This window comes from Ictidomys tridecemlineatus, chromosome 7 (assembly GCF_052094955.1).
Source record: "Ictidomys tridecemlineatus isolate mIctTri1 chromosome 7, mIctTri1.hap1, whole genome shotgun sequence".
In the NCBI taxonomy this organism is placed as follows: domain Eukaryota; kingdom Metazoa; phylum Chordata; class Mammalia; order Rodentia; family Sciuridae; genus Ictidomys; species Ictidomys tridecemlineatus.
In genome coordinates this window covers 92738152-92810240 of record NC_135483.1, presented here as the reverse complement: position 1 = coordinate 92810240, position 72089 = coordinate 92738152, and the positions used below count along the sequence as shown (strand labels likewise).

Below are 72089 nucleotides of genomic sequence, written 5' to 3'. Positions count from 1 at the left end.
TAAAAGACTGTAGAAGGACAAGAAAGAAGTGACAGCCAAAATTCTGGAAAGTTGAGAATATTAGCACCAACATATTAATTGTAGGCTAGCTTTGTGGAGCAGGGGTCTTCTTAAGAAATATTGTCAGATAGCACGTGTCACACATTTGATTTGTCTTTAAATGTGATTCAGGTTCCACAAACACACAACACACAACAAATGTGTGTGATGGGAAGGTAACAGCAATGATTTTAGATTGAGTAGCTTGGGGAAAACCTCTCTTAGGAAATAATGTTGACATGCATCAGAAATAGTGTAGGGAAAAGAATGGCAAATGCAAAGGACCTATGACAGGAAAGGCTAGAATGATGGAGCAAGAGCAAGAAGGTATGTGGCTGAAATGAAAAGTCAGTAGTGTGATGCCTCCAGCTTTGTTGGTTTCACTCAAGTTTGCTTTGGCTACCTGGGGTCTTCTGTAGTTTCATACAAATTTTAAAATTGTTTTTTAAATTTCTGTGAAAAATGACCTTGGCATTTTGACAGGTATTTTTTTGAATCTGTATATTGTTTTAGTTATTGTGAATGTTTTAACAATATTCATTCTTCCATTCCATGAACATGGGATGTCTTTCCATTTATTTGTATTTTTCTCATTTTTTTTTTCATAGATGTTTCATTGTTTTCAGTGTACAGGTCTTTAGCCTCCTCAGCTAAATTCATTTCTAATTTTTTTTTGGTAGCTATTTTAAGTAGAGTTTTTTCTTGACATCTTTTTTTGGTGTTTGCTGCTTTTGATACTTATGTCTTAGTGTATGCCAACTCTACCAGATTTTTATACATTGATTTTGTACCTTGCAAATTTACTGAATTTGTTTAGTAATTATTTTTCAGTGTCTATAGTATTTTTTTTGTTTGTTTTGGTTTTGGTACCAGGAATTGAACCTAGGGGCTCTTTACCACTGAGTCATATCCCTAGCATTTTTTAATATTTTATTTTGAGACAGGGTCTTGCTAAGTTGCTGAGGCTGGCTTTGAACTTGCGGTCCTCTTGCCTCAGCCTCCTGAGCCACTGGAATTATAGGCATGCACCACCATGCCCAGCTATAGTATTCTTTATAGCATTTTTCTTCAGACCTATTGCCTTGTTTTTACTTGTCATTTTGTGACATATTTCAAGCTCCTCATCTCTTCCTATCTCTGTGCCTTTATGAGCTTCTATGTTAAGATAGAGTCTTATATTAAGATACAGGTCTTTCATCCCTTATTTAAGTCACTAAGCATCAATTATTTAGCACATATTATGTGGTTAACATTTTATTAAGCTAGAGGAAGACAAAAAGAAGTAGATATGAAATTTCCTATTGTATCATCTCTTAAAAAACAATATTTCCATTTATGAAATTACTAGGTTATAGCTCCAGGGTAAACATAGACAAATGTGAAATCAGATGTAAATGCTCAAGGAATTGAGAGAGGGAAAGGATGGAAGGAAGGAAGGAAGAAAGGCAGGCAGACAGGCAGGTACTGTAGGGTCACAATTAGCCTCTGGCTCTGTGTTCAGCATAGAGTTACTCTTCTTTACTAGAACTTTTGGTGTAACCTGGTCACCAAAAGTTTTTAAAATTCCCCATATAATTCTATGGTGGCCCTTAGATTGAGAATCATTGTACTAAAACCTGAGAAACATTACTGTAAGCAAAACCAGTTGCTCATTTTTATTTTCATTTTTCTGACATTGGCTAACCTGTTTCAGTTTGTAATTTTGATATGTTCATATTGACCTCAAGCATTTAACTTTAAATGAGTTCCTAGTAAGTGAATTCCTCCAGAGAGGATTTAGTTTATTGTTCAGTAAATCTGTGAATACTGTAATTCCAGTCATGGACCAAGGTATCTCAGCCTTGGCCCTATTGATAGTGGATATGCTTTGTTGTGGGAACTGTCTTATGTATTATAGGATGTTTGCATCCTCCACTCCTCACTACTGCTGGATGTTAGTAGCACTTTCCTTTCTTGTTATGGCAACCACATGTCTCCAGATATAGCTAAATGTCCTCTGAGAACTACCACATTAGTCTGAGCTCCTCGGAGACAAAGGTGATTTCTGATTTACTTATTGTATGTCACGCGCTGTATCTGGCACACAGTAGGTACTTGATAAAGAACTAATGAAACAAAACATGAAATTTCTAACTTGCTTACTATGCCTACTGTATTTTCAGTGATTTGTATCCACTAGAAATTGTCCCAGGAATTGAATGAAGATGGATTGGATTGGCCCATGTAATATTTGTAGTGAAACTGCATTTCAGTTAAAGTTCAAAGATCCAGTTGACCAATTATAAAGCATAGATATATCAGTATGCCATGCAACTAGCTTTAGAGAGTTTATTCTTTCCATTTAAGGAAAAAGATAATTGACAGTTGTAAGTCTGGCAGGGAAGGTGGTGGGATGACAGCAACGGAGATCCTATAAGTGAAAACTCATGTGGGTATTCAAAGGAGCTGGCCTTAGTGCCACTGGTGGAGTGATTGTCTTGCTCTGTGAAGAATGTTGAGGGCTCAGTCATGCTAAACTATCAGAGACCCTGTCTGAGCTGCAACTAATTCACAATATGAAAAATAATATTTTAATTGGTTTATTTTTGTCAGACAAGGGAGTTGTGAAACTTTTTTCCCTAAAATTACAAATTTTAGGAAAAAATTAAAAATTCTATCTTGACATGGTGTGGGATGTTATCATGGGATAGGCCCTTGTGGGAGTGGGGCAGGAGTAGCAAGGGACACATGGGAACTTTGGTCTTTCACTTGGGTTTTGTTATGATTTAAATTTGGTATCCTCCAAAAGCTCATGTGTGAGAAAATGCAAGAAGGTTTGGAGGAGAAATAATTGGGTTATAGCTTTAGCCTAATCAGTGAGTTAATCCCTGATGGGAATAACTGAAGTGGTAGGGTGTGGCTAGAGGAAATAGGAATTGGGGTGTGGTGTGGGTATATATTTATACCTGGCAAGTGGTGTGTCTCTCTGCTTCTTGATCACCATGATGTGGGCTGCTTCCCTCTGCCACCCTCTCCCACGATAATGTTCAGCCTCACCTTGAGCCCTGAGGAATGGATCCAGTCTTCTATGGAATAAGTCCTCTGAAACTGTGAGCCCTCAAATAAACTTTTCCTCCTCTATAGTTGTTCTGGCCAGGTCCTTTAGTCACAACAGCGAGAAAGCTGACTGAAACATGTTTGCCATGAACCTAAAACTGCTCTAAAAATAAAATATTTGAAAAAATATTACCTTAACATTTGCTAAATATTAATGCTAAGTTTGGTGGACTCTAAATGTACTTTTCCAGTTTTTCTATTTCATATGTCCTTCTCTTATAGTTAGTGACCTCAAAAAATTATATTAATTCAGTGATAACAGCTGCTCCAAGAATATAATAATGAGGCAAATTTCTGGTAGGAGGAGAAGCTGAAGTTAAAGTCATTCTAAAATGAGGACTCTCTGAGAGATTTTTGTTGCCTGGTCTTCTGACCACTCACAGATTTCTAATTTTGAAAGTACTTATTTTATTTTTATTATTTTAAATATACATGACAGTAGAGACTATTTTGACATACTATACACAAATGGAGTATACTTATGCTAATTAGGATCCCATTCTTGTGGTTCTACATGATACAGAGTTTCACTTCACTGGTGGTATATTCATATAGGAACATAGGAAAGATATGTCCAACTTATGCTGTCTGTCCTATTCCCATCCTTCTCCCATCCCTTCATTCCCCTTTGTCTAGTCTAGTGAACTTCTATTCTTCCCTCCCTCCCTTATTTTGTATTAGCATCTTCATATTAGAGAGAACATTTGACCTTTGGTTTTGGGGATTGGCTTATTTCACTTAGCATGATAGGATCCAGAGCCATCCATTTATCAGCAAAAGTCATGAAATCATTCCTTTTTATGGTAGAGTAATATTCCATTGTGTATATATGCCACATTTTCTTTATCCATTCATCTGTTGAAGGGCACGTAGTTTGGTTCCATAGCTTAGCTGTTATGAACTGAACTGCTATAGACTTTGATGTGGCTACTTCACTATATTATACTGGTTTTAAGTCTTTTGGGCATATGCTGAGGAGAGGGATAACATTTGGGTCAAATGGTGTTTCCATTCCAAGTTTTCTGAGCAATCTCCTTACTGCTTTCCAGAGTTGTTGCACCAATTTTCAGTCCCACTAGCAATGTATGAGTGTACCTTTCCCCCTACATCCTTGTCAATACTTATTGTTGCTTGTATTCTTGATAATTGTCATTTGGACTGGAGCAAGATGGAACATTTTTTTAAATGTATTTGTTGACCATTCTTATTTCTCCTTATGTAAAATGCCTGTTCAGTTCTTTGCTCATTTACTGATGGGGTTAATTTGTGTGTGTGTTAATTTTTTTGATATATATATATATGTGTATGTATATATATATACATACACATATATATGTACATATTATATATATATATATCTCCTAGAGATTAATGCTCTATCTGAGGTGCAGTTCTCACTGATTTTCTCCCATTCTGTAGGCTCTCTCTTCATGCTCTTCATTGTTTCCTTTGCTGTGAAGAAGCCTTTTAGTTAGATACCATTGATTCTTGATTTTAATTTCTTGTGCTTTGGAAGTTGGTGCCTAAGATGACATAATGGAAAGTTGGGCTTACAATTTCTTCTAGTAGTCACAGGGTCTTTTGTCTGATGTTTAGGTCCTTGATCCACTTTAAGTTGAGTTTTGTGCAGGGTGAGGGATAGAGGTTCAATTTCATTCTGCTATATATGGATTTGTAGTTTTCCCAGCACCATTTGTTGAAGAGGCTATCTTTCCTCCAATGTATATTTATGGCACCTTTGTCTAGAATGAGAGAACTGTATTTATGTGGGTTTGTCTCTGTGTCTTTTATTCTGTACCATTGGTCTTCATGTCTGTTTTGGTGCCAATACCATGCTGGTTTTGTTATTATAGCTCTGTAGTATAATTTTATATCTTAATTAAATTCAAATACCTTGAAAGCACAATAAAGAGCACTTTAGATGGAAAAGCAATATTTAGGTCTTTTAGATTTTGCAACATTTACTTTTTAAAATATAGCTTGGGGGCTGGAGATATGGCTCAAGCAGTAGCGCGCTCACATGGCATGCATGCGGCCCAGGTTCGATCCTCAGCACCACATACAAACAAAGATGTTGTGTCCGCTGAAAAAACTTAAAAAAAAATAAATAAATAAATAAATAAAATTCTAAAAAAAAAAAAAAAAATGTATAGCTTGGGCTGGAGTTGTGGCTCCGTGGTAGGGTGCCTGCCTAGCATGCGTGAAGCACTGGGTTCGATTCTCAGCACCACATATAAGCAATTAAATAAATAAAGGTCCATCAATAACTAATAAAAAATTTATAGCTTATCCATATAATAATATCCACATATATAATAGCTAACTGTTTTAAAAAGAAAAAGGAAAAGGAAACCCAGCGGTATAAAGGTATTCCTTAGGGGGAAGTTGAAGATATTTTCAAATCTCCTACATTTTACAAGTCAAGACAGTTTTTTGGTTGGCATATCCCATCATTATTTAGTTCTCAACTAATTTCATTTTGAGTGTGCACCAGCCACTCTTATTCTATTATTCTACTGCCTCCATCCTGGTATAGTTGACCACCTATTTTCTCTGTAATATTCTGTAATGGTATTAAAGTGACACATACAGTAGAATTTGATGACACTGTTCTATACTTATTTTTTTGTTCCTATGTTTCTAGGTCCTCAACAAGTTTTACTTACTCAATAAATGTGTTCACATTGCTGGTACTCTTTAAAGCAGTACAGATATGCAGATTGTCTGAGATGATATTTAATAGTCTCCATGTTAATTCCACATTCTGTCATTAGTTAATACCATTTAAAAAATCTATCTCAATCTGTCCACTTCTATAATTTCCTCTCAAGTCTAAGACACTGTGAATGAACTTGATTATTACCATGTCTTTTGATGAGTTTCAGGGGCAAAATCAGTTCCTTGAACTTTCCTGAAGGAAAGTTCTCTCAACATTTTCAGATTTCTATGGTACTCTGACCACAGAAGCAAGCCCCCTTCAGCAAAATCACTTCCTAGGAAGCATTCTCACATGATTTGGGTGAGGAAGAGAGGTGAGATGTTTTTTTTCTTGTACTTGTCAACACTCTTGAGAGTAAAACAGGCAAATAAGTGGTCAGAAGTCTACATGGAGAACTGCAAGGTCAAGTATAAAATCTACCTTTTTCCTTAGAGTTTCTAGGATTATTCTGTTCAGTCTTTTATGAAGGTACTAATTTTACCAAAGGGGAGAGGGGCTTTTCCATGGCTCCAAATCATAAATCTGCCTCTACCTGACAATTGTTTTTCATAAGTCCACTGGGGCCTGGACAAATAGAATTTCTGTGACATACACTACAAAGCAAGAACAGCTAACAGTAAGGGCAAAATTTAGGTGCCCTCCATCAGCCTGGATTTGCTCAAGCTTTCAAGTGGGTACACATTCATAGTAGTAGTTATACCTTACTTTCACTGGTTATACTCCAACTGGCATGCACACATGATATTGGATCTTGTCCCTCAAAAAATTTCCTATCCTTCTTTAATTATTTCTGGAGTCCCTAGATACTCCTCAACTGTACTCACATACAAGCTTTCTCTCTTTTTAACAATTATTTCATTAAGTTTTGTTCTTAAGTTTAAAATCACAAAACATAAAATTAACCATTACATGATGGGCACTTTGGTGACACTTAGTACATTCATAATGTTGTGAAACTATCACTTCCATCTAATTCCAAAACATTTTAGTCACTTCCAAAAGGAAACCTCATTCCCACTAAGCAGTTGCCACCTCATCCCCTGCCCATGCTCCCTTTCTGCATTAACTGGAAGTCACTAAATTATGTTGTTTATATGGATTTACCTATCCTGGATATTTTATGTAAGTACAATTATAGAATATGTGACTTTTTTATGTCTGGCTTCAACTTAGCGTAATGTTTTTGAGATACACCCACATTGTAGTATACATCAGTACTTCATTCCTTTGTGTAATACTCTTGAATAATATTTCATTATATATTCGTACCTCAATTTGTTGATTCGTTCATTGATTAGTGGACATTTGGGTTGCTTTCCTCCTCAATTTCTTACAGGATTTTCAAAGGAAGTACTCCTTTGTTACTAGTCTTCAGTATGAATCATTTTCCAACAAATCTCAATCTTCATGTACTATCAGGTATCAGTTTGCCAACCATTTAGACTCAAGGTAGAATTCCATCCCTGTCGAGATGACAAAGTTCACAAGAAAGTCTAACCCATTCGCAAAGCGGCACATCTTGATTTGAGATAACTGAACTATGGCTAAAGCATGTGTATTTGTTTATGTATGCATACTGTTTGTGGTGAAAAATATGTCCATAAATTTGACATATTTCTCTACAAAAGGTGGAGCCTAATCTCCCTCCTGTTGTATGTGGTCTAAGTGACTTACTTCTTACAAATTTAATATGGAGAAAGTGATGGCGTGACTTTTGAGGCTAGGTTATAAGGACACTGTGGCTTCTTCTCTGCTCTCCCTCCTATACTTTTTGTCCTGGGAGAAGGCAGAAAGTTGCCATGTCATGAGGATACTCAAAAAGTCTGTGGAGGCCCTGATGGTGTAGCTCAGTGGTAGAACCCATCTTAGCATATGGTTGGTCTGAGCTTTTATCACTAGCACCAAAAACAAAACACAAAGAACAAAAACGTCCTTCCGCGATAGCCATGTGAGCATTCTCTTTGAATGGGATCCTAAAACATCAGTCAAGTCTCCAGATGACAGCAGCCCCAGTATTCTTTGACTGCAACCTCATAAAGAGACCTTGAGCAAGAACCACTACACTAAGCCCCAAATTCCTGACCCACATAAATTATGAAATAGTATTTTTTAAGCCATTATGTTTCAGAGCCCAATCTCTCTGCTATTTTATGTGGGCTAGACTTGGTGACTTACTTTTAATAAATACAATATGGGGAAAGTGATGGTGTGATTTCTGAGGCTAGGTCAAAAGAGACACTGTGATTTCCTTTTTGCTCTCCCTCTTATACTTCTTATTCTGGGAGAAGCCAGCAAGCTGCCATGTTGTGATAATACTGAAGAAGACTGTGGAGGGACTGGGGGTGTACCTCAGCAAACACATACTCAGCATACACTTCAGAGAATATAAGCCAATATCTTTGAATGTTCTTTTGAGGTGGCTATTCAGGTCACCAGATGACTGTTTTAAAAAAATCCTCTCTTCCATCTTTTCAAATCCCTTTATAGATTCCTAGTTTACATATACAGCCTGGACATGAATGTTGTCCTGATGATAACACTGGGTTGAAACACCCCCTTTATAAATCTCACTTGGATTTTATAACACCCCACCTTAGACCATGACTATCTTTGCCATCTATTGTTTTTTTCTTTGTTTTGGGGGTGGGGGAGATCTGCTCAAATGAGGAATAGTCACATACAACAACTTGCTACATATATGGCTGGTTAGTTACTTTTGTTTAGATGTTCTTTTTTCAGAAGCAAATCTAGGCTGTACATTTGTCACATGGGGTTGGGAAGGGTTCCAGGGACTATCCAGCTCAGGCAGGGTTTTTCACTTAGCAAGTAGAAGAAGATAAGAGCTCAGGTGTTGATTGATGCAAATGAGAAAAGAGAGACAAGGTTGTCCTGGGCAAGCATTATCAGATATCAGGATTAGAGTACATGGGAAGTAAGTGAACAAGTTAGAAGCTGAGGAGGAATAGAACATGCTGGGAAATAGGTGTGGCTGTAAATGAGCTTCTTCTTTGCTCACATGGGCCTCTCAGCTGAATAGAACTGTTTTCAGGCAAAAGGTAGACATGAGGCAATTATATGTGCCTTTTACTTTCTTACCCAGTTTCTTACCACTATGCCTTCAATATTAAGATATAAAAGAACGTGATTCTCCAGTGACCATTTTCAAAACATCTACCAATTTGGTGTCCTGCATGATACAGAGTGCTAAGAGGATACTATGAAAGGCATTTAGATTCAGTATCTCCTAGCCTAGCAAATACTTGGCCTAATTACATGATCTGTTTTATCTATAACACAATTTGAGGGCAGGCCCCATGGGTACTCCTACAACACTACACTGGTAGACATTGGGCAGATAACTAATAATATCTGGTTAACTTTATTTCTCTTTAGCTGGGGGTATAGGTTAGTAGTAGAGTATTTGTCCAAAAGTGTTTTTCTTACCTAAAATCCCTCAGCTTTCTGACTGCAATATGAATTAAAAGTCTGAACTCTCTTGCTTAGTTTCCATTTCTCTAAAACTCACCTAACCTGTCTTATTTCCCATTACTTCACTACATACATAACTGTTCTCTGTCAAACCAGTTTTATAACCTATCTCTGGATACACCTTTTTCTCTTGGTCACGAATTTTTTTTCTTTAACCAAGAAAAAAAAATTTCCTCTCCTGTATTTAAATCAAGGTCAGATTCCACTTCTTTTCTGAAATCTTTCCTGTCTATACCTACAGAAAGAGATTATGTCCTCAGAACTCTGGTTCATGCACTAAAAACATGACAATGAGTCAACAGGGGAATCAACGCCTATTCTATGGAACTTTTATTTAAATATCTGCTGCTATCTTGCCCTTCCAACTTGCCCTCTAAATCTATAGTTTAATTGCATATTATAACACTAAAGTTAACCTTAGATATCTCAGAACCTCCCAAGTTTATGATTTGTACCATAGCATATGATTTACTCCATAAAATGAAGTTTCAAATTTAAAAGAAGTCTTTTACACATGTATTTTTTAAAATTGTGAACCTCAATCCATTTAACCATGTCTTAGAAGCAAATCAAGTCAACAAATATTTATCAAACCAACTATGTTTCCAGCATTCGGGTAGGTGTTGCAGAGAATAAGACATATGTTTTATTCTTGCAAGAGAACATATATGCAAACAATGGATCAACCACATATAAAAATAGAACTCTGACCTACGACCTGTGCACTAACCAGTTCATTTATAACCTATTATAAATGAACAGGACTTGGTACCTGAATCTTTTTCTTTAGTCCACTATAGTTTTTACAATGCTCTGCTTGCCTTTTGAGTTACTGCCAAACACAAGTGATGGTGGCTGTCTGTATTGGCAAACTGCAGATCCAAGTCATCCTTTGGTATTCCTAGAATTGGTCTGAAGAACCCCTGGATTCCAAATTTTAAGGATGCTCAAGACCCCATATATAAAATGGTGCAGTATTTGCATAAAACCTACATATGTCCTCCCATATACTTGAAATAACTGCTAGATTATTTATAATACCTAATAGAAATTAAATGCTATGTAAGTAGTTATGTTTATTCAGGGAATAATCATAAGAAAAAGTCTTTATGTTATGTGTTCAGTACAGATGTGACTTTTTTCTTGATACTTTCCATCTATGGTTGGTTGAATCCATGAACATGGAACCCACAAATACAGACTGATTGTACATATTCTTTGTTTATTCTCATTTGGATGTTCATTTATTTCCATACTTGGAATTCACATAATTATTATAGTTGGTTCCAACTATTAACTTAGAGACCCCAAAGATTCAGGAGATTGTCATTTGAAATTTTACAAGGGCTTGAATTTAAATTGTCGTCTTATTTAAGAGTGGTATACTAGTTAATGACTAACCTGTATACACACACATATTGATGTTTTCTATTCATTTATTGTGGCATATGTACTTTACTAGGGAAGCTACATTCTCTAGACTGCATTTCAGGTTGTTGTTTTTAATGTGTCAGATTTATAATATGATGAATTTTAAGAGACAATAGGGATTTCAAAAGGACCTGAGAAATGATTAACTTTGAAGAGTAAAAAGAAAATTAATCAAAATAAAAGATAAGGTCTATGAGAATAGTAAAACTGCTACCAATCTAAAAGAAATGGAGATTTGGGAAAGGAATTAAATACAATGAAAAGGGCAAGAGACAATAGGATGTTCAAGTTCAAAAAATATTGACTGCCAATTCTGTAAAAGAAAGTTATAGATGCTGTGTACATACACACATATATGCATATGTACCTATACATATATGTATATGTATAGGTACATACACACATATACAGTGGAGAATAAAAGTCCTTACTCTTGTAGAACCCAGTTCAATACTAGCCTGGGAAACTAGCCAGACAGTAGAGTGCTTGTCTAGCATGTTCAAGAACCTGAATTGGATCCCCAGTTCTTGGGGAGCGAGGGGTGGGGAGAGTTGACTTTATCAGATCAGACAGCAATTTCAAGAACAAAAATTGAAGTAACTGAGGACTTAGCCTTTGTGAGAGAAATGAGAAAAATGTCATGTTGGTACCACAACACAGAAACCAGACCAGAGTCTATTTTAATAGAATACTTCCATGGAACTTCCTTTATGGAACCCAGGGAAAAAACATTAATACAAGAATTAAAATAAGTTTTGAAACTACTTGAAATCAGTCTGCCTAGAAATATTTTATCCAACATACAAATATTGGTATCACTGACCTTTAGCAGATACTTTGGAAATACATGGCAATAATGGTAACTTACACATAAAATACTATTGCTTGCATTATTTGAAGTAAGAAGCCCATATTTATAGACGGAGACACTGAGGCACAATAGAATGTTGATAATCTTCAAGATTACATAACAACCTGTGGTCATATTAAGAATTAGAACCCAGTTTTTAGGACTCTTAGATCCTGAGAGATATTCCCAACACTATTATTTTTTCAGATTATACATCATACATGTAGCATAAAAAATTCTTATGCATATTATGAGCCTGTTATCTTAAAGAATGTTAAGAAAAATAATCTAATTTTGGAATACTTTGATTAATGCCTGCAAACAAATTTTCCCAATAATTTCAAGTAGATGATTATAGTTTTCCTACTCTGCAAAATAAATTTCTGAACGATTTATTAGAGGTGCTTCATGCTTTTAATTAGAAACTGATTTAACCAACACAAAACTTCATTGATATTTGTCACTAGAGCATGCATATAATTATACATACCAGAGTATGCTACATACATAGATTATGTATATAATTTCATACACGAACAATAAGATTTATTTACTCTGCATTATCTGATTAAAATGTTAAAAATGCACTTGTAGTAGACATTTTCAGTTAAATTACAGAACCCTTAAGTCTCGCTTTTGTTTTCTAAATACAAATCAGGATGCTGGCCAAGCCTCCTTTCTTACTGGATATTTAAGGTATTTAAAAAAACTTTAATAAGACTAACATTTGTGAAGTCCTTACTATGCATCATGTGGTTAATCCTTTACGTTTGTAAACACGTGTGATATTGTGGACGGTCGCGGAGCGCGCACACACACACTCTCTCGGTCTCTGTCCAGTTTTTAGACGAGGGCCAGGATAATAAGGAGCTTGCCCAAGGGCACACCTTGAAACTCCAGGAGTTAGGATCTAGTTCACATACAAAAGGCTCCAAAAATCCAAAGTAACCCCAAGCCATCTTTGCTTCTGTCTTCTCCAGAAAGAATATTTTAAGTTTCCTGCCCTCTTAAGAAAAGGAGCGGTCAGGGCGGTCTTAAACCCTCAGTCATTTCCTAAACCCTTCGCACTTCCCCAGCCACCGGCCCTGGCTCCCACCTTCTACCCTCCTATCTCCTCCCTTCACTGGCGCGCCTTCTTGCTGGGTTCCCTGTTGGTGGCAGAACTCCACACCCGGCCGCCGAGTCACCGTGGAGACGCGCCCCGCCGCGGTCCGTCGTCGCGCCGACGTGACGTAACCTGTGCGCCGCTGGGCTGGCCGGCCGGGGGCGGGGCCGGGGCCTGGCCGAGCTCCGGGCTTCTGCAGCCATCGCTACCTACGCTGTCCCTTAGCTTTCCTCACTCCCCGCCCGCTTGGGCCCAGTGGAGTTGAGTGGCATCGACGGCCTCGCCCTGAGGGGCACGGCTGCTTCAGAGGCTCTGCCTCCTGCGCGGCGCGATGTCTGGCGCCGAGACGACCCTCTGAGTCTGAGGCCGCGGCCGTGGCGCTAGGCGGCGGCAGGGCCGGGCCGGGTCCGCTCATGGTGCCGCCAGGACGCCATCGCGGGGCAGGAAGGCCAGGTAAGCAGGCAGGGAAAGGCCCGAAGTCACCTGGGGCCAATACCAGAACCCAGTGCTCTCGAACTGCCCCGCCTCCGGGCCGCAGTGGCAGCGGTCTCTGGGGACCCGGAGAGCCGGAGGCTGATGGGCGTCCGAGCAGGGTCTGGACTGGCAATAGGGGAAGCTGCTGGTGATTGACGCCTCAGATTGACCACGCTCCCTGAGGAGGCGTCACCCGCTACCCACCAACTCCGAAAGAGGAGGATTCCTTTTAACAGCTGTTTCCCCACCCTCCTCGTAAATCGCTGTGGCGATCCGAAATAATTAGATGTAGTGACAGGGTAGGTGGGGGACCATGGGGCTCCTTTTCCTTTACCATGGACGCTGAGCGGAAAGGTTCCTGCAAGACCCACAGCAAATCACTTCCTCTTAAATAACCACATTTCGCTGGAGATCAGGGACAGAAGAAACACTTAGGTAAGGGCACGTGTCCACACAGTGTCCCCGGGGTAGATTCCTCTGGAGGGAGAAGCCAGTGGGAGTTCTGTTATCTGTGAAACTCTCAGAATCTATTTTTCAGTAGTTAACTATTCTTAAATATTTCTTTCCCGCTATGTCATACACTAATCTGAGTATTAATTTGAACTGTAAAATGGATTACATGAAAGTCTAGAGAAAAGTATCTTTTGTATTTTAACACATTTTTGGTATTTTTCTTTCCTTTTCTTTCAATTTGAAGGTGAGTAAAAAGGTGATGATTCTTGAGTTGTCAGTGTTTTCATAAGCAATTTGTGGTTTTTAGGTGCCCTGAGTTCTTCACCTCCTTTTAGACTGAGAGCTGCCAAGTTTTCAGGATTTGCTTTTGAGAAACTAAGAGAGGCCATTAAAACCAGGTAAATTCTACACTTTTGTATGCTGTATCACTTTCATACTGAACATTAGTTAACAAATGTTGGATGTTTCTATTACATTCCTTTTCTCATTTTTTTTATATGGTTTCTTTTGGAAGTCATTTTTTTTCTTTTTTTGGAAGTCATTTCTAATTAGATGTGTATTTTCAAAAAAACAGATTGCAAATGGTGTGTGTATTTATCATGAACCGAATGAATTCCCAGAACAGTGGCTTTACTCAGCGAAGGCGAATGGCTCTTGGGATTGTTATTCTCCTGCTTGTTGATGTGATATGGGTTGCTTCCTCGGAACTTACTTCGGTATGTACCTTTTCTCCAGGAATGATGTTATAGTAAAAGTGCTAATGTTAAAAAAAAAAAAAAGTATTTCTAGGCATTACTAGATCATGCTCATTAAAACAGTATTTTAAATATCGAATTATTATGTTTTCTTTAATACTGGATTAGTGTCATTTCAAGTTAAAACTGAAAGCATGTTCTTTGTTGTCTTACACAGTTTTCTTGTGTATTGTAGGGAGGGTTACATAAAAGGAGAGAATATATATATTTTAATATATGCAGGTGATTTTGTTGTTTTTTTTTCCCTTCCAAATTCAACTTCTTTCTCTATTAATATTATTTTATAGTGAATAACTGTTCAGGATACAAAGCAATCTTTCAGCATTTAATAGAAAGTAAGACCACTTTTAGGCTGGGGTGTAACTCAGGGGTAGAGCACTTGCTTAGCATGTTTGGGGCCCTGGATTCAATTCCTAGCATCACAATTCCGTGTGCGTGTATGCACGTGCGCGTGCGCGCGCGCGCACACACACACACATAATTTTGGACAAATGAATAAAAGTGATCAGACTTTTCATGTACAGGTCACTTATGTGCATGCCTGGGTACATTTACATTAACATATTTGCTGATACAAACGTTATATGAAGGAATAGTATTCAGTGATTGCCTTCAGTTAAATTTTGTGTTTATTGATGGCCTGTTGGTCGTAATGTATTGTGAGTTCACAAGCTAGTTTTTCTTTCTACTTGTAAACATAATTCTGTCTGGTTAATAATCCCTATAAAAAAGACTGCAACTTTTTATTTTTAGAATAAACTCCATTTCAACTCACATCAAGTATAAAAGAGGAAATGAGTATTTATAAAATGAATTTAAATGTCAAAAGGGGCACATCTTCTCACATCATAACTAAAGGTGAATAGTTGACCCTGGCATTCTATCCTGTGAATAAATAATTTTTAGCCTTTTTGGAATCAGGCTTAGGAATACAACAGGCCATTTGTTTTTCACTTTAAAACTTTTCTATAATCTTCTTTTAGATTAACATTCTGTAATTTTACCTCAAAGAAATCTAATGTTGACAGAGAATTAAACCTAGCTATTAAGTTTTATAGTTTCAAGTAAATTATTTTATTTAGGACAAAAAGAGCACCAGTTTAGCAACTTGTATCTAAACAATGTTAGAAAACCCCAACCAACTTGTTTTGGTAGTAATTTCACAATGTATGCATGTATCAAAACACCATATTGTACACAGTAAATATAATTATTTTTTCATTCAACACCTCTAGCAATCAGAGAAATGCAAATCAAAACTACACTAAGATTTTAATTCACTCTAGTCAGAATGGCAATGATCAAGAATACACATAACAATAAATGTTGGTGAGGTTGAGGGGGGGAAGTTACACTTGTACATTGTTGGTGGGACTGCAGCTAGCACAACTACTCTGGAAAGCAGCATGGAGATTCCTCAAAAAACTAGGGATGGAACCACCATATGACCCAGCTATCCTACTCCTTGCTATTTTCCCCAAAGATCTAAAATTGGCATACGATAGCCATACACCATATCAATGTTTATAGCAGCACAAGTCAAAATAGCTAAATTTTGGAATCAACCAGATGCCCGTCAGTAGATAAATGGATTAACAAATTGTGGCATATATATCAATGGATTTCTACTTAGCCATAAAAAAGAATGAAATTATGGCATTTACCAATAAATGGATGGAAATGGAGAATATCATGTTAAGTGGAATTAGCTGAATTCAGAAACTGAAAGATCAAATGTTTTCTCTTATATGTGGAAGCTGGAGTAAAATAAAGGGGAGGGAAGGATAGGATAATATGAAGAACCAAATATAAATTAATAGTCAAATATAAATTAAAAGGCAAGTGAAAGAAAGCTAGTAGAGGAAGGGGAATGGGAGTGGGGAAGGAGGATTGGAAGAAAAAGGGGTAGGAAAAGGGAGGATTATGAACTGAAATAGATTTATTTCCATTTATTTATGAGTTTGTCGGGATGAACCCAACTACTATATATAACTGGAAAGCTCTAATAAAAATATACAGATCATTACTTTTTGTGAATTATACCTCAATAAAGCCAGAACACCCCCCCTTTTTTTTTTTAAAAAAAAGCAAACTGTTTTAATAAGATTTTATAATTTTCTTATCCAAGAGCACAGGTAATATATCTTAATTCTTCAACCAGATAAGCTTATCATACTTTTCAGATAAATTGTGTATTTCAAAAAGAAAACCAGTCTTTTCATTATGGAAAAGTTCTAACTCGCAAAGTAGATAGAGTGGTATAAAAAATTTCTGTGTATCATTTACGTTCTGAAATTTTTCTGAGCTTATCAATCCTGCTCAAAACTTTTCCTTGAGTACTTTTTTTTGTTGTTCTTTGTGGTATGCGGGATGGAACCCAGGAGTGCTAAGCTATACCCATAACTTTTTATTCATTTGAGAGATGATCTTGCTAAGTTGCCCAGGCTGTCCTTGAATTTACAATCCTCCTGCCTCAGCCTCCCAATTCACTGGGATTACAGGAATGTCCCAGCATACCTGGCTGCTTAGAGTATTTAAAAATAAATTCCAGCTGTATAACTTTTTTTCTGTTTCCCTCAAAAAGAAAAGCAACTTTTATTTTTTAAAAAATACAATCATTTGGGGTTGGGGTTGTGGCTCATCGATAGAGTGTTTGCCTACCACGTGCAAGGCCCTGGGTTCGATCCTCAGCACCACACATAAATAAATAAATAAATAAATAAATAAATAAATAAATAAATAAAGGAATTGTGTTTAACTACAACTAAAAAATAAATTTAAAAAACCCCTACAATCACTATACCATTAACATATCTAATAGAATTAACAATAATTCCTTAGAATCACCAGATATCTAGTCTATATTCAATTTATTTTCAGCTGTGACAAGGATTTTTTTTTTTTAGGTGTTTAGAATCTAAACAAAGACCACATGTTGCTTTTGTTCTATCATTTAAGTCACTTATTTCTCAAGTGTATCTCCTCTTTTTAATTTTTTTTCTTATGCCATTGGTTTGTTGGAGAAGCTGGATCAATTTTCCTATAAAATATACATCTTAATTTTGTTGATTGCCTCCTTGTGGAGGTAATTACATTTTTTCTTGTTTCCCTTTTATGACACGTAAGATGGTAGTTAGTTGTAAGGTCTTGATTTAGGTTGAGTTTTCAGGAAAGAACTGGATACTTCTTAAAACATCACAAACAAAGGCCCATAAATACTGAGTTAGGCACATAATGACTGTAGGTCTCATATTGGGTTATTTAGATTTATGTGCTATAAAATTCTTCATTAAAATTTAGGTGATGATTGAATAAACATATGACTATTGCCCTGATAAGAGTATTTCATTGGGTTGCAAAATAATGATCTTTCTAAGGACCATTTCTTCTGTATTTATTAGTTGGAATTCTTTAAGTATTATTTTTCCAAAACTACTAATTATCCTTAAGCATGGTTTATACACAAAAGATTGGGTAAATCTTGATTTTTTTCTGCCTTTGTTTATTTTAGAGTAGAATTTTTTTTTTTAAAGAGAGAGTGAGAGAGGAGAGAGAGAGAGAGAGAATTTTTAATATTTATTTTTTAGTTCTCGGCAGACACAACATCTTTGTTGGTATGTGGTGCTGAGGATTGAACCCGGGCTGCACGCATGGCAGGCGAGCGCGCTACCGCTTGAGCCACATCCCCAGCCCATATTTTGGAGTAGAATTACCTTAACGACTTTTGGTAGTAACAATTGAGAATTTTTTGGCATCATTATAAGCTCATAGATTTTTATGTATTTTATATATTTGACATGTATTTCAAAGTATTTTAGTTAAACTTCTTTTAAAGCTAAGCACCTCTCACCCAGCCAGGGAAGTAACCCAAATCACGTGGGAGGATGGCCTCCCACAATGTGTCTTCTCTATTAGATTGTAAACTCCTAAAGGGCAAGAAAGCTTTTTAAAAATTTTCTTTAGCCCCTAGCATAGGTCCTTTGCCTAATAGGTTGTTAGTGGATGTTGAAAAAGCTTTTTTTGAATGCTGTTGCTACTTTGTTTAGCAATGTTTTCCCTTATAGGTAAAGCAAATACAATATTCAGAAATGAATATAAAATATTTTTATAATTCCTTTTGGCTTTTCCCATCCAAGTGAACTTCTAAAGTTCTTAGTTTTTATCATTTTCTTATCTGGGTTTATTTAAAGAGATAAAAATCACATAATGGTTTTATTTTATTGTGATGAGTAGTAGAGTTTAAGGTCATCTCATAGTTGTCTATGTAACTTTTTCTTCTGCAGTATGTTTTTACTCAGTACAACAAACCATTCTTCAGCACCTTTGCAAAAACATCTATGTTCGTTTTGTACCTTTTGGGCTTTATTATTTGGAAGCCATGGAGGCAACAGTGCACAAGAGGGTTTCGAGGAAAGCATGCTGCATTTGTAAGTTTTAAATTTTATTTGTTGGGAAAGGGTGTATTTTTTCTTTAAGGTCATTCATATTTTAAGTTTGGTAAGTGGGTAATGGTAGAATAGAAGAAAAACCTAATTTTGTCAAACATAAAATTTAATGTACAAAAATCTGAATGTGTATTACTTATTTTGGAAAACCAATGCATATGCTTATAGAAATGCATATACAATGTAGTATATTGTACCATTCAAGGATAACTACTGACAGTATTTTGGCACATATATCCAATCTTTCTTTTCCATTTTATTTTTTATAAAAATGGAATTGTACAGTTTTTGGCCTATTTTGTAATTTACTGTTTCCATTAATAGTATATGATGAAAAACTATAGGATTTAGTATTATTAGAACATTTTTTGTTAAGTATTTATAATTGTAACAGTTATAAATGTTTATTGTTGAAGATAAATTATAGTAACAAGAATAAGAACAGTCTGTTTATAATTCCACCATCCCAAGATTGCTGTAAATATTTGATTTTATCTATAGTTATATACTTATGTGTATTATATTAAAAATTCTGTATAAAAGAAATTGACTTAGTTTTTATCATTTTCTTATCAGGTTGTATTTTATTTATGAGTCATGAAGCTTTCCAGGCAAATAAGTAAAATTTATTACTTTTCCCCTTTTATTTCATTCTCGACATATTTTTCCCACTTTTGCTTTTATATAGTAAGTAGGAATATCCTATACAAATCTATAATTATTGGAATAAATTTCTGAGAGTATAATGCTGGATAAGAGTAATGCCATTTTTAAAGCTTTGATTCTTATTATTAAATTACCATCTGCAATGTTTGCACCAATTCATATTTTCCTTAGCAATGTATGATATTTAACTCTTACTAAAATCCGAGCAATCTGATATGTTGATAATAATGTATTGTTTAATCTGCATGTTTTGAGTTACCTTTTCACATATTTGTTGGGTAGTAGAATTCTTTTGTTTTTTTGGTTACTATGTCTTGCCCATGTTTCTGTTTTCACTCCATTTAAAAAAAATTGATTAAGAGCTTGGTCTCTTATGTTTGAATTGTGTTTTGTCATGCTCTAGTTAGTAGTGTGATCTTGGGCAAGTTATTTAACCTTTTGGGACTTTCAGAGATACTGAAAGGATATCTGTTGAGGGAGTGAAATGAAATTAACACTGTGTTTTAGTTTGTTTTTTCATTGCTGTGACCAAAAGAGCTGACAAGAACAATTAGTGGAGGAAAAGTTTATTTGTAGGTTCATGGTTTCAAAGGTCTCAGTTGATAGAAGGCTGGCTCCATTCTTTGGGGTTCAAGGTGTGGCAGAACATCATGGCAGAAGAATATGGTGGAGGAAAGTGGCTCAGGACATTGCACCAAGAAGGAAAGAGAAAGACCAAACTCGGCTCATCAGATATATACCCCAAAGCCATGCCCCCAGTGATTCACTTCCTCCAGCCACACCTTACTTGCCTTAGTTACCAAATGCCACATTAGAACAGTGATTTTCAAAGTGTGTTCCAGTCCCTGAGATGCATTCAGTGAATCCATAAGGTCAAATGTATTCTCTAACAATACTGTGATATTACTGTCTGTTTAAAACTGACCCACTCATCCTTTCCCTTCTTGAAATAGTATAATAGTTTTGTGAAAAGGGCATAAACTTTAACATTAGACAACTAACTTGGGTTTTTAAATTTTTTTCCTCTCCCTTTTTTTTATTGATGATATTGAAAATTGAAACCAGATCTTAGCACATGCTAGGCAAGTGCTATATCACTGAACCATGACCCTAACCCTCTAACTTGGGTTTTAGTCCTTGCCCTGCTACTTAGATGAAATCTCTTAACCTCTATTTTATCATAAAGAGAAAATGATAATACCTCCTCTGCAGGGTTGAATACTTGGCATTTGCTGCTGTTAATATTAATAATAGTTATATTCTTATAGGTTTATTTTGAATTTTTGGTTCAATTTGTTTGAGCTGTGAGTTTAATTGAATTTTATGTCTTGTTATCTGTATGTAGTTTGCGGATGCTGAAGGTTACTTTGCTGCTTGCACAACAGATACTACTATGAATAGTTCTTTGGTAAGTGTGGCTTTTTTCATTTAGTGTGGCAGGAAGACTCAAACAGCTCTGATAGCACCACAGCTATATTAGGAGACATAGCTCAATATTGGGTGCCCTCTATGAGAGTTGTAATTTGGTACTTTCTTTCCAGGGAGATCTAGGGCCTACAGATAAGCTGCCTCTAAAGAGAGGGGGGAAAGGGATATTAGTTAAAGAGTGAAAATAATAAAGGACGATCCTTTGTTTCTTACAAACTTTTCAACTTCGTGCTCACTGTTATCATCATTTGGGAGCATATTTTTTTTTGCTTGATATTGAGACTATATAAGCAAATTGTTTATTCATTTATTCCACAATTTTTTTAAAGTACCTGATAGGTATGACGCACATGTTCTAGGTTCTGATAATATGGCTTATGTTAACTATTTATAATATAATGGAAGAGAATAATATGTTAAAGTCCATTCTTTTCAGACCATCTCTAAAGCATCTCTTTTAAATGCCTTTTTGACAGTACTCCTTTTCAAATGTGAGAAAAATTTTAAAGTCACTGTAAAATGTAATACCTATTTGTGAAGCACTCACTGTCTTGGTGACCTAATTGATAGTACAATCTTTTTGTTTTTTGGTACCATTGGTGCATGCTGAGTAGATACTATTAGATACTATTAAGAGTTTATGAAGTTTGGAGAAAATGCCATTTCTTTTCTCTGGGATCTTAAGCATTGACTGGATAGTTTAATATTATTTACTTTTTCAGTACAAAAGGTGGAGTTGAGATGGCAGCCTTGTTTTTTTAACTATTCTTACATCTTGCTATTATCTCTAAGATAAGTATGTCAAATTGCTTTAGGCCAAATGTTACAAATGAAAAGTTCAATATAACAGAGATTATGTCTATTTCCACACCATATTGTCTCTTCATTTACTGAATATGCTTTATTATAAGATTTCTATACCAAGAATTAAAAGAAAAATTAAAGAAAATTTTAAAATCTACTAATGTTTAAGAAACAGCCTAGTGGGGAATTGTGTTTTAAATATAGACCATCTGAAGAACATTTGCCAAAACAATTGAGGCATTTAGAATCACCTAAAAATATGGACATTTAAAATCACCTAAAACAATCAGGCAAATATAAATACATATGGTATATTTGATTATCTGTTTATTGTCTACCTTCCCCTTTAGAATATATGATCATTGAGGAAGAGACTTTGTCTTTTCTCATCCTTATCTCCAGGGCTTAGAACAGTGTCTCACAAGTAGAAGCACAGTATGACAGTATTTTTTTTTTCTTCTTGGGAGACAAGGTATTGTTTATGTTGCCCAGGCTATTCCCAAACTCCTGGGCTTAAGCCATCCTCCTGCATCAGCCTCCTATGTTATTGGGACTACAAGTCTATGTCATTGCGCCTGGCATTCAATATGTATTTTTTAAAAGAATGAATGCAGAGACAGAAGATAATCTGTTAGTTGAGACAAAGGTTTCCTTTTATGTCATTTATGACATTTTATGTCTTACTGTGCCAAAGTTTACATTTCTAAACTTTAAAACTGATTCTTTCCTGTCATTGTACCTGTGTGGATTGGTTTTAAATTTTTAACTTGCATTTTGGCAAAGTCATGCCATATAAACATACTGATTAAAGCTATGTTTTGGATGGTATCTGTGTCTGTTGTACCACTCATTTGTATTTAGCCAATATATTAGCTTATATTTATGTTTATATTTGTTTCTGTTTATTTTACTTCCCAGAGTGAACCTTTATATGTTCCTGTGAAATTTCATGATCTTCCAAGTGAAAAACCCGAGAGCACAAATATTGATCCTGAAAAGAGTGAGTAAAACTTAGAATTTTATGACTGAGAATGGATGAAAATTTTGTTTCATTAAAGCCATCCCAGAACTTAGTGATTTTGTGGATTGACTAGGCCTGTAGTCTTCTGAAAGTTTGATTGGAACATGAATCTGATACAGGATAGATTTTATATTAATTCAATTGGAAATAATTTCCAAATACCATAAATCTCTATGATTTCATCAAACTATATAATAAAACACGAATAATTTTCTTTCCAACATGCCCCGAAAGACCCTACTAGTAAATTATAGTAGTTTTTGCCGGTTCTATGAACTTACTAAATAAAAAATATCAGTTTTAATGAAATATACAATATTTATTCATAAATTCCTTTGCAAAGAATTAATCTATATAGAGAGAAATATTCTGCATACTTGTCTAGGAAAGTAATTCTTATAAGTTGAATATTCCTGAGAAAATTCAAATAAAGTTTTATTATAAATGCTAAAATAGTAATCATACTAAAATCCTGAACCAGGTGATTGTGTATGTATACAAATGCAGAAACTATTTTTTATATTTGATAATGACTCTATTGAAATATAATTTATGTATTATATAATTCATGCATTTAAAGTATACGTTTAAGGGATTTTTAGCATGTTCACGTCACTAATTGAACAAACAACAACAGTCAATTTTAGATTTTTTTTTATCACCTGTAAAGAGAGTTTGTACCTTTTAGCCATAAACCCTAACACCTATCTCCTCAGCCATAGCCAACCACAATTTTACTTTCTGTCTCTGGATTTGTCTATTCTAGACATTTTATATAAATGGAATCATATAATATGTGGCTTTTTGTGGCTGGTTTCTTTCACTAGGAATAATATTCTTGTTCATGTTTTCATTTATAACCAGTTAGTGCTTCATTTTTAATGGTGGAATAACATTCCACCTATATTATATACTATATATAGTTTGTTTATCCATTCTTTAGTTGGTGGACATTGGATTCTTTCAACCTTTTGGCTATAATGAACTGTGAGTATTTGTGTACAGGTGGCTTTTTATTTTTTGATAGATAAGTTTTCATTTATCTTGGATATATATGATTGCCAGGTCAAATGGTAGCTCTGATTTACACTTTGATGAACTGCCGTGCTATTTTCCAGAGTGGCTGTGCCATTTACATTCCTATAAGCTTTGTATAAGTGTTTTACTTTCTCCGCATCCTTGCCAGATGTAGTTATTTCTCTTTCTTATTCTGTGCATCCTAGTGAGTATGAGTGGTGTTTCATTGTGACTGAAATCCTTATTGGATTTCACTGGATATGTATTTCACTGGAGAAATCTGTATTCAAATACTTTGCCCATATTTTGTCTTTTTGTTATTGAGTTGTGAAAATTCTTTATCTATTCTAGACACAAGTCCTTTGTCAGATACTTGATTTGTCAGTATTTAAATGCAGAAACTTTGAATGTTGGTCTCATTTAAAATTTTTAAAAACATTTTATAGATAAAATCATTTGTTCCTGTTAACTCTTTAGTAAACAAAACTACTCGAGGTAATAATATAACTGGTTTTCTTTGTCTTACTCTGATTATAAATGAACTAAATAATATTCGTTTATTATTAAAAACTAAAATTGGCTTTTGTTGGACGAAAGGATACACTTAATGATTTTGTACTATAATTTCTTTTTAAGCTCCCAAAAAGTCTCGGGTAAGGTTCAGCAATATTATGGAGATTCGACAGCTCCCATCAAGCCATGCATTAGAAGCAAAGTTGTCTCGCATGTCATATCCTACTGTGAAAGAACAAGAATCCATATTGAAAACTGTGGGGAAACTGACTGCAACTCAAGTAGCAAAAATTAGCTTTTTTTTTTGCTTTGTGGTAGGTCTTTTCTTTATTATATATTTGGCACTTCATTTTTTAGATGGTATATATACCAACAATGTAGTGTTGAAGTATAACGCTATTAGTCTGTCACTTTAAGCAGCTAACAGCATCGGGGAAGTAGAATATTAAAGTTAGTAAATGTTAGTCACACTTCAAAGAATTGGAAAGTCAATAAATCCTATAATATTATATCTATTCATATACATATACATATATATGTGTATATGAACAGTTTGGGAAGTTCCTTAGAATGTCTTTCCATTGTTTTAGGGTCAGAAATATGAATAGAATTATTTTACACTGTGATGTATATTAGGGCTGTTGAGTAAACATCCAGATAAGGGTTTATTGTATGCTTTGATATTTTTCAGATTTCTGCAGTTTTACTTTAAATTGATGTTAAGTGCTGTCAAGTATTATTTTAGCAAGTACTAGTAGTGAATATTTCTATAGAATTTTGGTAGTATCATTTATAGTGTGTTATTTTAATATAGAAACTGAAAATTGTACTTAAGATTTCATATAGAATAATGATGTAATAACTAAAGTATTATTATTTTGGGCTAAACTAGGATTAGAGACTTGTCTGAGTGAGAACTCCAAAGTATAGAATTAAAAAAATTAATTTCAGGGCTACTTTGTATATACATATCATTGAAAGTATTTGAATCCAAGGTTGTTTAATCTGAGCTTTTACGATTCAGATTTATACTGAGCATTGTAAAGCACTAGTGTGTGCCAATGTAAGTATAATTGAAATGATTGTTATTTCCTAATTTTGTGTCCTGATTCCACTCAGTAGCCCATTTTTGTCCATTCCCTGGCCAAATAACTTCAACTTAAGTGATATCTTGATTAAAATATTCTGTTGCATAATCAAAGGAAAATCTTTGAAAATTGTAATCTGCTAATTACATATGTAATAAAAATAATTCCAAGGCTTATATTTTGGGGTTATGTTATTAGTTGTGATTTTTGTTTGCTTGTTTTAAATAACTGTAAGGCAGACTAAAATTTATTAATTATATGTTTCCCTTCCAAGGAGACCTTAGGTGACGTGTGATAAAAGCATTTATAAGATAAAAGTTAAAACAAAAGTACAAAGATAAGAGCCAGTTAAATATGTACTAGGGGAAGGAGCTGGCTGTGGAGTAGGATATTATATTAATAACTTAGTTTAATGCTACTTAAGGTGGGCATAGTGTAGGCAAAGTGACAGTATGGCAAAAAGGAAAATCTTTGACTTAAACACAGCTTATTGTCTCATAAAAGAAAAGATTTACCTTCCTTGGATAAAGCAAACTTTGTCTTAACATTAAACATGGAGAGAAATGTACTGTGATGATAGGTTCCAAGACCCCTAGTGGTCTGAAGCCATGGAGAGTATAGCACTATGTGTACTGTTTTTTTTTTCTCTACATACATATGTTTGATAAGTTTAGAGATATGTGCAGATAATACCCTTTTTAAAGAATTTTTAAAAAATTATAGTAAAATATAATTTTAAGCTTATCATTTGAACCATTTTTAATGTTACTGATATTACATAAATTCACATTTTTGTGTAACATTCATCTATAGAACTTTTTGTTTAATTATAAAACTGGAACTCTATTTATTAAATAATACCTCTTCATTCCTACATTCCTATCTTTGGCAATTACCATTGTGCTTTCCATTTCAATGAATCTGACTAGTCCTAATATCTCTCATGAGTGGAATCATACAGTATTTGTCAGTATTTGACTGCTTTATTTCACTTAGCATAATGTCCTTTAAGTTCATCCATATTGTACCATATGTCAGAATTTCTTTTGAAGGATGATTACTATTTCATTGTATAGCTGTACCACATTTTATTCATTCTTCTGTCAGTAGACACTTGGGATACTCCCATCTTAACTACATTAAAAAAAAAAATCAACCTGAAATACATGTTGTTTTTTAGTAAAGGCATTTCTATAGGAAGTCAGAATAATATAGTCCAAGTATATAGCTTTTTGGAAACCTGACTTGATAGAATGATAAGCCTAGATAAGTTCAAGAATAATGCTGTTCAGTAGAAATATAACATGAGCCTCAAATGCTGGCTACATAAATAACTTTAAATTTTTTAGGAAACAAATTTTTTTAAAAGATAAAAAAAACCCCAAAACCTAGAGGTGTTAATTTTAATGCTATATTTTAATTTCATGCACTATATGTGAAATATTTCAATGTGTTATCAATATAAAAATTATCAATGAGATTAGTTTATATTTTTTGTATTACCATTATTTTCTAAAACTAGTGTGTATTATACCCCAAATATGTTTCAGTTCAGACTAGCCAATTTCAGTTGCTCAATAGTCACCTGTGGCTTATGTCTAATTTATTGGACAGAACAGGTCAAAATATTGGTACATTTTCCCATTTTCTTTGAATATCTTTTGTCTTATTAGGACTTAATGGTACTAGTTTTTTTTCTGTAAAATATTATTTAGGTTATATTGACTTTATCAAGACTATCTCCTATTATATATCCAAAGGAAATGAAATCTGTATCTTGAAGAGATCTATACCTCCATGTTCCTTGTAGTACCTCCATATTCACATCAGCTAAGATAATGGGAAAACCTAAGTGTCCAGTGAAGGATGGATAAAGAAAATGTGTATGTGTGTGTAATATATGTAGCTCTATATATCAAATATATGTGTATATATTTATTTATATACACACAAACACACACAATGTAATATTTTTCATTCACAAGAAAGGAGGGCATACCATCATTTGCAACATGGATGAACCTGGAGGACATTGCTAAGTGCAATAAGCCAGGCACAGAAAAACATACATTTGATCTCTCTTACAAGTGGACTCTAAAAAATTTGAAGTCAGAAAAGCAGAAAGTAGAATGGTGGTTGTAAGGGACTGGATAATAGGGAAATAAGGAGATATTGATCAAGGGGTAAAAACTTTTAATTATAAGATAAATAAGTTCTGGAATTCTAATGTACAGCCTAGTGATTATAGATAATAATACTGTATTGTTTACTTGAAATTTGATAAAAACAAATTTAAGTGTCAAGATCATTTACACACATACACACATATACACACCATCCTAACGATGGGTAGTGATGCTAATTAATTGGTAATCAATAAACAACCTGTATTTATCAAATCATCATGTATACTTTGAGTACAATTTTTGTCAAGTAACTTTTAAAAGACAATTAAGATAATTATTATTCTTTCAGATAATTTAAAAATGAATTACGGTTGTAACTTTTTTTGTTCTATCCACAGTATCACAAGGAAAAAAAATACTATTTTCCATGTAATATGATTATCTTTTACATTGAAATAAGTAAGATTTCAAAGGGAATAAAGGCTTGTACTTATCTTATTAAAGCAAATTTTCTTAGATAAACAAAAAACAAAAATTAATTACTATTCATGAAATAATGAATATATAAATTATTTGCTACAATTATTAGTAAGATTTTCTTCAGTTCTGGAATAATAATATGATTATTATTGTATGGAAATTTTTTATTGGAGGATAGTGGAGATGTGTCTTTTTTTTTGTGATGAGGGTGCCTTGGGCTTGAGAGGGAATAGGAAGGTCTTTCTGGAAGGAGTTTGTAGCTAGTGAAGAATTCTTAAGATCTTTGAATGCCTGCCACCATAGGGATTTGTTATTTCCCTACTTTGCATTTGTAGGAGCCAGTGAGATTGGTTGGGTAATGAGTACAATATTTAAGTATTAAGGTAATAAGAGAAGTGGGTCAGGAAAACTAATTATCCTCCTATAAGCAGATGTTCTTGCAGAAAATCTCCAAAAGATAATTAAGGGCAGACTCTGCCTCTTTTCTAGCATTTCAATTATAGGCAAATTGTAGCTCCTATTTTCATGTATGTTTGATATTTCACATCTTACCAGTTGGTACTCATTTTCTTATTTAGATAATCGAGTGAAATTATCCAAGAAGCCAGGATTACAAATTAGAACCACTTTTGCAGTTTCACTTTGGCTTTAGCCTTCAGCACAGTATAGATCAAATGCAGACTACTACACTCTAAATCATTTGTACCTTTTGGTGCCTAAAATTACGTATCTCTAGTGCTTTGAAGTGAAAATACTAATAATTTTACTACTTATTTCACTGCAAGTCCTGAGATAATTCAAAAGATGTCTCTCCCTAAATAGAGGCAAGTTCTTTGGTGGAGTAATTCTTACAGTCAGTCTATGTAAGTAACTTACTGGAAACAGACTAGCAGTTACTTTGCTTTAGTTAGTTGATTGGGCAATCAACATCTTAGAATGTACTTTTGTCACACTCACACACACTGGTACAAAATGGTAGTCCTAGAATATTCATAGTAGCATTGTTTAAAATAGTTAAAAAAAAATGTCCACTCACCCCCACACCTCCACAAAAAAAAAAAAAAAGTATTATCAGTGAAAGTAGATGAACTTTGGACATATACACACCCTAGGGTTCACCAAAAGGAGGTATTATTTCTCATTCCTTAACTCAAAGCAGTCAGATGTTTGGGAATGTATGGGTATCCTAAACACAGATGTGCAAAGGAAAGAAAAATGAAAAGTCCTCATAGTTAGAAAACTTCCTTCACTGTATACAAAGTTACAAGAGCTTTTTGGGTTCTGTCTCTAAATGGAGAACCAGAGGGGGGGGGGAAGTTCCCCTACTTATTATACATTTTTGTTCTTTTTTGGGGATCTGTGATTTTTCATCATTATACAAAGTGGCTTCTAAAAACCTCTCATAGTAACAGCTTTGAGGAGGAGGAGAAAAAAAGGGGACTGTAAATTGTAACGACAGATATAAGCATGTCTCTCATTAGATTTCACTTTTTCTTTTTCTTTAGTGGTTTTTGGCAAATTTGTCATACCAAGAAGCACTTTCAGACACACAAGTTGCTATAGTTAATATTTTATCTTCAACTTCTGGTAAGAAATTTGTATTATAAGTTGAATATATATTGAATATATATGATATATATGTGTGTATATATTTCTATCTTGTTATTTCATTAGTTCTAATGTACATTAGTATTTTATCACTCTTTAATATTTGTAGTTTCCTTCCTTAGTTTTGGGCTATTTATATTTCTTCAAATACTTTGCTGTTTTTTTTTTTTATGCAGAAGTATATTAAAAGTTTTATAGGCTGGCTTTTTGTATTGTAGGTGTTTTATCCTGTACATTTCCTTTCAAGGATCTTTTTCTGGAATCTTTGGCTAAATGTAATTGCTTATTTCAGAACTGTAATTTGCACTATGGTAGGTGTTTTATTTTTAAAATTAAACCACCTTCCAAATCTAGGAGATAAAAGAAATATTTTTGAAGCTGTAAAAATAACTTCAGTACACAGGCCCAATTATGATGAGGTTCACAATATGTGGCTTTGAATGCTCAATTTAACTCTTTTATTAGCATAAAAATAGCCAGGCACATGGATCATGTCTGTAATTCTAGCTACTTGGGAGGCTGAGGCAGGAGAATCACAAGTTTACTTAGAAAGACCCTGTCTCAAAATAAAAAACAAAAGGGCTAGGGATGTAGCTCAGTGGTAAAGCACCTCTGGATTTAATCCCTAGTACAGGGGTAGAGGGGATGAAAGAAAAATGAAAAAGAAATAGGACTATTCTTGGTTTCTGTTGTTGAAATAAACACTGTTTTGTTAGAGGCTATTTTATTGTCTTGAAACATTTTTAGCCTAGGTAACTGCAGGTCTCATTCTTAGTTACTTAAATATCACACACAAAAAATCTGGTTTACTTATTTAAACAATGTACCTGCTGTTAAGTAATGTTGACAGTATTTAAGTTCATTTACTTTTTTTTGGTCCTTTTCTCCTCATAGGACTTTTTACCTTAATCCTTGCTGCAGTGTTTCCAAGTAACAGTGGAGATAGATTTACTCTCTCTAAACTATTAGCTGTCATTTTAAGGTAAGAATATAGTGTAAGTTAGTTTACTCTGTTTAAAAATGTGATGTTGAAAATATTTTTGGTTGTGATACAGGATAGTTTATTTTACACAGCAACACAGGCAAAGAGACAGGAGGATAAAGAAGGTGGACTTTATGGACTTTATGCTACCCTATATCACATGCTAGAGCAGTTTTCCAAATCTTCCTGGATAGAGTAACCAGAGAGAAGCATCCCCAAACAGTATTGGTTTCCATTCATATAATTGTAGACTTACTAAGTATTATGCTGAGATTCACATTTAACTTAAGTTGCCAATGTAGTCATTATATCTTCCCAAGTATCTGTTTCATTTTCCTAAGGCAAGTGCCCTTTTTTGTTTTGGCTTAGATTTCTCCTCCTGCTTCTGGAAATGTAACATTTTGTCCTTTTTAATTGTTTGAACCTCCAGTGATTTCTTACTTACTTTCTATATAATTCATTTGGAAATTCTTTATTACTTGCACTGCAGGAGTATTGTCAGTAACTATACTTAAATCTTTATTTAATTCTTTGTATGTTTCTTTTGTCTTCCCTTCTGAATTGTAAACCTTTGAAGGCTGAAGTCTTGTTTTATACTTCTTTGTGTCACCAAAGCCCTAACACTGAGCTTTGCCCATAGACTTTACTTAAAAAAGATTTGATTTGATAAAATTATTATTTTTGTGAGAGAAAATTAGAAAGCAAAGAAGGTAGCAGAATGATTTAATGGCAAAAGTAGTGCCATTACTTCAAATATGTCAGAGCTGGGATTGAATCAGAGCTCTGTTATTTGCCCTTGAGCAGTTCTCTTAAACTTTGAGAGGGTTTCCTACTTGAGAAAATCATAAAAATATTACCTGCTTTTCAACCTTGTTTTAAAGTTTGGCAATGTAAAGAAAGTGACTGTCCTAGAGATTGATAGTTGGCAATCACAAAAGACTGGTAGTTCTTGCTATGTTTTTCTTTTTTTCTTTTTAAATATCTTTCTAGTTGTAGGTGGATACAATACCTTTTATTTATTTATTTGTATGTGGTGCTGAGGATCTAACCCAGTTCCTCACATGTACTAGGCAAGTGCTTTGCCTTTGAGCTATAACCCTAACCCCGTGTTTTTCTTTTAAATATAAAGGAAAGTTGACTGATAGTTTCATTGAGTAGTCTGGTTGACTCAACTAGCTTGCCATTTAGACTTTATAGTCATTAGGAATTTATTCTTTTGCATAGTTGGCAAGTGTTTTAACCAAGCGTGTTTTTATTTTGTGCAAATACAATGTATTTGTATTGGGGGGAAGTAAATGAGGTTTTATTAAATTTTATTTCAACTATGTGCTAATTTCTAAATTTTCTTAGCACTACTTAATAAAGAAAGGTTCAATAATGGAAGGGATGGATATGAAATGTTGAACTTGAAAGTATTTTTACAGTCTGTTACTCCTTTTCAATAAAATAAGTCTAGAAATGGGGTTGGGTTGTGGCTCCGTGGTACAGCGCTTGCCTTGTGTGAGGCCCTGGGTTCGATCCTCAGCACCACATAAAGATAAATAAGTAAAGGAATTGTGTCTATCTACAACTAAAAAAAAAATCTAAAAAAAATATAGGTCTAGAATAGGGACTGGCAAACTAAGGTAGACTATCTGCCAGTTATAGTTTTTGCTTTTGTGGTGCCGAGGACCTAACCCAGGGATTTGCATGCATATGCTAGGCAAGCAGTTTACTACTGAGCTTCATCCCCAGCACTGCCATTATTTGCTAATAAATGAAGTTGTATTGGAACACAGCCGTTCTCATTTATTTGCTTACCGTCTATGACTGATTTAGGGCCACAGCAGCCAAGATGAGTTCTAACAGAAAGCATATGGCTCACAAATCTAAAATATATATTTTCTGTCCCTAAAGAGAGTTTGCTTGACATGTTGTCTAGATAAGTTGATACTTAGAAATATTTTGTATATTATATATTCTTACAAACACTGTATTAAACATTGTTTAACACTTTGTTTTTGAACTGGCTTTAATGAGATTGACTTTCTGAGGTTATGAGAATAATTTGACAGAGCAATAGACTTGAAGGAAATCTTCTGATGAGCCAAGAAATCTCATTTCACCACTTATAATCCAATTAGTTCCATCTTCATCACTAATTTTGAGATCTTGAGCAAGTTTTTTTTTTTTTTTAACCTCTTTGCCTATTTCTTCATTATTAAATTGGGATGATGGTAATAGAATTTGTCTCATAGTATTATGAGGATTAAATGAATTAAAACTTCTAGATAATGCTAAGTGAAGTTAGCCAATCCCAAAAAACCAAATGCCGAATGTTTTCTTTGATATAAAGAGGCTGATTCAAATGGGATAGGGAGCAGGACCATGGGAGGAATAGACTAACACTAGATAGGGTAGAGGGTTGGAGGGGAAGGGAGGGGGCATGAGGTTATTAATGATGGTGGGATGTAATGATCATTATTATCCAGAGTACAGGTATGAAGACACAAATTGGTGTGAATATACTATATATACAACCAGAGATATGAAAAATTGTGCTGTATGTGTGTAATAAAAATTGTAATGCATTCCACTGTCATATATAAATTAAAAATAATATATCTGTAACATGTACACTCAGAAAAATGAGAAATTATATCCCATCTATGTATGAATATCAAAGTACATAAATGCATTCTACTGTCATGTATAACTAATTAAAACAAAAATTTTTAAAAATCATGGGATTAATGGAACTATTTACATATGAAAGGATAGCTTACTGTTAATTTAGGTTTTACTAGTAAACAATAATAGTGCCATTACTGTATTTTTTTGGGTTTAATTTATTTATACCTTCAAAAACAAAGATGAGCAGAGGGATAACAATTTAGTTTATTTTTCTGTAATTGAAAGATAGTCACACCGGGTTGCCTGTGTTTCATTCTCAGCTATGTGATTGTTCATTGGTCGAGTTATTTCATCTCTTTTTTTTTCTCATGTAAAATGGGAATGGCAATAGTAATATCTTCCTTATAGGGCAATATTAGGCATTTTATAGTACAATTTTTGTACTATCCTATTCTGATAGTATTGTTAGCTTTTAATCACTAAATTCTTTGACACTTTTATCCAAAGTTGAGATTAGTCATGATCACTTGTAAATAATTTGTATCTTTATGGTTAGTCTCTTAAGGAGTATATTATTTTGTTCATCGCTTATGTCTCTTATTCTCATAGCATTGGCGGTGTTGTTCTGGTAAACCTGTCAGGGTCTGAAAAATCTGCTGGAAGAGATACAATAGGTAAGTTCCTGACTTGATTCTCTGTTATAGTAAAAAAGTAAGTTTTGTGTTTATTGTCATGCGTGCACACACATGCATCCTCCTTTTTAATATTTTCCTTTGGAAATAGCAAAATGCAAAAATAGTTCACATAATTCTTATATAACCTTCACCCAAATTCTCCAGATATTAACAACTTATATAAATATACCACAATTACAAAAGTTCATTGATTATAATACTTTTATCTACTCTATAGATCCATTTTAAATTTACTCATTTTTTCCATTAATGTTCTTTTGATCCAGTATCATTTGTTGCATTTACTTGTGATAGCTCCTTAGTTTCCTTTAATCTGAAACTGTACTACAACCTTTTTATCTTTCATGACCTTGACACTTTTGAAGGGTACTGTTCAGTTGTTTTGAACTGTGTCCTTCAGTATGTGTCTGTTTGGTAGTTCCTTGTGGTTGAATTGAGTTTGTGTGATTTTTGGTAAGACTATCATGACCATAATATTGTTACCTGATCTGATCAGTGTATTTTGTGTGATGACACATGATGTTGATTTTGCCCATTATTAATATACTAATTTTAAGGTGGTGTCTGATAGGATGCTCCAATGTATAGTTATTAATTGTTCCCTTTTTAGGGAATAAGCATCTTGTGAGGAGATACTGTGAGTCCATGCTATCATACTTTCACCCACTAATTTATTCACTGTTGGTCCTTGCCTAAAAGTTACTCCCTGGTGAACACTTTGTTTTTGATCCTTTGCCTAGATTTAACAAAAAACAAAGGTATATCAGAACCCAGCTTAATGGTTTCCTTCAGTATTTGAAATTTATTGAATAGAGCAATGTTTTCCAAACTGTTCCTGGTTATTACTCTGTGAACTGTGTGTGCCTTGTACTGCTTCACCCCTCTCTCTGAAGCTTCTTTAGTACCTGAGGCAATACATGTGTTTGTGTGTCCCAAGATTTTGTTGACAGGTCTTCTTCCCATTGCTTAAAAAAAGGTTTGAAACTAATTTTGAAATAGATTTAATAATACATTGGCCTTTTGAATAATTGATTAAAGTACTGGGTGGTCAGTTGACAGAAGCACATCATTTAGTTGTTTTTAAAAGCTTAATTTTTCAAGAGTTAAAGAAAAGACCCACTATTTATTATGCACATACTGTGTGCTCCACATTAAATTAGGTATTTTGGAACATTTATAAATTGTGTGTTTATAGTGTTTGAGCTGTTCTTGATTTGAAATAGAATATAAGATTATGAAAATAAAATTACTAGATAACAAAATATTTAATTGTTAAATATTTAATTGTTAAATTCTCTAAAACAGAAGACAAACAGGTTGGAAATTCAGCAGAGTAGTGGGAGGATGCCTTGTGGAATAGGTGGGACTTTAACAGAACCTTGAAAATGGGCATGGTGGTGGAATTTATTTATATTAGAAATGATACATGGGTTGAGAAAAACTATATTAAGCTATAGCTTAGGGTAGAAGCATTTGTTAAGTTGGTCAGTAAAGTGTCCAAATTGTTTATGTAGGGAAGCAAAGTATGCATTTCAAAATTAAAATGAAATGTTACTAATATGAAATTTATTGTTAACTCATAAGTGGTTAGTTCATTGAAGTGAATGCTTTTGCATTATTTGCTTACATGATACCTTCATGTTCTACTGAAGGACATGGATGGAATGAGTTATACCATATATTTTAATTTTTGTGTTCCCACATTATTCAATTTTAAATAAGTGTATATAGAATTAGTTAATGGAATGAATGGGGATTTTAAATAATTATATTGGTTTTTTTATAGGTTCCATTTGGTCTCTTATTGGAGCCATGCTTTATGCTGTTTATATTGTTATGATTAAGAGAAAAGTAGACAGAGAAGATAAGCTGGATATTCCAATGTTCTTTGGTAAGAATACAGTCAACTATGAGACTGTTTACTTTAAATGTTTATTTAAGATTTTACTTTTGTGTTTTGGAAGGAAAAGGGAAGTTTTTTCTTTATAATCTTAATGTTCACATGTACATTGTTTTATATAAATGTAATTTCTATAATAATAATAGCTAAGTTTATTAAGTGCCTACTATATGGCAAGCAAGCATTTTGCTTTATCTTCTCAGCAATATATTATTATTTCATATTTATAGACTGGAAAACAAAGGCTTCAGAAAGAGTTCTCCTCATCTTGCATAGGATTTACATTACTAGCAAATGCCGGAGTGGGGTGGTCAGACTATGGAGCACAAACTTTTAACTGTTATATAGCATAATTTTTTCTTCTAAGTGGTCAGTCTGTACTTATTTCCCATGTTGAATAGCTATTTGCCATATATGTGTTATCTCACCAACTAGTGGGAAGGCAGGAACAAATAATTTTTTGTTCTTCGGAACTTTCCACCATTATTCATAGTATAGCACAGGTGCTTAAAAAGTAAGTGCAACTTAAATCAGAGAGCAAACCATCTGATTCCTTATGATCAATTTAAGTTGAATACACACACACACACACACACACACACACACACACACACACATCCCTACCAGTTAATTCTTTTAAGTTCTAGGATACTATATTATTAAGGTTAACAACCCTTTGTTTTTAATTGTCTTAGTGATTTATTCCATAGTAGTTGCTCCCTTACAATGTGAATCATTGAACTTCACAGGTGGTGGTCACCAGTTGTTTGAATAGCTTAATCTAGTATTGCTCATTCACAAAATTGACTTAAAAACAATCCAATAAGATGGGCATGGTGGTGTACACCTGTAATTACAGTGACTTGGGAGGCTGAGGCTTACTTCAGCAATTTAGTGAGACCATCTCAAAATAAAAAATGAGAAGGATTGTAAAGCCCCTGGGTTTGATACCCAGTACCAAAAATGAAAAAAGGAAGGAAGGAAGGGAGGGAGGGAGGGAAGGAGGGAGGGAGGGAGAACAGCTAACAGAGTTGTAGTTACAGAAACATATTGGAATCCTTTGAACAAATTCTAATCTTTTTAAATTTTAGAGTATAGAGTTTGGAAAATTGATACAAATCACAATTTTAACTTTTGTCTTTTTTTTTTTTTTTTTTTTTTTACATACTTAGGTTTTGTAGGACTGTTTAATTTACTACTCCTGTGGCCAGGTTTCTTTTTACTTCATTATACTGGATTTGAGGACTTTGAGTTTCCAAATAAAGTAGTATTAATGTGCATTATTATTAATGGCCTTATTGGAACAGTTCTTTCTGAGTTCCTGTGGTTGTGGTATGTACTATTTATTCTCCTATGTTAGTTATTTTTATTGACTTTTAGATAGTTTAAGTATTTATTTTTCTTCTGTCTTCCTGTAGTCCCTCCTGTGCACCTTTCTCCCATACACACTTTTTTTTTTTTATTGGTTGTTCAAAACATTACAAAGCTCTTGACATATTTCATACTTTAGATTCAAGTGGGTTATGAACTCCCATTTTTACCCCGTATACAGATTGCAGAATCACATCGGTTACACATCCACATTTTTACATAATGCCATATTACCATACACACTTATAATAATTGAATGTATTAGCTCCATTATATCATGGACTTTAATTTTTAACTTCTTGGTGCCCACTGCAAAGAGTAGGGTCTTACACATAAAAGGAGCTTAAAAATACTTGTAGAATAATGAATGTTTAGATATGTAAATGAATGAATAGGAATGTTCTAAATTTGTAAAAGTATTTAGAATGTTATGCAAATGAAAGTAGTCATTATTTAATGGGCATCCAAACTTAGGAGATGTGTGTACCAAGTATGAATTTATGAATTATGAGAATATAGAGGATGTTGCTTTACTTAAGAGACTTTGAAGTATCTGTTTTGTTCTTAAGCTTTTTTGTTTTATTTATTCATTCTTAAGATCTTTTATATGAGTAAGTTCGATAGGCATACCATAATTGAATTGAGATGTTGACATTTTAATATATTTGAATATTTGACATTAGTTAATATGTTGATATGTGATAACTGGCTTACAGTAACTTTGAACACAGTATTATAGAGTTTGTGAGACCTTTCAAATACAGTTTTATACTTTGTCCTGTTTCTGTACAATAGGAATTTTAAAAGAAATATAAATTATATTTAAACTCCAAAATTACTTTCATTACATACAAGTGAAACTGCTGGCTAGTTTTCCCTTGCAGAAGACTACAACAAAAGTAGCCTTTTCCATGAAGTCTTCTTTAGCACTCTGCCTATACTCTACTTCCACCTCTGCCCAGTTAAGGAAATGGCTGTTTTGTTGATAATATTCCATACTCACTCCTTTTTGTGTAGTACTTAAACATTTAGTTTGTTGTCTAGTAATTTATGTATTTTTTTCTGGTCTAAAACTCTTTGATAGCAGAATTCATATACTAGTTCATTGTTCTTTCATTACATGCATTTTAAATGCTGTTTTTTAAATCTGAAATATTAATAGATGACAAAAGGATTCAAACATTAGCTAAATAAAGAAAAGCTAGATTAAGTTAAATAAGTTTTTTAATGAAGTCATTTTAAAAAATAATTCTTTGCATGGTAAATATCAAAAAGTATGTGCTAATTTTAAGAAATGATAATTACTCATCTGATCCTGAACCCTCTTTTTACAGAGCAGCTCGTGAGTAGTATGAACACTAGTGGAAACATTAGTATTTGTGTTCCCTCTCATAAGTAGGAACTAATTGTCCAGCTTATACTGATATTTGTAATAATACTTTCTCAAAGTGATAGCCTTGTACATACAAGGTTGAATATTATCTGTAAGCAAATCTTGAAAATAGCTTAAAGTGCTTTTAATTTTTTATACTTATCTTTAATTTATAAGTATATATATGTAAGCATAATTTTATGCTTGCTTATATTTATTTTCTACTTATTATTTATTTATATTTGAAGGTAAACTTTGGATTCATCTTAAAAACTTCATTATTTTTTGTGTTTCAGTCCATCCTAATCTTTTATTTTTGGTCCTGATCTCTCAAGCCTATATTATAGGATAGAAAAATCTTTCTTCAGTGTTTTTCTTTTATAGTTTTCATATAGAAATGTATGTTTTCTTTCTTTTTAGGGGCTGCTTTCTTACCTCATCATTGATAGGCACACTTGCACTAAGTCTTACAATACCTCTATCCATAATAGCTGACATGTGTATGCAAAAGGTAAGGCAAACTATGAGATGTTTTAGGTATGTTATTGAAACAAACCTAATAAGAGTTAAAGGATGTCTCTAAATTAGCATGCAAACATAAAATAATACTTGACACCTTCTCTCCCCAGGTGCATTACTAAATGAAAATTTAAAATGTACTAAAGAAATAGTACATTTCTATTTTCAACTTTTTAATTATTTTCTAAATTTCTAAGTCAAGGGTAATATCTTTATGTGTAATTTTCTAGTTTTTTAATTGATTATGTTCCAGAGAAGTGTAAGTTAGTGGTATATGGAATAGAGTATACATTTCATCACATAAATAGTAGTATTTTGGTTTCCGGACATTCCTCAACACTATGATAATACTACCATAAAAATGAGCAGCACATGAGTAATGTGGTTTCTCAGCGGATGTTCATCTCAGCAAGTCGAGTGTCCCTTTCCTTTTCTATGAAATCCTGGTCTGGAGTAGGAATTCTGGTGATAAATACTGGCAATGATAACTTTTCAGTAAAAAGAATTTAGGGTGTCTCTACCAGCAGTATAGAAGGGAGAGGTTTTGCTAGTGTTCCCAGTGACAAGAGGAAGAAAGAGGTGTGCCTTTGCCTAATGCTGGAAGATGGAGTGGAACCACTTAGCTGCAGTCCAGTGTTTGTAAGCTTTTTACTCCCTAATACTAAGAAATAAAAGTATATGTCCATGAGTTTTTATTATTTTTCTTGAGGTATTTGTACAGTTTGGGGGATAAAGGCAGAATATTTTCCGTGAAGTATACCTTCTATTTAAAAAACAATTCTGTGCTGATATTTCTTGATTATTAAATATTGTGGTAAATGTTACAAGAAAATGTTATAATTTAGCTAGAATTTGGTAACAAAATGAAGACATTTTAATTTCTCTTAATGACTACTCTTTCTTGGGTGGTGTTTGGCCGACTTAACCCCTATGAGTTGGTATCATGCATATAGGGTATTTGTATTAAAAAATTTCCAAGTGATTATTCTTGCTTTATGCATTGTTGAGTATTTCTTTTTTTTTTTTTAAGAACTTTGCACTTTATTTTGTACAAGTTATTCCTTTTGTAGAAATTATTCCTCCTTTCCCAACCATCTTTTCTGATACTTATTGTTTTGACCTTTTTTTAAAAAAATTTTTTAATTTTTTTTATTGGTTGTTCACAACATTACAAAGCTCTTGACATATCATATTTCATACATTAGAATCAAGTGGGTTATGAACTCCCATTTTTACCCCAAATACAGGTTGCAGAATCACATCGGTTACACATCCACATTTTTACATACTGCCATATTAGTGACTGTTGTATTCTGCTACCTTTCCTATCCTCTACTATCCCCCCTCCCCTCCCCTCCCATCTTCTCTCTCTACCCCATCTACTGTAATTCATTTCCCTCCATGTTTATTATCCCATTCCCCTCACAACCTCTTCTCACAAAACCCCTTTGTGTCTGACTAATGTTGCCATTAAATGGAATAGTGTATGTTTTCTACCAGAGGGAGTCTTGCCTTTGATTGTAACCTTTTTTAATTTTATTTTTTAACTCTCAAGAAGGGCAAACAGTTTTTCTTCCCTATTTTAAAGATAGAAGTTACTATTTTCATCATTATTTTTAAAACAAAGGACCAGTGTGCTGTTCCTAAGTCTTAGTAGTTAATCAATATAGGCTTCTTTGAAAATCATTTTTGATACCTTGTAAGTCTAGATGGTAAAGGTAAATTAGTGAAAAGGAATAATGAGTTTTTTCTTTCCTTTTGGTAAATTTGTGGCATCTCATAATTTTTAGTTTTCTTGACAATACTGATGAATGATGGATTAGAAGATCACACTTGGTGACATCAGAAAGTTCTTCACTTCTGAGGCTTCTCTTGATGCTTGTCTTTTTTGGCTAACATTCTTAGTCAAAATATTCCTATATATTGTCTTTCTTTGGTCGTTATTTTATTTTTGAACTTTTTTCATTTGCAAGAACTTATTGAAAATTGTTAATAAAAGGTTTTTAAAATTTGTGTTTAGGGTTTTATTTGGTTTTAGTAGTTTTAAGAGCTGTCATGTAACACAATGGCAAAAAATATAACATTTTTAAAAATTGTGAGTTTATGATGATGACTTCAGAAACTGAGGGAAGGAATCTACTTGAGAATGGATAATAATCAGTAATAAAGAAATGAGCAATGTAGTATGCAAGACATAAGTTTTACTTATAAATAGTACGACTCTTGATATACTGTGCCTAATAAATCATAAGTATGCCTTCTTGATTTTTCTTTGGCACATTTTCCAAGCAAGAAGTATTGGTTTTGGTAATTTAGGCAAATGGAATCATAAATTTTTATATTTAATAAAATATATTTAATAATATATTTTATATTTAATAAAAAGTCCTAAATTTTTATATTTAATAATGATATACTTAATGTATTTTCAAGGCTTAGTGTTATCTTTGAAGTATTTTAACTTTTTTCTGCTAGTATTTACATATGGAAAACATGTTAAAGGGAGAAATTGCTTTAATGAAAATTGAGTTTTGGGTCTGGAGTTGTGGCTCAGTGGAGAGCATTTGACTAGCATGTGTGAGGCACTGGGTTCGTTTCTCAGCACCACATAAATAAATACTAAATGAAAAAACATAGAAAAGAAAATTGAGTTTTTTTTTTTTTAACTTTTTTCTCCTCTATCTTCTTATTTTTTTAGGTGCAGTTTTCTTGGTTATTTTTTGCAGGCGCTATCCCTGTGTTTTTTTCATTTTTTATTGCAACTCTTCTATGTCATTATAATAACTGGGATCCTGTAATGGTAGGAATCAGAAGAATTTTTGCCTTTATATGCAGAAAACATCGAATTCAGAGGTAGGTTTAGTTCCTATATAACTTTAAAAATAATGTTTGCTAAGTAAATTAAGAATCATATCATGCTCACCTGCCCTTTAGAGATTTTGCAAGGAATATTTGAAAGATTATGTTATTCGTGTGTTATGTCAAAAAAAAAACAATAAAATATTGGGCTGAGGTTGTGGCTTAGTGGCAGAGTACTTGCCTTGTTCATTTGAGGCACTGGGTTTGATCCTCAGCACCACATAAAAGTAAATAAACAAAGATATTGTGTCCATGTATAACTAAGAAAAATTTTTTAAAAAATGCTTTAAAAAATAAAATATTTATTCAGATCCTTTAGGTGATAAGATAGTTTCTTCATTGCTATTTTTGGAAAAAAAAGTTCTGAATCACAGGTAAAACCAAAATGCTCATTGTTCTTCTGTGATGAATTTAAATATAGAAAACTTTTGTTGATTTGAACATAATTCATAATAGAATATGTTAGTGTTGCTTCAAATTTTTTTTTCTTTTTAAAAAATATTTATTTCTGTTAGTTGTACATAATGCCTTTATTTATTTATTTTTATGTGGTGCTGAGAATCGAACCCAGGGCCTCGTACACACCAGGCGAGTGCTCTACCTCTGAGTTATAACCTCAGCCCTCAAATTTTCTTTCTTTTTAAAGAGAGGACACTTTACGTTTTGTTATAAAAACATGGGGTAAATTGTTGAAGAATCTTACCTTAGTCTTGCTTCTGCCACTGACTTGCATTCTGACTTCACAGTCTTAGTCGGTGGAATAGATAATTTTTAAGGTTTCTGTTCATCTCTGAAACTTTCCTTAACTGTTGCTTTCTTTTATTAAGAGTTTCAGAAGACAGTGAACAGTGCGAGAGTCTCATTCCTATGCATGGTGTCTCTCAGGAGGATGGAGCTAGTTAGCTGTTGTTGTCTGTAGTCCAGGTTTGTATGTGAGTGAATATTGGTGTTGAATAAGGTTCTTATTCTTGTAGTATACACAGAATTGATTTTCTGTAATTAGTGTTTGAGAGGCAATACAACATATAAAGGCAGTATATCCTCTGGAGTTGTATGCCTGGGTTATAATACCAGCTTTACCATGTTCCTGACTGTGTGACCCTGTGCAAAGTTCTTGGTCCCTTTGTGCCTCAGTTATTTTATTTGGAAGTGGTGTTACAATAGAATTACCTTCATAACATTTTCCCTAAATACTTGGTAAATTCTAAGTTTGTACAGTAGTGCCCAACTCAGATTAGTGATTACTAAATTTTAATTCTTATTTATATTTATGTTACAGGTTATTGTATTTAATGATATGTTTTAGAAAACATATTTTTTCTGATTATAAAAGTAAGAAAATATGTAATACTTGAGTAAATATTCAGTCTTTTCTTATACATGTTTGTGTGTGTTTTTTTTTAACTGGCACATTATGAATCCTGATGCTCTGTATGTGCCTTTTCACTTTGCAATGTTTTAGAGACATCATTTTCAAAATTTTAAAAGATTTAAAAATTTTTAAGAACTATTATCTTACATTTTTTAGAGAGCAGAAAGAGTAGATGATATTTAGTGATTTGCAAATTCAGCATTTTTTTGGCAGATTAAAAAAGTGTTTAGAATAAGAGCAGATGGTAAATTACTAGAATTCTGGAGATTCAGGTTCTTCTGAGATATCATTAGGCAATTTTTATTGAAATGTTTCCTGATTGCAACTGGGTTTTCCCTCCCAGTTTTCCTAGAACATGGTACAACTTCTGTCAATTTCTAGCATTCTCTTTGGCCCTACAGCTTAAATTTCATTATCTTCAGGGTAAATTTGCATGTAATCTAAATCTAATCTTGGTTTTGTGTTTCTCTTTGGTGGGTTGTTTTTTAACCTAGTTTTTATTGCTGTGATGGTTATACATGTATATAATTTGAGTAAAAATTTTACAAGACTATAAAACAAAAGCCCTGTCTTGCCCTCCTGCTTTCATTCTTTTCCCACTCTGAGGAAATCACTTTAAACTTAGCTGATTCTTTTGGTATTTGCCTCTCTGCATCTCTACTTATCATTTTTATACTTCTGTTTGATTTTTCAGTTTTAGGCATCTTCATTTGACTTTTTCACTAAAGTAGATGCCAATCTCTGCTCCACTTGCCTACATCCCAATCACATATCTTTCCTACCTTCCCATCATCTCTGTATAGTTGTTAAATATTTTCAGATAGATCTATATTTAATGTTTATATATTTTTTTTGACTAAATAAATGTTAATTATAACTGAGCCATGTAGGATTTCCAGAGTCCCTTTCTTACTACCCTTTAGAGAATAAACCGTAAGTCTTGTCTTGGGATAGAGAAGAGGTTTTAGACCAGCTCTAAACATTAGGGGCAGGGCACCTGAGTGCTTAACTGTTTTTTTTTTTTTTTTTTCCTGACATTGTTCCAGTATTCCTGTTTTTAGTTGCTTCTTCACCCCTCCTTACAGAAATACCTGTTTGTATTTCTTCATTGCTAGCTAAGAGTGGCTGCTATTTTGTTGTCTCTCAGTTCTTTATTTTTCCAGGTGGGTTATTCCTTAAAAAAAAAAAAATCTGTTGTCTATTTAATGAGGTTCTGGGGGAAAAATGGGACTAAATATTACGTTTATTTGCCATCTTCAAATTAAAAATTGCCACCAGAAACACAATTATTTTTAAAAGTTTGTTTTGGTTTTGGTACTGGGGATTCAACCCAGGGGTGCTTTACTCCTGAGCTACATCTCCAGCCATTTTTATTTTTCATTTTGAGATAGGGTTTCACTATGTTGCTTAGGGCCTCACTAAATTGCTGAGTCTGGCCTTGAACTTGCACTCCTCCTGCTTCAGCCTCTCAGGTTGCTGGGATAACAGGCATGTACCACCATGTCCAGCTTCTTTAAAGCTTTTTAATGCCATAATTTATGCATTAGCCTTCTCTGCTATGTTGTATATTACTCCCATGCTCACATTCAGACCCATCTCCACCCAGGCAATATTTCAGTAGTTTTGGGAATGAAAGCTGGATAAAAGGGAGAGAGTAAAAACTAAAGATAGAATGCATTCGAATTGAACAGTTTGGCAGGAGTCTGTCTCTATAGGGGTAATGAAATATACTAGCAATAAAACTGCTCATACACAATCTTTAGGTAATATTGACTCTCAGTCTTTGACATTGGTATAGAACTTTTTTTTTTCCTTAGTTCTTAATTGGGTTTAAGTATTCAGATATATCCATATGAAATGTATTTCAATGTTAAGATAATTATTATGCTTTAAAAATATAAACTATAGAACATGAAAACTGTGAAAATTAGTAATCTAATCACCTCTGCTTTTTTTTTGTTTTGCTTTATTTTTAGCTTGATGATGGAAAATTATGCAGCGAAGAGACAATCTCTGGCAAGTTTTTGTAGAAAAATGTTTCAGTGCCTAGTCTGAAAAATAACAGTTTCAGTTCTTTGAAACTCTAAAATATATTTTCCTTATGTCTGTTTTCTTCATTTTCATAATGAAGTACTTTACTATGTAGCTGTGTACATATCACTACAATTATAGGAAGTTCCAGTCCATAGTCCATCTAAAGGACCCACCTGCCTTACATATCTCAAGGAATTCAGTTGATGAAATCATTTGAACTAATCAAGGAATAAAATCCTAATGTTCTCAAGACTTGGTTTTCACATATTTGTTCAGTGCTAGACTATTTCCAAGAAATCACGTATGTATGTAGAGCAATGCTTTTGACAGATAAAATGCTAAATTAAGCTGCCTGTAATAGGTATGGATTGTAATTTTCAGTTTTGTAGAATATTGCAAATTAACTACACAGAAAAAAAATGTTTATGTAACAACCATGTTCATGCAAATTTGGTGAAACTTTAAAGAGAATAAATGTTTGAGAAAAGATCTGGTACACTTACACTACATATACTGTATTATTTCATAGCATTAGGTGCCTTGTATTTTAAAAATGTGACAAACCATGACAAATTTTTAAAGGAGAAGTATTGTAAAATGAAGAATTATGTATTTCTAAAAGCTGTATTGCTGTAAATTTCATCGATAAAGCTCTGTTTAATTTAGAGTTTTAAAGAAATATTCTCTTCAATTAAGAAATTTTCATAATGGAATGATTTAAATTGAAGTGATAAAAAGTATTATTAAAATAAAATGTTTATATATATTTGTGTATTACAAATGTATCAAGTGATTTCATATTTTTTCACATTATAAATGGGTCAAACTACTATAGAACTAAATAATTGTTTTCCTAATTGTTTTTTTTTTTTTGGATACAAGGGAGTGAACCCTTGAGGTGTTTAACCACTGAGCCATATCCCCAGCCCCCTAAATTTTTAATGGTTAAAGTATCAATAAAGGAAGGCAAGATGGGATTGCACTTTAAAAAATTACATTTGAATTTTTTCTGTTCCAAGATAAAATTAAGATATTCCTAATAGCAAATCTTAAACTTAGGTGTTACATGTGCTTCTTATATATCTGCTCCTGGACTCTTATTTGGTATCAGTAAAGATATGTCCCGGGATTCGTAGATTTTTAAATTATGATTCATTCCCTTTTCAAGTTTTGTGAGAACAGTTTAAGTTAGTTGTCTTCTGAATTTCTTAATGAATCTGATTTTTAAAAATTCCTTTTGCAGGATTCAGCTTCAGTTTATCCTATTCACATTCTTAAATTGCTTTGGTGTTATAATGAATCTAAAGTGAAGTTTTAGATTCTGCGTAGTCCTGAGAACTTTTATATTAATGTAAAAGATTGCTCTTGTATTAAATTTAAAAGCAGCTGTCTTCTCACTTGGTGCCTACAAATAATTCTTTAGGTAAAAATAATGTCGATTTTATTATACTTTTGACCTATTTAGCTTGATAGCTAGCATATTTACGAATGTCCATAAAAGAAATGTGGACTTCTAAGGAATTTTCTTTTAAAAATAACTTGCTGAAATAATTCAATTAGCGAAGACTAATTTTGGTTGAAATTTATTGCTTAGATAATAATATAATTTGTATATTATTTAGATAGTATATCTAGTTTTCTGTTTTTGGTGTTTGTTCACAAAGATTGAGCAATTTATAAGGTAAAATAGTAGAGACAGTGGAGAACATACTGAAAATTTAAAATATTCTCTAACTGGTAGGAAAAGAGGTTGAATTTAGTATTTTTTGCTATTCATTTCATCCATATAATGTGTTATTACTTGGAATGGAACTGGTTAGTGAGCCTTAGTTAACATGCTGAATGGACAAATTTTCAGCAGGGTTTCTTCCACTAGGCTGCTTGTTTTTTATGGAAGACCTTCTTTAGAAGGAAGCACAATTATATCGGTTAGCTGACATATGAATTACTTCTGCGTTACTCACCCATCTATTATCTTTTCTCTCAAGTTTTATCTATCTGGATGATTGTTGATTTTGAATACTGTAGCCATGGGAAGTAAGCAGTTGAGGATTTTCTTTTTGCACCTTTGTATTTACCATTTCTCTTTTCAAGAAGTCAAATGCTGGAAGTCTGGTGCTATGGTGCATGCCTGGTAGTTTAGCTATTGCACAGACTGAAGCAGGAGGATCATTGGGGCCGAGGAGTTTGGGGCCATTCTGGGGAGCATAATTAGATTCTCTCTTAAAAAAAAGAAGGAAAAAAATCCTTTCTGTGGATTATTAGAAACTAGGCAGTAATCACAGTGACTGCTTTACATGCTCAAAAACATGGTTGGGAGAAGTCCCTTTCAAGAAACTGCTAATGACCTTCCTCTTTCAGAACAGTATTGACCCATGATCATATTTTTCTGAAATCTAAAGAGAATTCTGATACCTTGCTTTCAGTCTTCTATTTTTCTTCCCATACATAATTTAAGTTTCATTATTGCATAATGTTTCAAATTATGACCTTGATTGAAGGAAGTGAATTTTTTCTTCAAAGACTTTCTATTAGATGAACATCAGCATCTCGAATAGAACAAAACTGAAGAATGAGGCAACTTTAAACGTATTTAGATGAATGCTTTTAAAGCTTAGAAAGGACATTAGGTGTGTGTAATGCACCTATATTTATTCCTTTAAATAAACTTTGATTTTTTAAATTGAGATGTTGGCTTCTGTCAGCCTGACTAAATTAATTCCTTACATTAAACTGATTTTCCCCCTGGCAGCTGATTGCATTGTTTCTGTAGGTGAAGCTCTGTAAAAGTGAGCTCACAAGGTTAAATGTGAATGTTCTCAAAGGTATACAGCTCGTTTCAAGAAGAATGTTAATGCCTGCTTTAATATCAATCATGCAAAGCCAATTTGGGGTTGCAAGGTATGACCCTTTGGGAAACCAGGTTTTCTTGTAAGGCACTAATCCTTAGTGTGCTGGTTGAAGAAATAAAATGTCTTTAAAGAAGGATAAAGGTGCAATCAATTAGAAAATACTATTTTCCCACAATCTATTAGCAAATGTTATTTCATTTTAAGCAATACTAGTTGTTATAATCCTGCTTCATTTCTCCCTATTCTCCTTTTGGAATATTATAAGGATATTTCAGGAATAATTTGCAAAAGTATGAGATGACTGTTATCTGACATTTGCAGACTTATATCACTAACATATTGTCTGCTGTTTTTTTTAAATGGTGATATACCATTTATGAGATATTCAGTTTACAGAATTTGAAATTAGACTTCTATTTTAATGTCTTTCATGTTCTTAGAATTCCATTTAGATAAACTGTGGTACTGTTTTTTTTACATAGACTGGGAATTTTTAGACAATATTTGTCATTTTTTATAATATCAGCCTTATTTTCTTGGATAATAATTAATAATACCACGTTCCATGGGTGTGCTATTTGTGTTTTGTGCACAGCAAATTTTCCTTTAGATCTCCAGAGCCTTTAATAAATAGAACAGAGAGGTTCATTATAAATTAGAAACAAATGACTTTTGAAAGTATGCATTTTAATATGGAGCTTTTTCTGTTTTGCTATCAGGAGTAAAGATTGTCTAATGATTTGAGCATTTATTTTACCTTTAACTCATATTTGATTACTGCATTTTCATTCATTTTTGGGTACCTAAAACTTTGTGGTTTATATATCTTAAAAACTATCATTTTAATGTTACTACATTTTGAAAATAATACTTTCCTATACTCAATATGTATTATTAACCCTTAGATACCAAATAATGAAATTAGTGACCTATCTTTAGGGAAAAGTTACATATGAAAAGTTATTAATACTCTAGTTAGGCATATTTGCTGAAATATTAATGTGCATGGCAACATCTCCACTGAGACCATTTTTAATTTATAATGACAAAAATGGGATTTTTGTTTTTGAGTTAGGGGTTTGGGGCAGGGAAGCACTTTGAAGACAACATTTTCTTCATGCATTTTTTAGAAAAGTAAAACTTCCAAACTGGAACTTTTAAACAAGTCATTTCATGAAATTTTTAGTTTTTAATTTAGTATGTGGTTTCTTTCTTAAGAGCTACTTTTATTAACTTTCATTAGATCCTTGCGTGCTAAGCATTCAGTATTTTCTTGGTTTTCCTGTGCCTAGTTTTAATTATGGTAAGTAATAATAAAGTCAGTCATGTGAAAGTATCTATTAATTTCAGTGGATCCTTGCAAGGCAGGCAGAAAATTTCTGTTCCAAGACTCTTATTTTTGGACCCCAGGTGAAAATAATGCTTTAGATTTTTACTACCAGTATTTGCTTACTTGGAATAGCTTTTATATTAATTTTTCTTTTGAAAAAATCCAATGTCAATTAGTTATTATACCATGTAGGATCCAAAGCAAAACTGTATTGAATGTTATGATTGTCTTAATTATTTGGGAATAAAGCATAACCCATTAAATTCTTTTGACCTTTGTAGTAGTGTTATGATATACAGGCACTCCTTGACTTATGATGGTGTTATTTCCAATAAGCTTGTCATAACTTGATACTAAGTTGAAAATGTATTTAATACGTCTAACCTGTTGAACTTCATAGTTTAGCAGCATGTTACATCGCAGATCAACAGTTTACCCTGCATCGCTGACTGGGAATTGTGGTTTTGCTGCTGTTGCCCAGGATCAAGATAGTTATACTGCAGATAGCTAGCCTGAGAAAATATCAGGATGCAAAATTGGAAATACTGAATGTGTATTGCTTTCCCACTGTCATAAAATCTAAAAGTTGTTAAGTCCAGTCACATTAAGTTGGGGACTGTCTTTATTTTAATAAGCATGTTCCAAATAAAACTTCAGGGAGACAGCAAACTCCCAAATTTAAGCTTATATCAGCACATCACTTGGCAATCTTGTTAAACAGATTCCTAGGGTCACCCTAGAGTTGATGGTTTAGTTTTACTGAGGTTGTGCTTGGGAATTTGCGTTGCTGACAAGTGTCCAGGTGATGCCTCATTCCCAAGGTCACATTCTTGTGAGTTGTTACTCTGCAGGAGAGTATTAGTTGGATTCCTTCTCTTCCCTATTAGCAAACTTATTTTGGGGAAATTATTTAAAACAGTAGAACATTTCTTAGCTATGAGATTCATGTTAATGTTACCTGCCTAGAATCGTGAAAAGTGAAAAAATGCTCAACTCAGCATAGCTGGGTACTTGAAAAATGCTGACTACTTTGGTCAGTCTTCCCTTACTATCCTCCACTGTAAAGTGAGGAGCTAAAGTCGATATCTTACAAGGTTTCTCTCAGCTGTAACATTCTGTGATTCCAAACCTATGTGTGTTTAATGCTTTATACAGAGTGGTAATAATAGAGACCATTGTTTTTTTTTCTTTTATTAGAACATCTAGACGATAAAAAGTTTTTAGTCTGATTTATAAGGCAGTATATTTAAGAAATATTTGAGTACAGTTTGAATCCACCACAGTTTTATGGAAGCTGAGTGTATCAGATACATAGGCAAACTTAGAGTTATTGGCTTTATTAGACTCTTTGGTGTGTGGTATCCTAGTGACCTAATGTATGTTCACAATATATGGTTTTCTTCACTGCTTGATTTTAGCATAAAATCAAGGGTCAGATCATCAATTTACCCTGCATCGCTGACTGGGAACTGTGGTTTTGCTGCTGCTGCCCAGGATCAAGATAGTTATACTGCAGATCGCTAGCCTAAGAAAATATCAGAATGCAAAACTGGAAGTACTGAATGTGGAGCAAATCCAAGCTAATGATTTAATATAGCATCATTTTCCAGTGTTTTATTTAAAAATCACCATTAAGGTGTTCACTATTTTTAATTTATAATCTTAAAAATCATGGGTACTAAGACTACCAGGCTTAAATACTACTAGATTTTCTCATCTTTTAATTCTATTTCTTTACAAAATGAAAATAATCACCATTAGGCTCCTTTTGCCTTTCCCCAGATCTGCTCTACTATAAATATGGTAAAGAGCGTACACAGTGAAAAGCATATGTAAGATTGAGGTCTGAAGACATGGAACTTCAGTATTTATATGCATCCAGAATGGTCTCCTTGAAGTACAGACAGCTGGGTGTTTGCAGAAAGAGTGCCAGTGATTTGAATGGAAGGCTTTCCCCACACATTGGACCCTGCAGTTTACATTTGGAATATGTTTTTTTTAAATCTAAGAAAACAGAGTCTACAATGAATGTAGACAGACATTAAAAATGCTTATTCTCTTTATTAGTATAATGTGAAATATCTAATAATGCCAAAAAATTTAGAAATTCCAGAATTCAGTGTAGGGCTTACTAATTTTAAGACTCATCTCATCTGAGATGAGTCTTAAAATTAGTAATAGAAGTTAGATAACAATACTTGTGTGGGACCTAGTGTGCATTTATTTGTAGTCATAAATCTTTTGAATACTTTCATGTAGGAAACATCTTGGATTTTTTAGTACATCTTTAATCCTCTTTGATGAATAAATTAAAGCTGAATTTGTCAAATGTTAGCATACTGTGACTCAAATAAGACAAGAGTGCATCATTCTGGTCAAGTTGCCACATAAATTTTACCTGATAGGTCTATATTGAGTAATCAATGGCTATATGTGAATACTCCCAGGAACAGTGATGGTTAGTACAGAATTCAAGTCAGCTCAATTACCAGACCCAAAAGGCCAGAGGTAATGAAAGAGTACTTTAGAAAGATGAAATGTTTATGATAAACAGTGTTTGAGATATTTATTGCCTTGGTGTGAGTAATTTAAAGTTTTTAGCCTCAATTTTGTGATAAAACAATTTTATTCCTCATCTACTTAATAAGATGAATATTTTCAGATTCTGGGGGATTTAAAATTTAAATAATTTTAAAAAATTAATTGTAATTGCTACTTAATTTTACTAGTTAGCTTCTGATTTAGGGCCAAAACTGTCCTGGTTTGGGATGCAATTTGAAGTATTGCTTATTTTTTATGTATAGTATGAGAAACATTATTTTACAGATTATGAATAGCCAAATGTGAAATATAAGTATTTTAATACATTATTTGTACAAACTCATTTGTATATTGTATCCTATTTTCTATCTCAGTAAAAGTATGCAAAAACTTCAGACTTGTACAAACAGGTAATTTGACTTCGAAAGTTTCCTTGTATTAAAACATTTCAATTTAATCTTTTTAAAAATTATTTATTTATTCTAATTAAGTGTATATGACAGGAAAATGCATTTTGGTTAATTGTACACGATTGCAGTACAACTTTTCATTTCTCTGGTTGTACACGATATAGCATCGCACCATATGTGCAGTCATACATGTACCTAGGGTAATAATGTCCATATCATTCCACCATCTTTCCTGCCCCCATCCCCTCCTTCTCTCCACCCTTTACCCAATCACAATTCTTCCATTTTTCCCGCTCCCCACCCTACCCCATTATGGATCAATATCCACTTATCAGAGAGAACATTCAGCTTTTTTTTGGGGGGGGGATTGGCTTACTTCGTTTAACATGATAGTCTTCAGCTCCATCCATTTACCTTCAAATGCCATAATTTTATTCTCTTTTAATGCTGATAAATATTTCATTATGTATATATCACCATTTTTTTTTATCCATTCATCTATTGAAGGGCATCTAGGTTGGTTACACAGTTTAGCTATTGTGAATTGAGCTGCTAAAAACATTGATGTGGCTGTGTCACTATAGTATGCTGATTTAAAGTCCTTTGGGTATAGACTGAGGAGTGGGATAGCTAGGTCAAGTGATACTTTCTTTCCAAGTTTTCTGAGGAGTCTCCATACTGCTTTCCAGAGTGGTTGCACCACCAGCAATGTATGAGTGTGCCTTTTCCCCCACATCCTTGCTAACACTTATTGTTGTTTGTATTCTTGATAACTGCCATTTTGACTGGGGTGAGATGAAATCTTAGTGTAGTTTTGATTTGCGTTTCTCTAATTGCTAGAGATGTTGAACATTTTTTCATGTATTTGTTGATCGACTATATATCTTCTACTGAGAAGTTTCTGTTCAGCTCCTCAGCCCATTTATTGACTGGGTTGTTTGTTTTTCGGTGTTAAGTTTTTTGAGTTTTTTATATATCCCAGAGAGTAGTGTTCTGTCTGATGTGCGTGTGGCCAAAATTTGCTGTCAAAATGTAGGTTGTCTCTTCACCTCATTGATTGTTTCTTTTGCTGAGAAGAAACTTTTTAGTTTGAACCCATGCCATTTATTGACTCTTAATTTTATTTCTTACACTTTAGGTGTCTTGTTAAGGAAGTGGGGGCCTAATCTGACATGATGAAGATTTGGGCCTACTTTTTCCTCTATTAGATGTAGGGTCTCTGGTCTAATTCCTAGGTCCTTGATCTTCTTTGAGTTGAGTTTTGTGAATGGTGAGAGATACAGGTTTATTTTCATTTTGCTGCATGTGGATTTCCAATTTTCCTAGCACCATTTGTTGAAGAGGCTGTCCTTTCTCCAATGTATGTTTTGGTACCTTTGTCTAGTATGAAATAACCGTATTTATGTAGGTTGGTCTCTGTGTCTTCTGTTCTGTACCATGGGTCTACATGTCTACTTTGGTGCCAATACCATGATGTTTGTGTTACTACAGTTTTTTAGTATAGTTTAAGATCTGGTATTGTGATGCCTTCTGCTTCACTTTTCTTACTAAGGATTGCTTTGACTATTCTGGGTCTCTTATTTTTCCAAATGAATTTCATGATTGCTTTTTGTATTTCTATAAGAAATGATGTTGGGATTTCAATTGGAATCTCATTGAATCTGTTAGCACTTTGGGTAGTATGACCATTTTGACAATATTAATTTTCCTATCCAAGAGCATGAGAGATCTTTCCATATTCTAAGGTATTCAATTTCCTTCTTTAGTGTTCTGTTGTTTTTATTGTGGAGGTCTTTCACCTCTTTAGTTAAATTGATCCCCAAGTTTTTTTTTTTTTTTGGAGGCTATTGTGAATGGGGTAGTTTTCCTAATCTCTCTTTTAGAGGATTAATCACTGATACATAGAAATGCATTGATTTATGGGTATTTATTTTATATCCTGCTTCTTTGCTGAATTCATTTATTAATGCCTTTAAGATGTCTCTCAGGTGTTTGATAAACTAGATCTTCTGAGGAGTGCATCTTCAGCTTTGATAAACCAAATGTTAAATGTAGTTAGTTGCATTTTATGCATGTTAAGATCCAAAGCTAACATAAAAGGTGAAGCTTTTGAATAATTAAATTACTCTTGGAAATGTTCCATGTAGGAGATATACATTCCATCTCATGATGAGGCCCTTTCAGTAAGTTTTTCCTCCAGAGTTGGTATAACTCACCATTTTATTGATTATTATAGCAGTTAGGTTTACACAAAGGGGGAAGAAAAACTTGTGTTTTAAACCTAGGGAATTCAAAACAAAATTGATGGCTCAGTTATTGAAAGAGATATTAGGACAAGCAAAGGACTAACAGTACTCAAATAAATATTAGCAGAAAGCCAGTGCTGTTGGGCTGGTGGAGCAAGGGGAAGAAGAGTTCAGAAAGCCTAAGACCAGTGTTGCCCGCAATTAGGGGCTCCACAGTAGTGAGAGCTGGAACCTTTGGGGAAAGACAGCCAAGGCAAAAGAGGAGAGGAAGACTATTCTGTTTGTTTGTTTGTCTGTTTATTTATTTATTTATTTATTTATTTATTTATTTATTTATTTATTTATAATTTCCTGGTTCCCATTTGCAGGATCTGCCTGGAAGCCAGCTGGCACAGGAGCCTTGTAGTATCAACTTCCCTGAGGTAGAATGGACCAGGAGATGATCGCAGGTGAAGCAGGTCCAGAACTGGCCCAGGCTATGTCTAGCTTGCACTGGGGAACCATATTGTAAAGACAACCATTAAATAAAAGAATCACAGCTTGTAAAGATGTCACAGTGCAAGGAATATTCTAGAACTAAGATTGATTTTGTCCATTTCAAATGTACTCCAGAAAGTAGAATTAAGGGAAATTTCCCAATCTGGACATCTATTTTTTATTCCTGTTCTTCCTCCTCTTCTATTTATTCCCTACCTCCCTCCTTTTTATTTTCCTTCTCCCCACAAACTGGGCTAGGGAATTATGAAGGATGGTATCACCTCTTTAAAACCAAAAATATATGGAATAGAAAAATATTTTTTTTAGAACTGAAAAGGAGGAAAAGCATTTGACATAATGTATGCAAGGAAATGTTGGGAATGAGGAAATAAGAATGATTTCTTAATTCCTTAAAAGAGTCATGAAAGAAAGAAAATCAAAATCTTAAGGAAATAGTGGTCTTAAATCCTTATTTTTATTACTTGAAATTTCTTTATCCACTAATTATTTTTAAAATGCATCTTAAAGGTGAGATCTAACAAGCTCAAATATATTTAATATCAAGGATTTGCCTTTTTGCTAAACATCTGTCTAGTCATTTTTCAACCCTAATGTGTAGGGTTTAAAGATAAAAATTTAAAGCTAGTTCTCTGATCATAGCATTATTCTTTAACCACTAGAAGCAGCTCTGGAGAATATCTTGTGGCAAAACTAGGGTAATGCCATGAGCCAATTTGCTAAGAACAGTCTCAGTTTACATTTTTTTTCTGCCCTTGTCCTGGTGTAATCATTAAAAGAGATATTAGGGCAAGCAAAAATGCCCCCCTTCACTTTGGGAAGTGTCACAGTTTAGACGATAAATTATATGGTTATATGAGTATCATATGTACAGTTTCTTGACAATTAGGCCACTACCAAAATTTTTTTTTTCTCACACTCAATCTAGGGTCTTGATACTATATTTGTGTACTTCCATAAAGGAAGCAACTGGCCAGCAACTCTAGGTGTTTTGATCAATGTTATGAGCCCTCTTTTCCCCTGGAGCTGACTTTATACAATCAGTAGGTTACTGTGGATGGAAATGAAGATGAGGTCGATCCTGCCTGCTCTTGGCCCAAATTCTTCCTCCAAAGGCTTTATATCAGTTATTGTCAGGTAACAAAAATCAAGCAATGGGGAAGGGAAATACAATCAATTCTCTTATAACAAAGGGCAGCAAATACCTTGAACAATGCACCAAAACCCTGAAAACCAGCACACGTCCTTTGCACTTAGTTCTTTAGATCGTTACAAGCCATGGCAAGTTTTTAGTTTTCAATTGGCATTAAGGACATCTAGAATCAAATCTAGCCAAATAGACCCAAATCATCCCAAAAGCTGAGGACATCTAAAATATGTAATGATTACTGCTTTCACAAAGATTAAGAAAAATTTTTAACAGGCAAATTGTACCTTCAAACAAAAATGCAGCAGGTCACCATGCTTTTGTTAAAACAAATAGCCAATTATACCATCTCTGAGTATCTAATATCATCCCAGAATGAAGATGATGAGTCCTTAAAGAAATAGTATGTGATTTGGTCTTTGTTTAATATTTACAAACCAAACACTCAAGTCTTGAGCGTACTTGTGTGTGTGTGTGTGTGTATATATTTTCGAGAGAGAGAATTTTTTAATATTTATTTTTTAGTTTTAGGTGGACACAACATCTTTATTTTTTATGTGGTGCTGAGGATCGAACCCAGTTCCCCATGCATTCCAGGCGAGCATGCTACCACTTGAGTCATATACCCAGCCCGTACTTGTATATCTTATAACCTGAGTTTTGATCTCAGATCATTTTGGGAGGGTACTGGGGATTGAACTCAGGGGCACTTAATCACTGAGCCACATCCCTGTTATTTAGAGACAGGATCTCAGTTGCTTAGCACCTCGCTTTGCTGAAGCTGGCTTTGAATTTGTGATCCTTCTGTCCTCCCAAACCGCTGGGATTATAGGTATGTGCCACTGTACTGGCATTTTTTTTTCTTTACACTCATTTTAGATGGACAATCTATGCTTAGCCTACATGAAGTTATTTATCATTTCAAGTTCTGCTCAATGCTAGTGTCCCAGGAGATTAAATTAATGGGTATTACAAAACAAAGCAAAAGCTGATTCTGTGGTTGAATAAGTTGAAGATGTATTTACATGTTCCCGTTTTACTTTAGCTTTGCATATTAAACATTATTTTGTGTATGTAAAGATGATTTTTAAGAGGATGAGGAAATTTTAAAGAAGGTGAGATCTAACAACCTCAAATATATTTAATATCAAGGGTTTGTCTTTTTGCTAAACATCTATCTATAGATATTGCCATTTCACAGAATATGGTTTAGAAAATACTGAGTAAAGATCAGGAATCTTTATGTTAATTTTTGTGTCATTTTGAGTTTTTGGTAGAAGAAATGTTTCTTCTGAGATAAAGAGGAGGCTGAATAGATAACGTGTTTCCTTGACACAGATGGCAGATTAGAAGTGGTCTGGCAAGTAATTTTATGCCCTTAATATATAGGAAGTATCTTCAGTTTTAACTTGTAGAAAAATATCACACAGCACAATATCGACAAGCAGTTCAAAAATAATGTCTCCTATCCTTTTTAAGTTAGATTCAGAATAACCTGGAACAGCTTTGCTATTAGTGCTAAAATGTCTCTGAGGGTGTTGGGTTAATAGAAGTGGGAGAAGAGAAGATGTAGCTACTTGTCCCAGTTGTCCCAGAGAATAAGGACTCCACTTGTTACAAGGATTTGTAGGGGCAGCACTTTGCTGTTGGGAGTTACTAAATCTTTTGAAATTGAAATTATATTTTGTTGAATTTTAATTATAAATGAGGAAGTACATTTTCCTAGATATAAGAATGTACCTTAGCTAGTTTGGACCATAATTAGAAAAATCATTGCTCTTAGCATATGAACTGTCACAATAGAAGCAGTAACTTAGGATAAATGTGACATAGTTTTTCCTTGGTGAAAGTTGGCCTTCAAACCTTTTGGACTAAGGGAAAGAAAGAGCTGAAGATCAAGAGGTGCTTATTTTTTGCAGATGACTGGGAATGTATGCATGGGGAAGAAGGAAAAGGGAGGGGGGAGAGATTGATTTAATTCTGAGCTATGTTTCATTCAGTAGGAATCTTTGCTATTAGAAATAATTCTCCCAGCATCTTAATTTTTCTTCCTCAATGAGTATGTTAAATGTTCTTTAAAATCTACCTTAAAAGCATCATAAATATATTAAACAGCAGTTCTCTCATTGAGAATGCTAATTTAATTTAACAAATATTTTTCATGGATACCATTTGCAAAGCTTCAGGGAATACATTGATGAATAAGATAGTTCATCTCAAAGAGTTCATGAACTTTGGATGCAGGGAGTATGGGATATGAAAGATACATAAAAACAGTGAAAATAAATGGGTTATAGTAGTTGCCATTATAGAGGGTTATTAGGAGAGGATGCTCCTCCCCATCAAAGGAATGAGGAATGGCTTTATGCAGAAAGTGACATTGAGATGGACTTTGAAGGTTGAGGTCAAATTTTGAGAGGTGATGTTGGTAGGCAGGAGAAAATAGTAAACAAGTGCTTAGAGTCACAGGAATTTTAGTAGAAACAAGCAAGCAGTCCATTCTGGAGTTGGAACCAGCAATGGTTAACATTAGAAAAGCAAATTATGAAGTACTTTGTGTCACCCTACACAAGGTCAGGTTGTCCAAATCCCAATAATACCACAAACTTATTTCTCCCATACATTGCATTTCCCTTTTGGTCAGCCTGTAACTCTGCTCCACAACATCTTTGTTCTGAGCCCAGGCTGAAGAAGCAACCCCTACCTGGGATGTGATCAATTTTGACTGAGGGACAAAAAAATATGTCAAAACTATGTAAGCCTTCTTACAGTGTCCTCTGGAAAGTGATAGCTCTTGTTCTATTGGCCAGAGCCCCTCACTTGGCCAAGTCTACCATTAATGGAGAAGGGAAATATAATCAATTCTCTTATAGGAAAGGGCAGCAAATACCTTGAACAATGTACCAAAAACCTTGAAAACCAGCCTAAGTTCTTTTCACTGTTTTTTAGATGGTTACAAGCTATGGCAAATTTTTAAACATTATGAAACAAATCAAGTGATTTTATATCCTGTGTGTGTGTGTGTGTGTGTGCGCGCACTCTTATACAGGAATTCTCTGTGACTTGTTAGAAATGTAGGTTTCAGAATTCTAGAAGATCTTGTTCAGGGGATCAACACATCTGTATTTTTCAGTAAGCAGTCAGGTAGATAGTATGCAGATGATCCACAGATGTTGCTTTAAGAAACCCTGGGTTAAGGAATAAGGGGGCAGGTCAGATTGGGGTTGTGGGTGAAGGAGCAGAAGGTTGTATGTATATGCAAAGATAGGTGCAGTTTAAGCACCTAATAAGTGGCCAGTGTGGAAGCAAATGGATACACGGAAGAGGAGAACAGAGAGAACTGAAGATACTGAAGTAGGGAGGATGTGACACCAACAGTCAAACAACAAGGTATTGAAGAGCAAATTATCAGAGTTGAAATTAAGATTATCAGATTTTGATCTTTCCTGAAAGGTAGGAGGCAAGCCTATTCGATGAGAGAAAGAGTTGAGAATTTAAGGAGAGGAGAGGCAGTAAGCAGGAAATGCAAATACAAGTAGGAGAAAATGCAAAATGGTTTTAGAGCAGCTATCCAAAGTCACTAAAAATTTCTATTTGTTTTTTTTACCTTTGGCCAGCAGGGGGCGCTAAGGTAGCACACATCCTGACCGGCTCCCAGATGGAATAGGAACAGGATTATTATTAACCTGACCTACAGTGCAGTATTTTGGGTGCTTCATTTATTATTTTTATGGCTGTGAACCTTCATAGAATGAACTTTTAAGGTTTCTCTTTAATTATTAAGGCGTCTAGGTTTTTTTTGAACTGCCAATTCTTGTAGTCAAAAAGAAATTAATTTCACAGAGTTTAAGGGAATTATTACCCATTTATTGACTTCACTTGAGGCATAGAGTAGAGAATAGGATGGAGGGAGAAAAGACCCAGAAGAGAGAAAAATGCATTTCTAACATTACTCCTGGAAGGGGAGTTGCTGCATCCAAGGTATAGAGATTGTTAGATGTTGCCCAACTGATTTCTAGAGAGACTATACTGTATTACTTTTGTACCAATAATGCCTGAGAGTCTTCTTATCACCTGTGAAAACTCACAAATATAAGTAAGCTTTTTTTTTTTTTGTATTGGGAATTGAACCCAGGGTGCTTTATCACTGAGACACACCCCTAGTCCTTTTATTTTTAATTTTGAGACAGGGTCTAGCTAAATTGCCCAGGCAGGCCTTAAACTTTCAATCCTCTTTACTCAGCCTCCCAATAGCTGGTATACAGGCATGTACCAATATGTTTTTTAATTGTGTCATTCTGACAGGGAAAACATGGATGTTTTGGGGTATTTTAACTTGTATTTTTCTTGTAGGAGAATGGATACTTTTTCATATTTAAATCTATTTTTACGTTTTTTTCTTCCATGAACTGTATGTGCATGTCCTTTGCCAATGAGTTTTTATGTATTGATTTGTTCTCTTTTTATGAGGTCAATCAAAAGACTCAGTTAACAACAGAGTAAGTGAATTGTGCTTTTCAATGATTTTTGGATGATGAATGAATGACCTTTGAGCATTGCCCTCCCTCCTGTACCTGCATGCTTGATCCACTAATCATGTAACTTGTTGATGCATTCCTAGAACTCCTTTAAATTACCTTTGGGTAATCTGCTATGTAGAATTCTTTGTCTCAAGAGTACCACATTTCTTTCATTATAGAGTTCATTTCAGTATGGAGAAAAGCCAGGTAATGAATCAGGTGAATATAGTGGCTGGAGCATTTTTACTGGTCTAAAATTAACAAATGGCTAATGATGTGTTTAACATGGAACGTTTTCAGAGAATGCCCTGGATATGGTGAACTGTGATAATTGCTCATCGTTCGGTAGGTCTCTTGAGTTTTTCCACCATTGATTCCCTGGCACCCCCAGGCTTGCATTCCTTAGTAATGAGATTATATTTGTTTTGCAGCAACTTCATTGAGATATAGTTCATTCCCTGTACAGTTCACCCATTTAAAGTGTATAATCCTATTGTGTTTAGTATATCCATGGAGTTGGGCGACCATCATCAAAGTCAATTTTAGAACTTTTTCAGTCATCCCTAAAGAAGCCCTGTATCCTTTCATTGTTACCTTTGCAATCCTCTCATTGTGCCCAGCCTAAGCAGCTACAAATCTACTTTCAACCTCTATCTGCTAGCCCATTATAAACATTTCTTATAAATGGAACCATATAATATGCGTTTCTTTGGCTTCTTAGTATAATGTTTTCAAGGTTCTTCTATGTTGTAATGTACATTCCTTTTTGTGGCTGAATAATATTCTATTGTATGATCTATCACATTTATTTATCTATTTGTCAGTAAATAGACATTTGGGGTGTTTCCCCCTTTTAGATATTTTGAATAGTGCTGCTGTGAATATTTGTATACACATTTTTGAATAGATATATGTTGTCAGTTCTCTTGGAGATACACAGGAAGCGTGTGTGCACATGCACACACCCACACCCCCCCCACACACACACACACGTGCGCACGCACACACAGCTCTCAGAGTAGAATTGCTAAATCAGGTTGTAATTCTGTTTAATATTTTGAGGAACTGCTTTGCTGCTTCCTACAGCAGCTGCACCATTTTAAATCTCCACCAGCATTGTTCCAGTGTTCCAGTTCCTTCACATCTCACCAACAGTTGTTATATTGTTTTTTTTCCTCTCTATGTGTGTATGTATTTGTGCTTATTATTCATTGTAGCATCCTAGTAGGTTAAAATGGTATTTCATTGTGATTTTTTAATGTTTATGATCTGTGCTTGTAATGGTTAATTTTATGCATCCACTTGACTAGGTCATTGGATACATAGAAAGTTGATTAAATGCTATTTCTGGTGTGTCTGTGAGGGTGTTTTCAGAAGAGATTAGCATTTGAATTGGTGAAGCAGATGGCCCTCCCCATTGTGGGTGGGTATCATCAATCTGTTGAAGGCTCAAATAGGACAAAAAGGCAGAGGATGGTTGAACTAACTCTCTGACTACTTGAGCTGAGACATGAATCTAATGCCCTCAGCACTCTTAGGCTTCAGACATATACTGGAATGTACACCATCAGTTTTTTGGCTCTCAAGCCTTTGAACTTCACCAGCTCCTGGATCTCCAGCTTGCAAATTGACTCATTAGGGGACTTAGCCTCCATAATCATATGAACCAATCAAGACCTCATAATAAATAAACAAGCAAAGATATCTTATTGGTTCAGTCTCTCTGGAGAACCAGACTAATACAATGCTTTTTAAAACCCCCCTCCCTGGTAAAATATGCATCACATAAAATTTACTCTTTAAACCATTTTTAAGTGTAAGGTTTAGTCTAACTACATTCACATAGATTTGCTTCCTTGTGGTTTGGGTTTGCATTTCCCTGCTGATTAATGATGCCAAGCGTCTTTGTACTATGCAGTTGGGCATTTGTATGTCTTCCTTGGGGAAATGTCTGTTCAAGTTCTTTGGTCATTCCTAAAATGAGTTGTCATTTTGTTGTTGAGTTGTAATTCTTTATATATTCTAGATACTTGTTTCCTTTGTACCTGTGGGATTTTAATTTTAGAGGTGACTAAGCGACACAAAGAGGCCAATGCCATAGAAAGAAGGAGGAGGGAACACACCATAACACACAGGGCCAGAGGGGGAACAGCAGGATGGTCAAGAGACACACCACTGGAATAAGGGGCAGGCATAAGCCAGAGCCTTTAGTGGGGCTTCTGCAGGAAGGGAAAAATCAGAACAAAGGAAGTACATAGTACAGGCTAGTTTGAATAATTCTACTCGGCTTGGGTTATAGTGGTGGTCTCTAGTTGTCTGACATCTGACGTTGGCATGATTTAGGGCAGGGTCAGTATTGGCTTAGTGTATGAGAGTTAAATAAGAAGGTGGTGGCACAGACATAGTTGGATTGGCCAGTCTGCATATGAAAGAATTTCAGGCAAGCTGAGTTGCAGGAGAGGTACATTTTGGCTGCTAATTTAGCCCTGTGATTAACAGATGCCAGATATACATAATCAAAGAAAAACGACAAAATAATACCAAACCCTGAGTAGATGTAGCTGCAAGTACATTCTCCTGTCCTTGGTTTTTTCTTCACTTTCTTTTGCTAATGTTCTTTGAATAAAAGTTTTAAATTTTGATGAAGTTCATTTGATTATTTCTTTCCTCTTGTTGCTTGTGCTTTTGGTTTTATATCTAGAAATCCAAATGTAAGATCGTGAAGATTTACTCCTGTATATGCTTCTAAGAGTTTTACGGTTTGGCTCTTTTAGGTCATTGTTCTGTTTTGAATTTATTTTTTATATGGTGTGGGATAAGAATACATCTTTTTTAAACTTTCATGATGTAAAGTATAAAGAAATAAGACAAACTATGAAAATCAGTTTGCTAATATCTAGTACAAATTCATTATTTTTCCCATTTCCACTGCTAGGAATGTATCCTACAGATACATGCAAAGGATATATATATATATATATAACAATTTATTCATTGTAGCTTTCTTTTTTACATCTCTTCTTTAAATAGTGCATTAAATAGTGAGATTTATTATGTCATATTTTTCCATGAACATAATTTTATCAATCTCATCAAGGCATTCTTTTAAAAATATATAATAATAAAGAATTGCAAACAATCCAAATGTCCCTCAATTTATGTTAAGTAAATTATAGAATAAATGGAATACTTATAAGGCTGTGAAAATAGAATGAAGTTCTCTGTGTTGATTTGGAAATCCCTATGTGACACCTTTTTATTACTAGAGTAGAATGTGCAAGATATTTAATTTATAAAAAGAAAAGTTTTGGACTGTGGTTGTGGCTCAGTGGTAGAGTGATTGCCTAGCACATGCAAGGCCCTGAGTTTGATCCTCAGCACCACATAAAAATAAATATATAAAATAAAAGGTATTGACAACTACAACTAAAAAAAAAAAAAAAGAAAAGAAAAGAAAAGAAAAGAAAGGTTTATGTTTGGCTTACAGTTTTAGAGGTTCCAGATCATGGAGTAGACCCCATGTCATTGGGCCTATAGTAGAGATGCTAAGTGAGCACCCTCAGTGACCTAAGGATCTGCCACTAGGTGCCACTTCTTAAAGTTTCCATTACCTGCCAACAGCACCACCCTGGGACTTATGGCAGATATTCAAGAGCTAAATTATGACACTCTCAAATTTTAAAAAGTTGTTCAATGAAATAAATCAAGGTTTAAAACAGAATTATGTGAAACATTTGGAATAATAAAAATCTGTATGCTTATTTCTTAAAGTTCATTTTAAATAATAACTATATATATTTATAGGGTACAATGTAATATTTTGATACCTTACACATTGTGGAATGATCAAAATCAGGTCAATAGGAGATTCATCACCTTAAATAATTAGCATTTCTTTGTGGTAAGAACATTTTAAAGCTATTTTATTAACTTAGTCACTGTGTTGTGCAGTATAACATGGGACTTATTTCTTCTCTCTCACAGAAACTTTGTTCCCTTTTCCCTTTTTAGCCTTCCCTCAGCTTCTGATAGCTATCATTCTACTCTATTTCAATGAATCTGACTTACTTAGATTCCATGTATAAACAAGGTTATATGGTATTTGTCTCTGTATATGCCCATTTCTTATATACATGTGTCTTAGTACTTGGGGTGGGAGCAAGATATCTCTCCCCCTTATTTTTATTGGTGCATTTTAGTTGTACATGATGGGATTTTTTGTTACATATTCATATGTGCACATGATATAACAATATAATTTGGCTACTATCACTCTCCAGTACCCCCGGGAACCCCTGTTTCCTCTCCTCTACTGATCTTTGTCCTTTTTCTGTTGCTATAATAGAGTGCCTGAAACGAGGATATTGATGAAGAAAAGAGACTTTTTCAGCTTACAGTTCTGGAGGCTGGAAAGTTCAAGGGTTTGGTGCCAGCACTTCCTTGCCCTCTACTAAGGGTGTTGTGCTCCTCCATACATGACAGAAAAGCAGAACAAGATTGTGTGCGCAGAAGAGATGAAACACAAAGGGGCAACTTTCTTTATGATGTCACCTGCTCTCGGTAATTAATCTAGTCTCCTATGAGAATAGCATCAATCCATTCATGAGAACTCTGCCCCATGATCTGAATGCCTCCAAACCTGCCCTGCAACCCAACTTGTCAAACTGAGGAAATAATTCTCAGCATGGGTCAAATCATATTCAAACCACAGAAGATATGTAAAGAAGTTCTGCAAGAATTTGTAGGTTGCCATAAGGAGAGCAAGGCACTGGATGCATGAGGCAAGTAAGGAAGAATTGTTCCAGCTCACATTTGATTTCCGGTTTTTTTTAAACAGAAATGTATCACCAAACAGTTGCATAGATATGCATTAAAATTTAAAAAGAAAAATAAAGGAAGAAGAGGATAAGATAGTTTTACCTGGTTATCTCATGACTACTAACACGCTATATTACCTGGTTTTTTGTGGCTACTAATACATCAAATACATTCAGCAGTGCTGGTGGAGGTTAGAGGTGTGATCTGTGGCCTTGGAGCAGAGCAGCAGACGGTGCACAGGGCTCTGAACTAATGGCCCTGGTCTCATTCACACAGTAATGAGCAAACATCACACAGGAAAGTTTCCACATCCTATAGTCTAAAGGAGAGGCTGTTCTAGAAGCCTTCTCCTTTGAGGGACACAAGCCTGAATGAATACATAGTTTTATTCCTTTACTAGTAAGGCTTTTGACACTAAAGTTCTTAACATTCCTTTCCTAGGAAATAGGATGTAGGAGTCCTTGAAAAGGATATGGTTCCCTAGAAAATTCACATCTGTCTTTTAGATTGGAGAAATGAGAGAGATGAAAACCTCATTGATGATCCATTGTTATGGCTGGAATCCTTGTCTTTAAAACATTTTTGAGTTGTCTTTTGACATTCTTTACCCTTCAACCCTTTTCAAAAACAGATGTGGCTGTAGCCTGTCTTTGCTGAAAGAATACTTTCCTCCTGAATGTAAAATTCTCCACAGAACATTAATTTTCCCCTTTTTGACTCTTGTGGTTATTAGCACGCAACACCAGCAAAAGTGGTCCCAGAAATATGAGTGTGCAGCCAAAAACCAAACAAACTCCCAATGGTTGCAATGGGAATGTTGAACTTTCTCAATGTATGCTTCACCAGAAGACCTGGGCTCACCTGCAAGTCTGACACAGACTGCCAATGGATTTGGCATTCTGGGAACAAATGTTGTATATATGAAAGATGGAGGTACACGGTGTGATGAAGGAGAAGAGCCAAATTCCTTCTGATTTTATCCTCCTCCTAGTATGAACCAAAAATATCTACTCCATAAATAGGAAACCATGAAGAATCATAGTCCTTAGAGAAGGGGTTGGGGAAGCAGGAGAGAAAAGAATATCAGGTGTAATAAAATTGAACTTGAAAAAGAACTCCAGCAAAAAAAAAAAAAAAAAAAAAGAACTCCAGCAAAAAGAGGGAAACATATTTTAGAACTAAAGCAAAAATAAATATGCTATAAATATAATACAACGCCACAAAGTCTTTTTCTAATTCGAGAAAAAAAAATTTGTCTTCCAATGGACAGACTCTTAAGACAAACTGAGTCACAGCAAAATTCTCAATAAAATTCTCAACTCATGCTTCAGAAGATTGAGCATGTGTTCAATTGTAAGTAGAAGCTGAAAGGAGTGTCCTCTAGCTAAGCCCAGAGATGTTGATGTTTTTCTGGCTGAAACCCTGTGTCTCACTGTGTCCCCTCGTGTAGTCATTTGGCAGGAATTTTTGAGGTCTTGGTTTGCTGCTGGTATGAATCCCCTTTCTTCTCTGGGAGTGCAGGAGCTGGGAAGTAAAGGAGAGCCACTATAAAGTGGCTTTAAGTAGTAGAGAACTCCATTTTGAAAAAATGAAATGAGCTTCAGATGGAAGTGAAGCACATAGCCCCACTTTTTTGCTCCTATCTTGTTTGCACAAGATAACTCATGCACCACTTTCTCTTCAACTGAAAGTAGAACCAAGCCTTCTCCTTTACTGCTTTAAAAAATGCCCTAACATCAAACATTCCCATTGGGTCAATTGACCAAATGCATTCCATCCTCTGAGGTTGAAAACTTACAGGCAACTTGAAAGCATTTCTTCACTCATGTTTCTAGAAGACATTAAATGTAGTCAGTTCTTTCTCAGCAGAGTTAAGCTCTTTTTTTTTTTTTTCAATTTTGCATACTAAAGGGGAATTAAACTAGTTTAACCTTCCATTCATTGCTGGATTCCTCTTTGATAAGATAAAACATAGCCTCTTGATTAAAATCTCCAAGGATCTGAGCATATCTCCGCCAAAAAGAAGTCCAATTCATTGTTGAGTAGCTCTGGTTGAACACAGTTCCTTGCATTTCACTGATAGTTTCTTCCTTAAGAGCTCCATGTTGTTCATTGAACAAGTCTAATTCCCCTTTCTCCTAATAGCCTTTGGGGTACAGAAAGATGGTTTTTCTCTGTGAACTATTTGTAATCTGAGCACACTGTATCTGTGTGGCCACACAATGTGGCCACATCTGTCATGTTGATCTTTTAATGTCACCTGCAATCAGTCTGGTACCTCATTTTTTCCCCCAAACAGCTTTATCTTTGTCAGTCACTTGTTGGAAAATCACCAGTCATTGTTCTATTAAAACCAACTTTATGCTGTGTCCTTCCCGCCAGCTGGCCCTAATTGGTATACAAAATATATGTCTATTTCCCAATAAAGCCATCTGGCTTTACTTAGGCCAACCTTTGTAATGGTCCCTAAGTTACTTTCCTGACCTCTGCTTCTAACTTTAGACACTCCTATTGGTTCCTCATCTGGTCATCTTTATGTTGCCTTTTCCAAAATCATAGTTTCTTAGTGGTGTTAAAGATTCGCCTTTTCCGGAGAGCCTACCCTGGACAATGTTGGCCTGAATTATGCAACAAGTATTTTGAATTCTTTCTCATAAGTGAATGTCTTAGTTCTCCTAGTAAAACACATTTTGAAATGGAGATTTGTGTGCCTAAAATTTTTTAGAGTATTCTCAGATGCAACATCTGGGTGGAAGTAGGGAAAGAAGGACTGAGTGTAGGGGGAATTTGAACTGTAGTTTGAACTGCTGCAGATACAACAGAAGCTTCAGCCAAATAATAGGGCACCCTGGAGCAGAGAGGGACCTTCAAAGCTATCCCTATTGAGGCAGGGGGCTGGCCTTTGTATCCCTCTACATTCCTCTTATGAGATGTGGACGGCTCTAGGGAAGGAAAATGACTTTGAGCAGCCAGCTTCTTTTTGCCATGAATAATTCCTGGGGAGAAACTGGCTGTGAGTCCTTAGTAGTGACAATTTTAGCATCTGGTAAAATGAATGGCTCAGCTCTTAATGTTCTCAACAGGTGCAATTAACAACAGTCTAGTTTGTGCTGGTCTAGACACATATGAGTTCAGGGATTCCAATGTACCTCCTGGGATGTGGTTCTAGTCCTTTGGGGCCAAGGACTGGGGATGTACGTCATTATCTAGTAAAGCACTGTTTTTTGAGAGGGGACAGGTGGAGATGAGTTAAAATAGTTGAAAAGAGTTAATATGTGAAATCCCACTAATATTGTATGCAGTTTGGATATAAGGTTTTAATTTTGTTTGCTTTTCTTAAAAATTAGGAATTTTAAAAATTAGGAATTGTGGTTGTGCATGCCTATAATCCCAGCTACTTGGGAGACTGAGGTAGGAGGATAGCAAGTTCAAGGCCAGGCTAGGCAATTTAGCAAGACCCTACCTCAAAATGAAAAATAAAATGGGCTGGGAATGTAACTCAGTGGTGGAGTATTCCTGGGTTCAATCCCCAGTACCATTAAAGAAAAGAAAAAAAAAAAAAAAAGAAATACCTACAATTTGATTGTGAGAAAAATACTTAAATACAATCCTATAGATTCTAGGCTTTGAAAAATTGATCTCTTTAATTTTATTAGTAGCACTATGTTGCATAGTGTGTTTATTTACATGTTATATACAGAAAAATACGCAGATTCTAAGTGTTCAGCTTGATCAACTGTTGCTTAGCGAAGACATGCATGTACCCTGCATCCACAAGAAGAGAAATTCACCATATCTCAAAAAACCCATGTGCCCTTATCAGTCCCTTTCCTCAGCAAAAGGTAACCTGTGTCTTGACCCTTTTCACCAGAGGTTATTTCATATTTTATTGTACTTTATATTTATATAAATGAAATTGTACAGTGTGTACTCCTTTGTGGCTGGCTTCTTTTCCTCAGTTATGATTGTGAGCATCATCCGTGTCATTATGCAAAGTTGTAATCTATTTATTCTCATTACTGAATTATTCTCATTATTCATTACCCATTACAGACATATCATAATTGATTTATCCATTCTACCATAGATGGACATCTAGTTGTTCCCAGTTTGGTGCCATTATGAATGGATGTTCTTGTACCTATTCCCTAGAATACTTGTACATGCATTTCTGTGAGCTATGTACAGCAGACCCTTTATCTGCAGAAATAAGTTCCAAGGCCTCCAGTGCATGCCTGAAACTGAAGATAGTACCAAACCATATATAAACTATGTATATATAAATATATATCTATATCTCCATGGTAAAGCTTAATTTGTAAATTAGAAACAGTAAGATATTAACAATAACAGTAAAATGAGCAATTATAAAGATGCAGTATAATAAAATTCATATGAATGTTGACACCCCCCACCCCCCACCCACAATATCTTATTACATTGTTCGCTAAAGAAAGCACTCTGGTTTCTTTTTGGTATATCTGAATTGCTAGCATCATTGCCATTGTGCTTTGGGCCAATTATTAAGTAAAATAAGTGTTACTTGAACACAAGCAATGAGTTACAGTGATGGTTGATCAGGTAAACAAGATGGCAGGTAGTATATTCAGTATGGATATGCTAGTCAAGGAGAAGAATCACTTCCCAGTTGGGACAAGACAGCAATGTGAGATTTCATCCTGCTACTTGGAACAGAGAGAAATTTAAAATTTTTTACTTTTTTCTGGAATTTTCCATTTAATATTTTTAGACCATGTTGACTATAGGTGACTGAAACCTGAGAAAGTAAAACTGCAGCTAAGGTGGGGAGTTGAGCTTATGAACTATAAAAAATATATGTTTAACTTTTAATAGATATTACTAGTTTTCCAAAGTGATGTACTAGTTCACCTACCCCCAGACATGTGTATCCTTGCCACCAGGTGGTTTCATCTGTCTCTTTCATTTCAGCAATTCTGGCAGGTATGTAGTAGTGTCACGTTATGGTTATGATTTGAATTTTCTTTATGACTAATGAAGTTGAGCTTTCTTGTAATGTTGTTTGAGCATTCCCTACAAAAGACTGGTGAAAGCTTTTGCCAATTCTCCTGTTGGGTTTTCCAGGCAAAGTCTTCTTTATGGTATGATACTATGACTTATTAACATGCCAAGATGCTCATGATAGAGTCAGAGGAAATATAGGTATGGGGTATAGTGCAGCTTGTTTTCTGTAACTGTATTTTTTATTAATAATTATATGAACTTGAAGAATAGTATACTGAAGTACAAGCTATAGGTCTCTCTGATAGGGAAAATAATGAATAATTTTAACTTTCTATTTTCTAGCTATTCTTATTTGTTTGAATTTGTTTTAATAACAAGCATAGATTGCTTTTATAACCTGGAAAAACTGTGAAGCTATCTTCACTAATAATCCAAAAGCCAAAACTCTAAATGAGACAAAACCTTAAGAGCATGTTCTGTTTGGCCCATCCATCAACCTGTCCCTGTGTGAAACACTGAGGGGCACTCAGAGCAAGCCTCCTCTCTGGGCACAGTTTGAGAGTATGAGCGAGGAGGTGAGAGTGTAAAATGAAGAATAGCTCTTCTTGCACAACAGCCATGTGCTCCTTCCTATCCTGCTGAGCCTGGGAGATGATCAGGGCCATAAAGACTGGCTAATTACTTAAATTACCTCTTCTTCGTAGAAGCAAACTTTCCTAGTGACATCCACTGGGCTTATTTGGTTTGATTATGAGAATCCTGCTGTTAGCTGGGATGAGAAGAGCACATTATTACAGCGCACAAGTGTAATGCTTTTGTTTACATTTTACAAAGCAAACAGGGTGACTTCCAGTCTTATGTAACTTGGAGTCCTATGAGAAACACGTGATACCTTCCTCCCTCTTCTGTTCCCTTCCATTTGGTCCCACTAACCTCACCCATAAACCAAAAGCAAACATCAAGCTATCCTACCCATCAACATATAGCTTCTAAACACTTTTGAAACACTTTAATTTTATAGAAAAGGTAAAAATACAATAAAAAGAACTTTCCCCCCTGCACCACTTGATAGTAAATTTCTCACGATTCTTTATTGCTCCAAATAATTTAGTATTGTCTACAAAGAGGGGCATTCTCTTATATAACCATTACAATTGAGAAGTTAACATTGACACACTACTACCACCCAAATAAGGGTTTGTCTCAGTAATGTCCTTTTTAGCAAAAAGATCTACTTCAGAAGCTTCCTGTCCATTGAAAACTGAGTTTTTGATGACTATCAACTTGAGCAGCCCTTCTTGTCCTTGCCCCAGATCCAACTTCCCCACCCACCCCAGCCCTATACCACTGGTACTATGTGTGCCTGCTCTCCAAGGGGAAAGATAACAGGAAACAGGCAATTGTTGCTCTCCCAACAAACAAG

General features: G+C 34.4%; 1 protein-coding gene across 11 annotated transcripts; it reads left to right on the top strand.

Annotated features, from left to right (window-relative positions):
- Positions 1 to 12869: 12869 nt before the first annotated feature.
- On the top strand, positions 12870 to 65778 carry Slc35f5 (solute carrier family 35 member F5). Of its 11 annotated transcripts, none has more exons than XR_013424021.1 (17): positions 12870 to 13182; positions 13964 to 14054; positions 14231 to 14372; positions 18695 to 18838; positions 20868 to 20930; positions 22673 to 22754; positions 24429 to 24619; positions 29505 to 29586; positions 30502 to 30589; positions 33812 to 33876; positions 35684 to 35788; positions 36970 to 37129; positions 38961 to 39051; positions 41758 to 41912; positions 42746 to 42842; positions 45267 to 45306; positions 65211 to 65778. XR_013424021.1 is itself a non-coding variant. In XM_021722200.3 (16 exons), exons 1-15 carry the CDS (start codon positions 13143 to 13145, stop codon positions 42819 to 42821), a joined length of 1575 nt encoding a protein of 524 aa, XP_021577875.1. In that variant the 5' UTR covers positions 12870 to 13142; the 3' UTR covers positions 42822 to 42842; positions 65211 to 65778. The 11 variants fall into 11 exon arrangements, 4 of the variants coding, with proteins under 4 accessions (XP_021577875.1, XP_077873353.1, XP_040150027.1 ...); XR_013424024.1 differs by having other exon boundaries at positions 42746 to 42850; XR_013424022.1 differs by lacking the exon at positions 65211 to 65778 and adding an exon at positions 55072 to 55250.
- The last annotated feature ends 6311 nt before the right edge of the window (positions 65779 to 72089 follow it).

Bases quoted from the DNA above. Each gene is read 5' to 3' on its own strand.
- Slc35f5 (XM_021722200.3), top strand. From the start codon at position 13,143: ATGGTGCCGCCAGGACGCCATCGCGGGGCAGGAAGGCCAG. The intron at 33,877-35,683 runs GTAAGTTCCTGA...GTTTTTTTATAG, and splicing joins TGCTGGAAGAGATACAATAG to GTTCCATTTGGTCTCTTATT. The intron at 39,052-41,757 runs GTAAGGCAAACT...TTATTTTTTTAG, and splicing joins CTGACATGTGTATGCAAAAG to GTGCAGTTTTCTTGGTTATT.